This window comes from Dermacentor albipictus, chromosome 4 (assembly GCF_038994185.2).
Source record: "Dermacentor albipictus isolate Rhodes 1998 colony chromosome 4, USDA_Dalb.pri_finalv2, whole genome shotgun sequence".
Taxonomy (NCBI): domain Eukaryota; kingdom Metazoa; phylum Arthropoda; class Arachnida; order Ixodida; family Ixodidae; genus Dermacentor; species Dermacentor albipictus.
The window spans coordinates 124031319-124103407 of record NC_091824.1 but is presented as its reverse complement, the minus strand read 5'-3'; the positions used below and the strand labels follow the sequence as shown (position 1 = coordinate 124103407).

Genomic DNA, 72089 nt, shown 5'->3' with positions numbered 1-72089 from the left:
AGGGCGCGTTTACATGAGCGTTGCGACAAGGCATTGCGACGAATCTTGTTAGTCAACATGGAGTTGCTTCGGAACTTTCGACAAAGGCAGTACGTCCACCTTCCGCGATCCGCGAAGAGTATCTGCTACTCGGTGATGGCGGCACTGCGTGAGGACATTGACTGGCATCAAAATTAATGAGCCGACCACAGCCGGGAAAAGGCCGAATTACTCGCAAGCTGTTAGGCGCTGTCCTTCGACGTCCGACGGTTAATGGTGGCTGGGAGAATGGCTTAGACATTTTTCCCGCGTCACATGTCGTGCTTCGGCTAAAATGATACATGTCGACCATGTAGTAAATACCAAAGTAAAAAAGTGAAGTGAAAGCAGTTATGAAGGCAGCTGTGTGAACGCTTCTCTGCAGCTGCCGCTGTATCCGCTGTCACAGAAGGGTCAAGGGAAAAGTAGTGTTCTGTCCTGGCACATAAGGCTTCCAGCAGAACGTACTGACACGGACAGAAGTTCCGTTCTAGCTTCGTTAAAAAAAGAGCGAGAAAACAGAAAGATTAGAGAGAAACGAGAAAAAAGAACAAAGAGTAACCGTGTACTAAAGTCCAAGAACCCAAAAGAAGAGAAATGAAAAGAAAGGACGTGTAGACGCACGCACGCACACACACGCGCGCGCTGTGGTGGAACAGGAGAGAGAGATGGAGAGAGATGGAAATACAGGGAGGGTTAATCAGACACGCGTCCGGCTTGCTCAGTTCCGTCAGTGCAGGGAAGGAAAAAGTGACGGAGGGAGTGCACGCACACGTTACGGTTCTAGCCACCGAACACTCGTGGAGATGCGCAGCAAGTGATTTACCCTTTTCATGGCGATCCCGTGGACGCGGCATTGTTTGATCACGTGGTGACGCGTCCATTGCTTGCCTCACCGGCCTACGTTGCCTCTGTGTTTACAATGGATGTACATGACGCCGGTGCGGCTCTGCAAACCTCTGTTTCGGTGGATATCGTAGACGGTGATGGTGGACGACACGCGAAGCTTTGGCTACAGCTCCAAAGGATATGTACATACGTGCTTTCGGAGCTCATTACGCTTTGACCAAATGGCGCGAGCAGCGTATACGGTAATAAAAGCGGGACTAAAAATGCATTCCAAGCTATCCTAACTTCTTCTTTATGAATTACATCAGTATCTGTGTGTTTAGCCCATCGTTCTTTATTCCACAAATACAGTACATTTAAGCAGCGTCTTGTCAAGTTTGTGACTCAGTAAAGTACCCCGGGCGGACACAATATGGTAGTTTACTTTCTGCCTGATCGCTAGTGGGTGGGCTCAGTTGTGATAGATTTGTTCTTGCGTGGCACATTGCCTGTAACGTAGATGTTATTAGGTTGTAATAGCTTGTAGTAAATGCGTATTATCGCTTGTCACTCGCTTACTGTATGGACCGTTACGAAACGTTGAACCAGTTCAGCTTCGAACATCAGTGTGCTGTCGGCATATCCGCCGTCACCCATGCTTCGACACACTGTGTGCGCCCGTTCACATATTCTTGATACGTTGGCGATAGGTGTGAGTTGAGTTGGGTGTGTGTAGATAACGTGCGAGAAACTTACTATATGCCAACTAAGGAGCGGCGGTGCTCCCTTTGTCACCATATAACAAGCAGTACTCAGTCGTGCAGACGATCCGGGGTTGAAGTCCTTTCCTAGGAGGTTATAGCGCTACAACGCTGGCGGATGAGGGAAGTTGTCTTATCCACAAGGGAAACCGTGCAACTCGAACAGCCGGCAACACAGGCAGTCAGTCCTTATGTATCAGCGGTCCGTGAACTTGGTCATTCACTCCATTCCTTATTACGCCAGTCACAATATGTGCAGCCAACTACTGCACAAGTCTTCATTCCACCGCTCCATATTTTGCAACATGAATGGAGCATATTGCGTCAGGGGAAACCCAGTTGCATTTCCGATAGCTTATCGTACAGGAGCAGTGCAGAAGCGGTAACGGTTTCGTATTCGTGCGCTTTCGCTGAGGCAACGTGTGGCGCGCCGCCGAAAGCGCCCTCTCGTTTCTCTAGAGCAAACTAATTCGCGAAAAGGGTCAATACTCAAAAGCCTCCAATAAACTTAATGGCTTACCTGACCTTTCTTTCCAGCGCGCTTTGCGTTCCTGTCGAGGTGACGGCTGGTTGGGACACGTCGACTGCGGTCGCGCAGAGGATTTCCCGCAGGTCCTTGAGAAGGGCTTTCTCATCTCGGCCAAGCAGCCGATTGGCCTTGCTGAACGCCTCAACAATCTGCCAGCTGCCGGTGAGAATCGCGTTACTGGGACGCGTCGGCACAGCTTCAGCGCCTCTCGTGAAGCCCACTGTGCTGATAGCAACTGCTATATGTCTACTCGAACAATTCTGCGTAGCCGCATTAAGATGCTTGAAGGAAGAAATAAACAACCCCGGTTTGCTAGATAATCACTCGGTCACCCGAAAGGCACCTTTGCTCCACGAAGTTCCGCACTATGTAATATACGCTCTGAGCACGTTTCATAATGTTCTCCTTCTTAAATCCATAGGGCTAGCCGACATCACTGTTCCTTCTCGCAGCGAAAACAGCCATCCCTATGACTATTTGAAATCCACACACAATGAACCTCACTGCCCTCGCATCGCGTCAGTGATAAGTTCTTGTCGATTCATTCAATCATTAAGTCTACGCCGTCATTCCTCTATACTGCTTGCCGCTGGTACAGTGAGGATAATTTAGCGCCTGAATCAGGGAGAAACTGATGTCACCGCGGGCAAAAACGCGCTCAGCGCGACCCATCTGCAACATCCGGTGTACACCGACAAATTGTACTGGGCAAATTGCCACAACTATACTCTTCGTGCTAATGTCAGGCAGTTGTCGTACAGTCCTCGCTGGAAATGCGGCGGGATGTTTTATCGTTCTTTGTTTTAGTTCGAGTTTGGCGAGTTCTAGAGCGTGCGTTTCTAATTAGTGTAATAAAATGAGCACGCAGTGATACGAAGTGACGGACAATGAAGCCAGAGAAAGCATAGGGGAAGTTATTATTATGCGTGATTGAGACGTACAAATTATAAGGCAAAAAAAAAAATGAAAGTCATCGAAAAGGTAACTAGCCGCAGCTGCAGGGAACCGAGCCCATATCGGTGTTCTTCCTATTAAGCTAACGTGGCACCTCCCTGCGGCCACTTTCTTTGGCGTTTGTCAGGCGTATTTACGTAACGAATTACATGTAATTAATTACTCGTAATCAATTACGTTTTTTGATAGTTTTGTAATTGATCGATTACTTTTTTGCTCATGATTACTCCCATTCAATAATTTCTTCTTTCGGTAACCAATTTACATGCAACCACTTACCCCATCCATGAATTTTGGGCATTGCCCCTTTGACCATCTCCGGAACTTTATGGCATGCAACAACGTAACTGAAGGGGCAGGATTGAGAAGTAAAGAATGGTGTCAGAAGATATCGGTCGTATTTCAGCAAGTTTTCAATCACAACGCCGAGAGGGTACGCTTTTCTAACATCATATGAATTTCAGCACTCTGTAGTCACTTCACTGCTGCGTTACAGCGTGTTTTGTTCAGGGACGAGCGGAAGTCGCACGACAGGAGCAAACCGTTCTGAATTTTCCTGGCAGAGGCCACATTGACCTGATGAAAGGTGTAGTAATGCAGCGAATCATCTACGCCTTAAGCCCGGTGAAGTAGGGAATTGGGATACTTAATGAAGAGACGAGCAATCACGTGTTATCAATTCAAGAGTAATTCATACCCATATGCCAAGGAATAACTTGGCATATACTCAAACAAATGAAAAATCTACTCAAGCAGCCACCAAGGTAACCTAAGAAAGAAGTGGAAATGAAATATACAACAATTACGAAACGTATAGAGCACTTTGGTGTTTAAAAAAAATTATTGGGTTTTACGTGTCAAAACCACTTTCTGATTATGAGGCACGCCGTAGTGAGGGACTCCGGAAATTTGGACCACCTGGGGTTCTTTTTAACGTGCACCTAAATCTAAGTACACGGGTGTTTTCGCATTACGCCCCCATCGGAATGCGGCCGCCATGGCCGGGATTCGATCCCGCAAACTCGTGCTCAGCAGCCCAACACCATAGCTACTAAGCAACCACGGCGGGTTTTGGGGGGTTATCATAAATGTGAGGCCGTGCGAGGAATCTGGAAAGGAGAACGGTACCAGCGCTAGCGTTCCTAAATGCCTTTCTGTGCTTAAAATCAGAGATCTCGTCGGGGTTGGAAGCTAACCAAGGTCGGTAGGCCGGTTAGCCTTAAAACATAGATGTTGGGGTGCTAGAGAGAGGAGAGAGATGCAAATGAGAGAAAGGCAGGGAGGTTAACCAGAGTTAAGACCTCCGGTTTGCTATCCTGCACTAGGGGAAGGGAAAGGGGACGTAAAGACGGAAAGAAGAGCGTGACAAAAATAAAAGCGTGAGAAAAAATACGAAAAAGGACGAAATGAGGTCATTATAGTCTTTCTAATAGGCTTAATTATGCAAGAAAAGGTGAGGCGTGCAGACAGGACACAAGAGAAGAGAAGTGGACAACACGAACGCCGTGTTGTCCACTTTTCTTGCGTCCTGTCTGCACGCTTCACCTTTTTTTGCATAATGAATTCTTACCAAGTGGCTCAGTTTTTTGTCGTTCTATTCTAATAGGCGACTGCCACGTAAGAAAGTCAACAAAGCCTTGACCGACTTTCAGTGCGACGACAGACCAAGATTTGATTATAAGGCATGCCGTAGTGGAGGATTCCGCATTAAATTAAACCACACGGGGTTCTTTAACGCACGCCTAATGTACGGCACAAGGGCGTTCTGGCATTTCGCCTCGATCGCAATGGGGCCGTCATGGCCGGGATTTGATCCCGCGACCTCGTGCTTATAAGCAGCGCTAAACCAAAGCCACTAAGCAACCACGGCGGGTCGCTTGCGATTTTTGCGGAGTCGTTTGATAAACGCGGAGTATCAAACGCCCAATAGACCGTATGAAGGTCACGTTGTGCGCTATAGACAGCGATAGAGTGCCGAGGGTGACGACAATGATAATTAAGACTAAATAATCAAATTTTCATTTTGTGAAACTAAATATTGTTGGCTTCATCATTCCTTTCTTTTTTTATCGCCACAATTGGAGGCACGCTTCAATTGCGTTCGATTTCTGCTTTGTGTAATAATCTAATGTTTTTTTACGTTGGTTTCTACATTGAGCATATAAAAGCAGGGCGTGCGCCTGATTCCGGAGTATGTGAATATCGGAAAAATACTGCCAAACAAAGCAGTGGCGTGTTTAGGCGTTTTTCTTCTGTATATTTTGTAATTCGATCAGCAAGATAATTCTATCAATTTCCTCTGTATCGTGAAGGTCGAATTAACGGTCGCCGACTGTATGTGTCGAAGCATTCTTTGCCTCGATCTTCTAGTGAGTTTGCGGTAGGTAACCGTATTGCCCAGTAGGTGCGCCGTTAAGCACTAAGGGGGCAAGCCGCGCACGCTTCCACCAATGACAATGGTGAGTGCAGATACGTGACGCGAATCCCCACTAATGGCGTTGCTGTGTGCGCGTAAAACCTGGTTTAAATCCTACAGACCGACTGTATACAATGTCACCGAAGGAAGCTTTAGCTCAGGGGCAACTCCCATGCCTCCAACTCAAATGATGTAAAACGCAGAAATGCTTTTGTGAGACAACCCCCTGGACCTCTAAGGTAATAGAAGGGCCACCAGATGACATTTCAGTGGATTCCTAGTCGCTATGGTGTACACGGCAACGAAGCGGCCGACGCCGAAGAGAAGGCACTCGAAGAACCAGAGCCAGTGCTTGCAATCCCTTTTTCAAAAGCGGATGCCAACTGCCTTTTCTCAAGTGCCATCCGAAAAGCGACAGAAAAGCACGGGGACAATTCGGATAATCGGCGCAGACGGCTCCAAAGATTGGGCCCTACCATGAAATTTAGGCTACCATCAAAAATTCAACGCAGCTGTGTCAGTCTTCTGCATATAGACTAAAGGGCCGTTTATAGTCCGACGTAACGCACGCGCGCGCGCGCGCGCGCTCACGCTACGTCACTTCGGCGAAAACGACACCTCTATACACCAGAACACCGTGAATTCAAAGGGCGCCGCCATATTGATGAGCGCCGGTCGCGCCATCTATCCCAAGCGCCGCGAAGTAGCAGGCCTGGGCTGCCACGCCGGGAGATGCGACCCGGCGCGAAAGCGAAACTTGGGCTTTTTAGCTGGGCGGAAGGCGTGTTTCACGTTTTTTCTAACCTGTCATTTTCGCTGTCTGGATTCAATCAAACTTCAAGACCTCGTGCAAGTCCACAATGGACACACTGAGTACTGTGCAGACTGCAGAAGCGAATACATTGGGTAGGTACGCTATTACGTTTGTACAAACCGCGCGCTATATGCTAGAACACCTGTGAGCTTTTTGGCACGTAACCTGTGAAGGAATTTACAGCACTGTGTTGGTGCCATATATTATTAAAGCACGCAGAACACTGTCATCTGTACTTTCAGTTTGGTCTTGTTTTTAATGGTCTCTACTGGGTTGGCCGCGCTTGGCAACCAACTGGCGAGGTCGTTTGACTGCCTGGTTAGCAGACGCCTGCCTTCACCACCTGCACACTGAAAACAAAATAGATGTTATAGTAAGAAGGGCTGTAGTTCTTTCCCATGCCATCACTTTTGCGAAGATATAAAGTCCTCTCAAAATGAAACAGAAAATACACCAGGCCAATTGTATCGTGCAACCACTTAAGAGTACAACATTCAGAACAAAAGCCTACAGCACTCGAACAAGCAGCATATGATGCTAAACCTGCACTCATTGGAAAATGAGGTACTACAGTAGTTATAATGTTCAACTACATGTGCAGTCAAAGCCCGTATAACAGGGCGAGCATGACAGATGCAGGTGTTGTACAGTTGCACAAACAATGACAGGGCACGTAAAATTACCATCCCTACTTAAAGCTGCATCATCAGGACCCCTTTGGTACAAGACAACAACCGCACCTGCATTCCAAGAAATTATCCCCACCAACTGCAGCTACCTGGTACCAGACCTGTTTCGCTTGTGCGAGGCCATCGGATTGTTGGCGCTCCCTTATAAAAGAAAACAGTAAAAAAAAAAACTAGTGAGAACGATCAAAATTTTGTTACAAAATACAACAATAATTAAGCACCTTATTTTCCTCGCCATATGAACGGAAATATTTTGCGCTTTGCCCCTCATAACAGCCCGCACGCAGTTTAGAGCTCAGGTGGCTCAAATGAATTCGTTACGAATGACACCTGCATCACCAGCTCGTAAAGGTAGGTGCGCTGCAAGAACACCTTCGGCGACGAGTAGTCGTCGTTTACGTTTTTGTGGACGCATGCTACGTGACGAGCAGACTTCGGTTTACTTTCATTAGCAATAACGCTCACCAGCAAGGCCTACAACTTGTCGTTCACGCTTAATGGTCATTCCGTGCACCAGCTGCAAGTATCGCTAACCGCAAACTCAACTGTTCCGCTTAACCGTCGGGAGCTCTGCCTGAATGAAAACACGAAAAGGCTTGCCTTTTTGTTATAGCCAAGGCGAAGCACCGGCGCGGGATTCTGCTCTGTAGGCTTGTTGCCCAGAAAGTGCTCGGAGCAAACCTGCATATTACGTTTGTAGGGGGCAAAGTTGAACATGGCACCAAAATATACACAGATCGAATGCTCACTCGTGCATTTTCACTGGGTTGGTAGTTCTTCCTATTCACTGCAGCTATCCACCGGTGGCGCAGCTTAGCATTCTTCGTTGCGGATGGAAATCGGCGCAGGCTGAAAACACCGCACCGGCACGATTCCCTACGTGTGTTGTGCTCTTCGCAAACAGCGCTAAGCAACCTCCTCCTTTTCCGCCGGTTGTTTTGGCATCCAAACACGACGCAATCATGCCCAGATGACTTCTTCTACTTTGGATCCGTGTGAACGGGCACATTTCCGCACTTTGGAGCCCTAGAGCTGACGCTTGCCATGTCTACTGGTCGCCGGCGAACACACTTTGGCAGCCCAGTACAAAATAGCGCCGGTCGACCGGGCAACCGGCGCTATTTTGTACTGGGCTGCCAAAGTGTGTTCGCCGGCGACCAGTAGACATGGCAAGCGTCAGCTCTAGGGCTCCAAAGTGCGGAAATGTGCCCGTTCACACGGATCCAAAGTAGAAGAAGTCATCTGGGCATGATTGCGTCGTGTTTGGATGCCAAAACAACCGGCGGAAAAGGAGGAGGTTGCTTAGCGCTGTTTGCGAAGAGCACAACACACGTAGGGAATCGTGCCGGTGCGGTGTTTTCAGCCTGCGCCAATTTCCATCCGCAACGAAGAATGCCAAGCTGCGCCACCGGTGGATAGCTGCAGTGAATAGGAAGAACTACCAACCCAGTGAAAATGCACGAGTGAGTATTCGATCTGTGTATATTTTAGTGCCATGTTCAACTTTGCCCCCTACAAACGTAATATGCAGGTTTGCTCCGAGCACTTTCTGGGCAACAAGCCTACAGAGCAGAATCCCGCGCCGGTGCTTCGCCTTGGCTATAACAAAAAGGCAAGCCTTTTCGTGTTTTCATTCAGGCAGAGCTCCCGACGGTTAAGCGGAACAGTTGAGTTTGCGGTTAGCGATACTTGCAGCTGGTGCAATGAATGACCATTAAGCGTGAACGACAAGTTGTAGGCCTTGCTGGTGAGCGTTATTGCTAATGAAAGTAAACCGAAGTCTGCTCGTCACGTAGCATGCGTCCACAAAAACGTAAACGACGACTACTCGTCGCCGAAGGTGTTCTTGCAGCGCACCTACCTTTACGAGCTGGTGATGCAGGTGTCATTCGTAACGAATTCATTTGAGCCACCTGAGCTCTAAACTGCGTGCGGGCTGTTATGAGGGGCAAAGCGCAAAATATTTCCGTTCATATGGCGAGGAAAATAAGGTGCTTAATTATTGTTGTATTTTGTAACAAAATTTTGATCGTTCTCACTAGTTTTTTTTTTTACTGTTTTCTTTTATAAGGGAGCGCCAACAATCCGATGGCCTCGCACAAGCGAAACAGGTCTGGTACCAGGTAGCTGCAGTTGGTGGGGATAATTTCTTGGAATGCAGGTGCGGTTGTTGTCTTGTACCAAAGGGGTCCTGATGATGCAGCTTTAAGTAGGGATGGTAATTTTACGTGCCCTGTCATTGTTTGTGCAACTGTACAACACCTGCATCTGTCATGCTCGCCCTGTTATACGGGCTTTGACTGCACATGTAGTTGAACATTATAACTACTGTAGTACCTCATTTTCCAATGAGTGCAGGTTTAGCATCATATGCTGCTTGTTCGAGTGCTGTAGGCTTTTGTTCTGAATGTTGTACTCTTAAGTGGTTGCACGATACAATTGGCCTGGTGTATTTTCTGTTTCATTTTGAGAGGACTTTATATCTTCGCAAAAGTGATGGCATGGGAAAGAAATACAGCCCTTCTTACTATAACATCTATTTTGTTTTCAGTGTGCAGGTGGTGAAGGGCAGGCGTCTGCTAACCAGGCAGTCAAACGACCTCGCCAGTTGGTTGCCAAGCGCGGCCAACCCAGTAGAGACCATTAAAAACAAGACCAAACTGAAAGTACAGATGACAGTGTTCTGCGTGCTTTAATAATATATGGCACCAACACAGTGCCGTAAATTCCTTCACAGGTTACGTGCCAAAAAGCTCACAGGTGTTCTAGCATATAGCGCGCGGTTTGTACAAACGTAATAGCGTACCTACCCAATGTATTCGCTTCTGCAGTCTGCACAGTACTCAGTGTGTCCATTGTGGACTTGCACGAGGTCTTGAAGTTTGATTGAATCCAGACAGCGAAAATGACAGGTTAGAAAAAACGTGAAACACGCCTTCCGCCCAGCTAAAAAGCCCAAGTTTCGCTTTCGCGCCGGGTCGCATCTCCCGGCGTGGCAGCCCAGGCCTGCTACTTCGCGGCGCTTGGGATAGATGGCGCGACCGGCGCTCATCAATATGGCGGCGCCCTTTGAATTCACGGTGTTCTGGTGTATAGTCGGGCGCACCGGCGCAGCTAACGTAACCGGCGGTGTCCAACGCGCCCCGACGGGCCCGGCGCCGATTTGGCTCCGGAGCCATTCGCGCGTCGAAGTCGGCGGAACTCTCGCACCACAATGCATTGCGAGCGAAGAAAAAGGCGCCAACACAACTCCACAGACGGCTTTTGCGGACGGCGCGCGACTTGGGGAACCTTCTGCGCATGCTCTGAAGATAGCAGCCTACGGCGCGCGCGTTGAAGTATAGAGGGGATGGCATCTCGGCTGGTGCAGCGCAACCGACGCAGCGTGTCTGACCGCGAACGACGCTCACCCGCGCGCCGATAACGTCGGACTATAAACGGGCCTTAAGTCTGGGGGTGGCGTTTGCGCGCGGGTACGCACACCTCATGCGACGCACCGAGACTTCGGACTGTGAGCTGTGCAATGTGAATGGGACTGTAGGTCACGCGTTGTGTTGCTGCCCTCAGTACGTGTAAGAGCGACTGAAGTTGAGCAACGACCTTACGCGCCTCGACAGCCCACCGTTGTCTGAGGACGTTATTTTGGGCCCTTGGCCAGACGTAGGCCTTACTTGACCTTTGTAAAAAGTACGGGCCTGGACTGTAGGCTTTGAGTAGACCAAATTGGTTATTATATGTTTTACATTCTCCTCCTCTCGTCATCGTCACCCATGCTGCGCCTCTTTCTTCCCTCTATCTTTCCCTCTTCCCCTTCCCCCAGCGCAAAGTAGGTGTCTAGAGGAATGTAGCTGAGGCCGACCTCTGTGTATTTCGTATAACTAAACCTATATAATATATCTCTCTCTTTCTAGTGACTGTAGGAAGGAAACATTTTAATTTGGGGCCTGAAATATTTCACACACATAAACTGCCCAAAATTCGTTAGCTTTAAGAAAAAGTATATATAAGCACGGAGTTTTCTAATCCGTGAATCTGCACCAAATACCGATATATAGCAGTTCTTTAAACTATATTCGTTTAAAGGTGAAGAAATCTGATGCATGAATTTACAGCTTACGCAGATTTTTTGCAATTTAGAAGTGTTATTAGGTGCATGCAGTTTACAGAATTGTGATATCGTTTTTCATTGCCGAGGTATGATGTTTGTAAACTTGGTATTGTCATTTTCTGAAATTTTGCAATATTGAACAACTTCTATAAAAAAAAATTGACGGCCTAAATGAGAAAAAAATTCAGTAACTTTAGGATACGCCAAAGTGGGTGAAGGCGAAAGCCTATGCGCTCAAGAGACATTCATTAAATTGCTTCACATTCTCATATCGAATGCGTTGTTACTTCTCATTGCTTGTTTTATCCCACCAATCGTGGGTTTGAGCGCTTTGATTGACGCTGTTTTAATTAATTGTGTGTTAACTTCGCCCTAATTAACACCATAAGGGGTTCGAGTGCCTTATACGTCAGGTTAAAGTCTGCAGTAATTATATGGTTTTTTAACTCTATAATAACTGTGCCTTAATTAACTTCGCCTTAACACCAGAGGTCGTGGGTTCGGCTGCCACCGGAGGTCGTGGGTTCGAGTGCCTGAATTAACTCCATCTTAATTAACTTCGCTCCTTTTTTTTTTTGCATGATGAGCGGCATTGGATCCAGCCGAGGAAGAAGAGCACGATCAACGCAAGAGCAGTGGCATGAGCGCGTCTCGGCGAGGTCACATGACCTTCTGTACCGCACGTCGCGTTTTCAAGGCCACCGTCTGAAGACGCCTTTAAGGCTTTTCCCCTTAAAAATTGGAGGACGCTTAAGTTTCGCCTTTAAAGAGTGGAACGCCAATAGCATTCAAAGATCCTTGACTGCTTCTCACGCTTCCCGGCAACTGCAGCATATGTAACCGTAATGTCTACCGGGAAACACTTTATTAACAACTTTATTGAAAATCCGGCAAATTCGTGGCCTGGGCCTAGGCCGCCCCGGAGGAGGTCAAGACATCCTGTCTCCTGGCCGCCTCACGGGCTTGCTGGATTGCCCATAGTTGATTTTGAAGGTTTGAGCTGCCCAGCGCGGCCGTCCACCGCGCCGCAGCTTCATCTGGGGAGACTGCTCACATTCGGAGAGAATGCGTCTAAAAGATGCGTGGGCCCTTGGTCATTTCTTTTTATTCGATTAACGATTAATCACTCATCATTTTAGCCTTTAATCGATTAATCGCTTTGGACGCGCGGTTTGATTCTGTGATTGGCTGGCGGATTAACACAATCCCGCGTGGTCCGTATGCCTTGGTTGCCAACTGCTGTTTTTTTTAGTTGCATCCTACTATAGCGTTATGATAGCGTGTTCTATTCTCGCGCTACCTGCACGTGAGCCCATCATCTTCACCTGCTTTGGAGGCGCTAGTCGCGCCGCTACAGGGCCCACCTGCTAGTGCGAAGCGCGATTGAAATGAAGCCCAGTAGTAAAGTCCAGGTAACGTGTGCAGATGGTGTCGTCATTGGTAGTGTCGGGTTCACGCAGTCCGGCAGAGATATACCAGGCAGCACCGTCAGCGTAGGTTGTGAGCGAGGCGCTGCCACAGTGATGCCGTAGTGCGAAATCGATCATGACCTGCCGCAGGTTCTCGTAGATGCCCGGGCCTGTAGAAGTCGGAGCTCCAAGAGTAGACCGTCTGGTATACCTCGGTATTTGCGTGGAGATAGCGCAAGTGTTGGTCACTCGCGATGTAGAAGTGATGCTCGGGCTGACGAAACCCCTGCTCCTGTAAAACTTAGGTAGGCCATGCATCCGCGGAAGGTGTGAGCAGAGAACATCGGAAGGCTCGCCTGCTGCTGATAGGGGTGAAATCTCGAATGCCGATAGCATCAGGGTAGCGGTGGTCGCTGAATGCATCGCAAATGGTGTGCTTGTGGCGTCGGCATACCTGCGACAGTGAAATTGGCGCCTATAGTGGAGTCAGTGGAAGAGACTCTGTGTATCGGTGCCGAGTGGGGTGCTTCCGGACGGAAAGCGGACAGCTTGCGCGATCGTCCAAGGAAGGAGAGTGGCGGGCCGTAGAATAACCAAAAGCGCTTACGTTTGGCCCAGTGAATTACGTTTGGCCCAGTTTGGCCCAGTGAAATTTTTCTAAAAGTACACTCTTAGAAAAATTTACACCCTTTGGGGCTTATCTTGTCCCACAACGATAATCGTCATCTGTCTTGCCCCCGTTTCCTTTCTTTAACGCTGCGAGCCCGTTACTTCCCAGTCACGAACGGCATGCGCGTTATCAGTGTGACGCAGCATTCTCGACAGGAAAGTAGCGAACACCTAGTTTTCAAGAAAGGAAACGCAAGCAAGGCAGATGACGATAACCGTTCACTCTTAAAACGGTTGCACCCTTTGGGGTGTATATTTGTCCCACAACAATAATCGTCATCTGCCTTGCTTGCGTTTCCTTTCCTGAAAACTCGGTGCTCGCTACTTTCCTGTCGAGAATGCTGCGTCACACTGATAAGGCGCATGCCGTTCGTGACTGGAAAGTACCGGGCTCGCAGCGTTAAAGAAAGGAAACGCGGGCAACACGGATGACGATTATTGTTGTGGGACAAGATGCACCCCAAAGGGTGTAAATTTTTCTAAGAGTATTGTGGGACAAATATACACCCAAAAGGGTGCAACTGTTTTAAGAGTGTATATACTTTTAGAAAAACCCGAACAAGGCGGCGGTGATGTTTCCTGAACTCATCCGTAACAGAAATTTTCAAATCGCGTTTCAATCACAACAAACAGAGGCGCAAAACGAAATACCTTTTAGTTTCCTTTTTTCTTCCGGAGCCTCTAAAACAGAATATAATCGCTAACAAATAAGGAATAGTTCGGTCAGTACTAGCGATGTCCGAGCTTTTCGGGCTGGCAACCCGGACCGTGCGGTCTCGCGTTCGACGGCGGAGACATCGGCGCGCCCGAGCTAAACTAAAGATGTTCGTCGAGTTCGGTTCTATTTTCTGTTTAAAATTTATCTAAGCACTCGGCGGCGCGTCGTCACGTCAAACGACCCTGCGAGTGAGCGAAGCCCACAGCGTTCAGGTACTGTTGACTCAGAGACGTCATAATGCAGCGCGACGTTTATCAGCTGCCGTATTTACTCCCAACGTTCCTGCGATTGACACTTTCTCCTCACCGAGATAGGTTATCTACTATCCGTTGGCCTTCGCTTTTGATAGAGTGACATTATTCGCTGGTTTGCAAATGATTTCACCAGCAAGAGAGGTATCGAAAATGTCAGTGAAGTGTATCACGCGCCGTGTTTCCCTACTTGCAGTGGTTGCGACTCTCGCACCGGTTCTGCTAGCCGGCTGTGGGAATGGATTTTGAAAGCCCTGACGTCGAGAAAGACTTTCCAGGGCTTTACGCGTCCGAGGCGGTTGGGAAAGGACAGGAGCGAGATGTCACCTGTGAGTACATTGTATTTCAATGGATAACGGTGTTTTGTTTTCCATGCTTAAAAAAGTCGGGTTTCATGTATGAGTGCTAGCGCTGTAAGTCAGTCCGCAGATATTCGTCGAAATAAAAGCTATCAGTAAAAATTGAGTGGCTTCAATAGTCTCGGATGCCTGCCTAATTTGAATGATGTGTCAAAATGCATGTGCATCGGGACGAAGACAAACGGCGGAATGTTATGGCTTGCTGGTAGAGTGATGCTTTATGCATAGGTGTGCATAGATTACTTATGAAGCTCAAGGACCATTGGTCTCTTTTAATAGGTGCGTCGCAAGGACACGAGAAGAACGCATGAACACACATGCACGCTGCTATTTGCGTGTTTGTTGCCTATCTGTGTGTTCAAAGTGCCCTGTCTGTGCCTTCATGTGCTCGTGCTTGCACTACACAAATAGTTCAAGATGACATACCGACAAGCCCGCACCACAAGCTTACTTGTCAAATTATGTTGTTGCCACTATTATTTCTGCAGATAGTGATGATGAAAAGGTCTCGAAGAAGGAACTCCTGATTGGCAAGCTCAAGGATAAAAAGGACAAGAAGGACAAGGGATATGTTGCATTTGAAGGAGAAAGCTCAGAAGGAGAAATGGATGAGTCACGGTAAATTGTGCCCCTGTCTGATATGGTTGTGTTTTATGTGGTTGCTTGCTTTTGACCAGTTTTTGAAGTTTGTCACTGTGATGCATGTAACACTTGACTGGAAGCATGCTGTTTAGAGATTGTGCAAGCACTATCTTTTGCATGCTGTTATAATAAAGCTCTGGTGATTGACCATTTCCTTAAAGTGCAGCATTTTGACTACTAGTAAAGTGGCAGCAGACACATTCACTAAAGCACACCTACCAACTCTCCCGAATTTTTTGTAATGTTTACAAATTTGGGCTCATTGTGTGATTTTACGAATGCTGCATGAAGTTATGTAAAAAATAAATTAAGTTTGGGGATGTGCTTTTAAGCTTTTAAAAGATAGGGCTCTGCAAGATAGCAAAAATGCATGTAACAAATAAATTGTGATGGTACTTGCACCACAATCCTAATAGTGTGCTTGGATTTATGTGGACATTAAAGAACCCCAGGTGGTCATAATTATTCCGGAGCCCCCCCGCTACGGCGTGCCTCGTAGTCAAATCGCGGTATTGGTATGTAAAAGCCCATAATTAATTTTTTTTTAACAATCTCTATAGCTGTTCCTAGTTTGCTGCTGCTTGTGTGCTATGCGTAAAGGTAAATAATTGCTAGTGAAGTGTATATGTATGCGACAATCTGGGTGCTGAAAGCAAACACAGAGAAAAAAAGAAGGAAAAAATGCATGCGTGCCTTCTTCCCATAATGCGCGATTTTGTGTTCGATTAGTATTTGCAAATTGTAAAGCTTACAGTTTGGCAGGTTTGACAAAGCAGCATTGCGCTTTTGAGGTTCAAGGTCACTAAGAAACTTAGCAGTGACAATCTTACTCTGATTGGCAGCATAATTTGTTTCTGATTCTGTTGTGTGCTGCAGTATCTGCAGAGCAACACTAGACGGGTCTGCTTTAGGCATCAGTGGGTTACTAAGATACTTACTGAATGCATAACTGTTAGACGGTATGTTTAGCCTCACCTAGATGCTGTGGAGTCTCGAATATGTGTGCCCGCATGGTCTAACAAGGACCATTACTCGCACTTGTACGAGACAGTGATCTGAAAGTCGAATTTTTGTTACATTCTGTTATTACACACTTAAAACTATGAGAATGCATTTCAGTGTAAAGCAGATAACTGCTAGCAAGAAAGTCATGACCCTAGATGTCAGTGGTGAAGAGAGGGTCTTGTAAATAATATGCCATCCCCCTTTGAGAAAACCTTGATGCTGTATTCCTTTCGTCATAAGTTCTTCCTGGTTAGGCTACCTGCTTGCCTCCTAGCTTTGCCTTAACTGATTGATGGCACTTTCTGAAAGTCCAGACTCATTTGAGGGAAATGACCATATGTGCATAAAATTGAGCTTACTACGGTGACCGTCAGGCATATCAGAAAATCAACTTTCATGACTGCTGCAATAGCCACCTAGATCTGCCATCTTCTATTATTATGTTGACATAGATTCCAATTACTAGGATGAGTGCTAAAGGATTAAGCATTAAAATTTAATGATCGAAAGTTTACATTGCAATTTATATGCAGTTTACAGCAAAAGCAAAGCATCTTGAATATTCCTTGTATAACAAGTGAAGCTGTTATATTTTAATTCTTGTGTTAGTTTTGTCAAGCAATCTTTTTCGACAGTACCATATCTTACAAGTAGTTTCCACCCTATCACTTTCAAGTTAGGCTTTAACTGTGAGATGCACACTTTCAACAGCCACACAAACCTGTGGGTGCCATTGACTTCATTGCTCATGTTCATGTAACGAAGCTTTTGGATCGTAATGAAGTCTGTGAATTTCAGTTTCAAATGCCAATGAAAGTACATGTGTGACAGAGATATCGATATCACTAGCATGGATATAGGAATAACTGATAAAAGGAAGCTAGTTCATGCACAGGTTTTATGAGTTCATAGCATTGTTGTGCTGTTCATTGCATGTAGAACTCCTGTTGTTATATGTCCTTCCTTTGCAACTTCAGAGGCAAGAACAAAAAGAGCAAGGCTCCGTTCAAGTTTCCCGGAAAGGAAAAGAAGGAAAAATCTCAAAAGAACAAGGAAAGCATCAAGCTGAAAGACTCCAAAGATGCCAAGAAAGATGCAGAGAAAGACAACAAGGATTCAAAAAAGAAAAAGGAGAGCAAAGTGAAACTTGTCAAGAAAAAAAAGAAGGCAGAAAAGGCTGGTATGTATGCTTTGGAGAAAGTGCAATGCTCATCAAAGTGCAAAGTACTTGATGAGCGTTTGACTGCTGTGATACCATGTCCATGCATATGAGGAAGCTATGAATGTCCTCTGAGAAAGTGTTCTCAACCTCACTTCTGGGGATCCGGTAACGTTAGTGAGGTTTTAGTACTGGACATGTCGGGGTCTGTGGGTCACAATGTTCTTGGCACTGAGTGAAGATAGCATGCTTGTCACTGTGGCACGAATGCTGTCCGTAAGCACCGCCAAATACGCTGCTAGCCTGTGAAATGTCATGTGGTCTCGGTGGCAATAGCAGAATGCTGGTCTTCTTTTTTTAGGTCAGGTGCTTGGTGCCCAAGCCAAGTACACTTAGGTGTATATCCTAGTGGCATGATGTTCTTGTATAGCATATATATATATATATATATATATATATATATATATATATATATATATATATATATATATATATATATATACATACCTGCCAATTTATCTGAATTTTCTGTAAAATGTACAAATTTCGAGCAGTGTTACGATTTTACGAATCTTGCTTGAAATTTTACGGAAAACATTTTATTTGCGGAAAAAAAGTGAAAATGTACTAAAACTACACCCTGGTATTTCTGTGCCGCGACGAGAGGGCAATACATATGCGTGGTATCATCATTAGCAGCTGCAAGGTTGTTGTGACTTCTGTCGTCTACTAGGGGGATCACGAATCCTTATCCAAAGCTTGATAGTGCCGATAGCGCCTCTAGCGCATCCGCAAACCTATTGCCATGCTGTTGCCTTTGTTCACACGGGTGCGCGGGTTTGGGCTTCAGTCAGCTTCAGTCACTGCAGTGTCGGCCTCACCGTTTGTGTGACTAGCTGCCGCGTTGGACGCAGTGCAACTCCGGCCTGTAGCGGCTTCACAGTGCAATGGCGGGCTCGAAACCCCGACACTACTTCCAAGTGTTTTTGAAATTGTACACAGCAGAATTACTGTGCTTCGTGCCCTGAAAGAAAGGGGAGAAGTTCCGATTCTGCACCATGTGTGCCTGTGATGTGAACATCTCGCATGGTGGCAAGTCTGACATAAAATTCCACATCGCTTCGAAAAAGCATCAGGGATTTGTGCGAGCCGCGGACAGCCAGCCAAGCCTAGCAAGTTTTGTACACAGTGACAACAACCTCGGTGTGATTCGGGCAGAATGTCTCTTCACAGCGTTTTTAGTTGAACACAACATCCTGCTGAGTGTCAGCGATCAGGCCGGACTGCTTTTCCGGAAGACGTTCCACAAGTGTGAAGAAGCGAAATGCTACACCTATGGACGAACAAAGACGACATCAATTGTTCAGGAAATGGCCGCCAATGCAGAGACTCCTTTGCTGGATGCCCTAAAATAGCAAGTATTTTTGATTGCTGTGGATGGCAGTGACAATAGTGATGCGCAGCTTTACCCTATTGTTCCGACATATTTTGTTAAAGAAACGAGTAGTCGAAAGCCGCCTTCCAAGGGGAAGCCAAGGGGAAGCGATGGGTCACAATCCAAGGGGAAGCGACGGGTCACAAGATTGCAAATCTGGTTCTGGACGAGATGAATTCTCGGAATTCGCCTGTTGGAAGCCTGTTGGCTGTGTGTTTGGACAATGCCAATGCCATGATTGTCAAGGAGGAGTGTTGTTACTGTATTGAGAGGGGCTCAACCATGTTTGATAGGGGTTGGTTGCCTGTGCCTCCTCATCAACTTGGCCACCCAAAAAGGAGCTTCATGTCTTCCTGTAAAGGTTGGCGAGGCTTTGGTTAACAGTTTTTTTTTTTTTTTTTTTTACCTAGAGAAAAGCTCGAAATGAAAAACCGATTTAAAGAGTTCCAAAACAATTCATGACGTCGAGGTCAGAAAGACATTGAAGCATTCGCCGACATGTTGGCTGTCGTTGGGAAAGTGTTTGAAGAGGCTGCTCGACGAGTGGAAACCACTACTCAGCTTTTTTTAAATCTGAAACAAGTGCAACAAGCAGAGCTTGTTTTTGGAGTCGTACCAAATTTCAAAGACTTGCTCACAAACCCCCAAGAACCCTGCGCTGACCCCAAAGTCTGCCACACATCTTCACAAGACTGCTGCAGACCTTGGGAAAAAAAGCACTGATGGTGATGAACTCTTGCTAAAGAGGAAAGGAGCTCATTCTGGACCTCAAGCAAAAAAACTGAAACTTCATACCAAAGATTCTGGGGAAGCCAGCCACGTGACCCGTGAGGAGTGCCTGTTTTATTTTTGTCATTGGAGCTAAACCGGGTATGCTGTCTTTTTCTCCAAAATGTTATACCGCTTTTTGAGAAGGGGAACTGCCTTCTTCAGGCACGGGCTCCTCAGATTCATGTACTGAGGGGCCTCTTGAACCACCTTTTCGAGGGTCTCCTGACCAGATATGTGCGCCCAGGTGTTGTCAAGGCATGTCATTTCTGGAAGTTGACTATGGAGCTGCAGAGAACCAGAAAGGTGATGAAGAAATAGTCATTGGCAGCACAACCTACTCTGTGGTTGAGACACTGAGCTGCATTGAGAGAGAGAGCAGTTCTTCTCTGCTGTACGTCTGTACTTAACCGCAGCATGAGATTACATTTGCCACAAATTCCTGCTAGACGACGTCAATCTCAATATGGCTGAAGTTGCTCAAGTACAAGCTTTGGAAACTGCTTCATTCAACAGCGTACGTCATTTTATTATGGCATTCCCTGCCATCCTACCCCTGTAGAGCGGCGAATGAAAAGAAGAAGCAATCAACACACTTGAAGTCGAGTTTGTCAACTTGCAAGCTTATCACGTTCCAGCTGACATATTGAATGAGGCAAGATGCGACGCGCAGTGGTCGCAATTAGGAAGCGTTTGAAGTGTCGACGGATTGCTCAGATTCCACAGAATTTCAGTGGTTATGCTGGGTATTCTCTCCATTCCCTACAACAATGCTGAATGTGAGAGAATATTCAGCACTGTGAACAAAACTCGGAGTTTCGCTCATCTGTGTGTGAGAAAACACTCTAAAGTCTGCTGATCATCAAGAGGCACCAAAGTGGTACTTGCTTTGAGCAAACCTACATGGAGAAGTTTCTGAAGCTGGCAAAGTCGGCAACAGCAAACTCATTGCAAAAATAAATTGTGCCCCAGTGAAGTTTTCGCTCTTTGTTCACCAAGACAGGGATTTTACTAGCAGTTGTGAAAACGTAAGTAAGCTTGTCGCAAAAAGTAAATCTCTTAAAAAAAAAGGAAAGTACTGCCACGCGCGCCACGATAGTTTTACAAATTTCCAAATCTTCAGGTTGGCAGGTATGTGTATGTATCACGTCATGTATTTAGGTTGGAGATTGGAGGTAGAGCAGCCATCTAATGTTTGACTTGCATCAGCTTAGCGGCCTTTTAGAGGGGCACTAAATGGAAATAGTAATTTTAGCTGTAGTATTAGTAAATCACGGTTGGGAAATAGGCTCTTATAAGGAGTGGAAGCTTGACATCACCAGCTCGCCGTGATATCATTGATTTTGGCATTCTTTAGATGAGTCTTGTTAGCTTAGAATGACAGAAAGCTGAGCTAGTTGGTAAGGATTCATTATGCAAAATAGAAGTGAGGCGTGCAGACAGGACACAAGAGTAGAAAAGTGCACAACACGAACACCGACTATCAACTGAAGGGAGCACTGAGACGAAAAAAGAAAGAAGACACAAAACTCATCTGCGCATGCTCAGAAATGGTAACACCACGTGTCAATCGGGTACACGTGCCGGTCTATGTGAGAGATAACTGTTAAGGCACTTAATCTCTTCCTTATGTAACGTAATCGGAGGCTGACTCACGCACGCACTTCCAGCATTATAGATATGCCATGCCTCTATCATAAGACGCGTATCTTCATTCTTATGCCTGTACAATATCGCGCATTCATCTAACTCTGGCGTGCAGTTACAATCTCGGCAATGTCGCAAAAGATTAGAAGGCGATCCACCGGTTAACGACCTTGATCGGTAGAGAACTTGATCGACCTTGAACTTAACGACCTTACCCGCCGTGGTTGCTCAGTGGCTATGGTGTTGGGCTGCTGAGCACGAGGTCGCGGGATCGAATCCCGGCCACGGCGGCCGCATTTCGATGGGGGTGAAATGCGAAAACACCCGTGTACTTGGATTTAGGTGCACGTTAAAGAACCCCAGGTGGTCAAAATTTCCGGAGTCCCCCACTACGGCGTGCCTCATAATCAGAAAGTGGTTTTGGCACGTAAAACCCCATATATTATTATTATTATTATTAACTTAACGACCTTGATCGGTAGAAAAGGACTACGTTGCATTATAAAAGAGTGAAAGACTTAGCCTAGCAACGTTCGAGAGATTGTTCCTGTGCTAATGCAGCCCAAATACAAGGAAATATACTTCGAAATGAGTGACGTCAAACTGACATATTGGTGCTGAGGCTTCAGTGCAAAATTCAAGCTAGGGAAGTGGTATCATTCTCTCCTATAATAATCAGCACTTTTCTGCCAAATTAATGATAATAGAGTTTGAAAGAGCACCTTGCCGCTCTAAACTGATTTAATATTGATATTCAGTGCTTCTTTAACTGTAGCTCATCAGTGTGCCTGCTTGTTACTTGCAAGGTACCATTATGTTAATTTCTTTGCATTTATCAGTGTTAAGTGTTGGCGGAAAAAATGGTTTTCAAAGTTTAAAACTTGCAAATTTGAGTCTGTGGTTTACTTCTATTTAATTTGCCTGCTGTGTACTATTCAAGTTACGCTATCAGTGGCCGCGCTGCATACGTTTATTTGATGACTTTATGGTAAAATGTAATATCTTTTACCTTTTTTACCATTGCCATTGATAGCAATAGTTTATCTTCTATGTGTGTCGAGTTTAGCAAAACTAATTTCAGAAGAATACAAATATAGTTGCTGAGCAATTTTTCAAAGTGTGATTCCTCATACTTGTCAGTTATTTGGACCTACCCATAGCCACTGACATTAAACAACTGACATATCACAGCAACAGAAATTTCGGCTGCCTTATGCAATTTCATGGATAAACTTCATACCCATGTCTATTTTCTGTGGTGCAGATAATTGTAGTTGCAAACATTTAATACACAATCACCATGTTTCGTAACCTATTAATTTTGCCAAAATTTTGCCAATATTAATTACCAAATTTTGGTATTCATTGGCTTCTACTAGTATATTCATATTTTTCTATTGTCACATTCTTAAAATCATTTTCTGTGTATCTTTTTCAGAGGATCCTATTTTTGGTGTTCCCTTACTGACTGCGCTTGAAAAGAACCCATCTGATGATGGCATTGAGTTGCCTGCTATTGTGCGGGAGTGCCTCGACTACATTGAAGAACATGGTGAGTGATTAAGAAACACACTTTCTAAGTATAAATAGCCATTAAAAGCCATGTAAACTGGTGGTTTCTTTCTTTACACTTTAATGTCTGAGAAATGTTGGCATACATTGATGCTGATTAGCAGTTATGTCACATGCCATTGATGACCGATCAGAAGGCTGAAGTCAGATGCTGCGGTAGGGTCTTGTCCCTCTTTCATTTATATGGCACCGTAATGGCTCAGGAGGACATACATTCGCAGTATGTTTGGCAAAAATAGACTATACTGATGTGCATCTGTGTGGACCCGCAGCACAAATGCTGGTGCCCCTGCATTTGTGCCCATCTTGCCCCTTCATGCAGCACATCATGCTCTTGTTAGAAGCTTTCCAAAGTGCAGTTGGTGGTCAATTAGTGCAGTGCTTGCCTGAGCGGATGCTGATGGGCCTTCACAGGTACACATCGCAGTAATGGATACTCCTTTGTACTTTCCAAACAGCATAACGCATTTCTGCACTTATGCCTGTAGGTCTGACCTGTGAGGGCATCTACAGAATGTCTGGTGTGAAGTCGACCGTGCAGCAGCTTCGGGCAGCCTACAACCGGCACGAGCAGGTCTGTCTGAGTGAGCATGGGCCTCAAGTGGTGGCCAGCCTGCTGAAGCAGTTCCTCCGTGAGCTGCCAGACCCTGTGCTCACCAGCGAGCTGGGCCCAAAATTTGAAGAAGCTGCTGGTAAGCCGCAGTAACTTTATTTTTTATTCTTGCAGGCATCAATGGTGTCCTTGGGTAACTGCAAACTTGTAATGCGGGCAAGCTGGTAAATGTTTGTTATTGAGTCTAATATGCTCCTAAAGCAACCAATGGTAGTAATAAATGGTGCCGTGTCAGCTTGAAAGGCAGGTTCATAATTATGACCAGCATGTCAAACTGGAAAGGCAATGACAGAGAAAGTGATGGGCAGTGGAACTCTTAACTAGAAGGGTTTATTATGAAAAGTACTCACATACGTAACAGTTTAGTATGTATAGAGGAAAGCAACAGCATCATTGTTGTAGTCAGTGACAGACATTGTGCCTGCTCTGCATCCTTCCTACTCCCTTCTTGATAAGTCTGTTTCCTCGTTGTGTTAATGTGCATCCCTTAATGACACATGCATGAAAGAATGACCACACTCATATTCTGTTTAGAGCACCTCTTGCTTAAAAAAAACTTCGTCAGTGGTGTTCATACGTTCCCCGCTTCATCTTCTGGCACATAAATCATAATTATGACACTCAGTCATTAACAGATTGCTTTATCAGCAATTGTGCGTGCGATATGATGGAAACAAACAGCACAAGAACGCCTGTGTGCAAAAGTAACAGACCCTTTCCCCCTTCCTTTCCAACTTTTGGGCACTTGTAGTTTATTTAGCTACCTCTGCACATCAAATGCCCATACTTTCGTCTCCATGTACTGCTCGTTCATGTTGCAGTAAACATGAGACTGATGCTGCACATCTTTGCAACGTGAATATTTCACACATGTTAAGTTTCCTGTATTGCATTATGTTTGGGGTTGTTTTATCTGTGCAGATGATAGTTTTCTTTATGGCTCCTGTGTTTCATGAATATTTGTGGCATGCTTGGTACGCCATTCTTAGTATGTAAGCTGGAAACTGCTTCAAACATTGCAGCCATCAAAGATGAGACAAGACGAGTGGAAACCATCCAGAAGTTGATTGAGCAGCTGCCCACACCTAACCGGCTCCTGCTGTCGTGGGTGTTTGTTCACATGACCAATGTTATCCGCATGGTGAGTATTTTTATTTTGCTTCTGCTGCGATGTTTACTCGTGCAGTAGTCATGGTGTTGTAGCTAGAATTGTCACATGTTGTACGAATGCATATCTTTATTTCGTTATCATCTCAACTAGCAGCCGGTAAAGCTAACCCTCCGCCCGTATCATGGCTGTTTGAGAAATTGTTACATTCACCAACTTAACAGGAAGGCTATTAAAATATTTTATGATGCCTTTTCACTGTAATGCTTATATGCCTTGGTAGTAGAAAGAAGTTGGCAAATAAAGCTAAAGGCACTGTGTATAAATTTGCAACTGAAGGGACTTCCGGTAGCAAGGCCAAGTCTCTTGCACATGGTACTCCTGATTAATGTGCTCCTGCTCATCAAACACTGCTTTATGTGCACTTGGTGAACTTTCTGTATCAAGGCGCAGATAATACACACCTTGGTAAAGGCTATATGTTTTCTGCAGTGCAATATCGTTGCACCGTTTAGCATGCACTTGGCAAATGGTGTCTGTTGCCCCAAAGGTTTCGTGCGCACCTTTACATTTTTTCCTGCTTAGTTGTTGTTCCATGTTTAGGTGTATGACAGACAAAAGGCTTCATACAAGATTACACGAGCAAGTGCAAACACTACAGCAAGATGTGCAGCGGAAAGCACTTGTTGTAATACCGGTATTCCTGTATTGTTGCTTTTCAGGAGAAGCACAACAAGATGAACCTGCAGAATGTCTCTGTTGTGCTGAGCCCGAGCATGCAGATCAGCCACAGGGTTCTCCACGCTTTGTTCTCACATGCACCAATTTTCTTCAAGGATGTGAAAATCGTCAAGTAAGCTGCAGCACTATGCATCATGCAAAGAAACTGCGCCTGTTTTTACCATTGAATTGCCATTGAAGTAGCATTCTTAATGTTGCTTATTGTCTGCAGGGATAGTACTTTAGCCATTTATTTTGAAGCCATCTTCGCCCTTGGCTAACTATGTGCTAAAATTACAGCATGAAAGTAATTGTGGTACCATAAATTGCATACAAGTTTTGGAGAGCTTGTGGCCTGCTCCATGGATAGTTGCAAAACATATATGCTGTGGTGCCTCGGTAGCTTTGATACTCTGCTACTTAGCATTAAGTTGTAGCTTAGATTTGTAATCATGGTCGTCACATTGAATAGCTGTGTACTTAGGCATATGTTAAGGAACTCGAAATGTTAAAATTAATCTGCAGCACTATACTCCTGCAGCCCTCATAGCCCAGGTGTTGCTCTTTGTACATCAAACTCCATCAGTCAGTCAGTGGACATACTTGTAGACCTGTGCACATTTGAATGCACATGTATGTCATCAGGCACACTGAAACTTTGTCACTGGCACTCCTTTGAATTTGCAGTAATAATACGCTGAGCCATTCCAAGGCTCCAGGAACCTTGCGGCTGACACTATACTTAGTTTCGGAACATGACTTCCTACTTCATGGAAGCTCAGCCATGCACCTGTGCCATTTTTGAAGCACACTGGAGCTGTCATTACAGCCCAACTTTTGTTTCCTGGATGTTACATCGTAAATAGGCTCAAGGATGCCGCTATTGTATTGCATTGTCAGTGCAACAGTATTTTGTTTGGTTGTATAATACCACATGAGAAACAGTGTAAAAGAAGCTTATTGTATATTGGTACCTCTATGCATTAGTCAGTTCAATGTTACTTTCTGGGTTTGTTGGTAATCTGTTCAAGCAGAATACACATTTTGGACAGGGAAAAAAAAGAAATCCCTGTTTGCAGTTCCTTCTTTGCTTGTCGTCCACAATGTATTAAATTTTTTACTCAATTATTCAGCCATTTCAACTTTTGTTGCAATTTGCAACCATGCACATAATGTTTAGCATTGTTTAATCTTGGACTGCCCCTCGACAGTCATCGTTGCAATGTGGAATGCACATTCTATATCTCTTCTGCTCTTTTTGCAAGCAAGGTGTCAAGAGCCTGACGAGATAAAACATTGCTATTGTCTCACTGCTGCATGAGCGCAGCGATGGCATTGTTCCATGCCTCTTATCTGGAGGCATGGAAGATAAGGCTTGGATAGAGGGGTTTGTTTTCTTTCTTCGACCGGCACAGATATGTGAAGAAGATCCAACCCGACTCGTCGCGACAATCCTTGGACCTGCCTGAGACACCAGCAGCCATAGAGGAGGAGCTGAGCCAGCAGGAGCAAGTGTTGAGTGAAATACATGCCGAGCTCAACGCGGGCCTCCGGGATCCACAGAAAGAAGAGCAGCTCTGGGAGGTGCAGCGCGTTGTGACGCAGCTCAAGCGTAAGGTGAGTTGTAGCAGTGACTTGATTCGGACTGAGCTGGACTCACACAATGGGACAGAACGCTGGTGTAGTTGGCAGACGAGCAAGACGTAACTCAGTCCTGCTGAATTGTGTCATACGAGAGGAAACTGCTGATGAGGTGCTTGCGGCACGAATCGTTGCAACTCAGACATGACACACTCGTCTTCGAACTGATTAGGCGATCCATCCCATCATGTGGATCCAGCTTTAAGTGGCGTATCTTGATGAGACATTTTAGGGGAGATCCCGAAGGAAACGAAAACAAATTTGTGCGATTAACAATGGGTTGGAGCTTGTGTTGCAGCACTCCCAAATCGTTAGTGTCCATGGCATTTTACTGCTGAGCACAATGCCACAGGCTTTATGTCCAGCCTTGGCAGCCGATTTCAGATGGGAGCAGAATGCAAAAGCTTTTGTGCACTTTGATTTAGGTGCGTGTTAAACGCCAAGTGGCCAAAATTAATCTGAAACACTCCGCTGTCTTACTAAGTTGTTCCGGGACATTTTGTAATGTTTTTATTTAATAGTGGCTTATCAATGGCCTTGGAAAGAAAAGTGTACTAATCTCTGCACCCTACCGGAGCTAACGCATGGGACTGAAACTTGGAGATTACAAAGAATCGTGAAGGGAAGTTAAAGATAGAAAGACAGCAGTAGAGATTAGTGATAAAACATAGGTAATGATAATCTAGTTGACATTAAGTGGTAGGAATGGAGTTAGGCAAGTCATGTAATGTGCAGTACAGATAAATTACCCAGTCGGGTACATTGCATTTAATCCTTTTCAAGATTAGCTCAGCTGCAATCACGTAAAATATTCAACCCCGATTTAGTCTTTAACATGCAGAACTGCGTGAAAGTGGTTTAGGTTCATTACCGCTGTAAGCATTTATGAAATTTCCAACCAATTTGGTCTAGGCTGTTGTGTCGTCACAAACAACAAAAGGCAACCATCAAGTACCTCTTGATTACTGTGAATAGAGACAGGTTTAAAGGATGCATACGTCAACAAGCCAATGTACCACATGGTGATGGATCTCCATCTATGTCATTTAGCCAATAAAAACTGTTTTTATGGCAAGAATCACAATGAGACAGTTACTTTCTGCACTTATGTGGAGATGCTGCCTCCGGCACATAGCTGGGATATTCAAACAAAAAATTGTTTTCACGTTCATAATACACCAACCGGTAACAAGAACTGGCTTGAAAAGTTATTATGTATGCACCTGAGCTGGCTTCGACCCTAGGGAGGTTAGAGGCACAAGCTAGGTGCCAAGGGAAAAGAAATGAAATCAGAAGATTGGATGCAGTGTCGAGATGAACAAGTTTCACGAGTTTCATATGCGTTTGGTTAGGGAGGAAAGAGGTAACTGGAGATCCTTTGTCCCTGTAGTAAAATTAATTCAGGCTGGTGCTGGTGATAATGATGAAAGGAAAATACTGCCAGCATGTATTTTCTTTCTTTTTTTCCACAGTGGCTCATGCATCTTAGAGTTTGAGAGAATAAATAAAGCTTTAGTAAAGTGTAATCATATATGTGATGATGCTTAGTACTGAAGATTGTGTTGAAGCTAAGAAGAGTACCGAGATATGAGAGCACTGAACTGCAAGGAAGATTTTATACAGATAAACTGGGCACCTGGCACAGCTTTACAAGTTATGTCCCTCCATTTTTTTTTTTTCGAGCATTGCAAAATCAATTTGTTAAAATATTAAGAAGGACTGCATTGAGGAATTCAGTTCTGCAAGTGATGAAGTTATTTCCTGAATTTCTTTTATTCGCACCCTACTTCATCTAACTTGTTTCACGTGTGCAGTAAAATAAGATATACAGGTTTTTCTCAAATAAACTTACTCATGCTTCATTTAAATTAGTGCCTTAGTTTCACTGAAGTATTCTGACCACCCAAGAACTTCACTTAAGGCATGCAGCACGAATGTGTGCAATATTTATTTTATTTGTATGAGACCCGAGTTGTTGCGAGGGGGAGGGGGCGCCCCTTTCCCCCATTCTGTCTCGGATAAAGTGTGTGCTCGCCCCCCCCCCCCCTACTCTACTCATAAAACTTCCTGGCTATGCCACTGCATGTTACAATTTTGTTCTCCTTCTTTAGGTAGGTAATTAAAATGTAGCTTATTGATTAACCAAATTGAACATCAATGTCTAAATCTACCTTTAAAAGACCTGTTTGTTCAAAAATAACGTACAGCGCAAAGGACAAGGACAGTGATAGACGACATACACAGCGCTGACTTCCAACAAGATTTTATTGCGTCGCCACATCGTGTGTATATATACAAGAAGAGGCATGCGCAGAAAATATACGACAGTCACAGGGGGTGTCCTAACAGCAAGTCATTGAACTAAGAACATGGTCACCAAAAAAATTAAGCATTACGATTACTATCTGTTTAGAAACGCGATTTCACCAGGGGTCAGCGCAATTGAGGGCGCACTAACGCACGTGCTGCCAAGTTTTCTGATGAAATCAGCTTCCACAATTTCCCTGGTGAGCTGTGAGCAGTGTCTCGCTAAAACTTGCGTATCTTCAAAGAATGGCACGCAGCCGCAGTCCCGGCAATGAATGCCCAAGTGGCCTTGTACAGTGTTGCGGACGTTGTTACAATGCTCTCTTAGTCGGTCGTTTAAGCACCTGCCTGTCTGTCCTACATAATTGTGGAAGCTGATTTCATCAGAAAACTTGGCAGCATGTGCGTTAGTGCGCCCTCAATTGCGCTGACCCCTGGTGAAATCGCGTTTCTAAACAGATAGTAATCGTAATGCTTAATTTTTTTGGTGACCATGTTCTTAGTTCAATGACTTGCTGTTAGGACACCCCCTGTGACTGTCGTATATTTTCTGCGCATGCCTCTTCTTGTATATATACACACGATGTGGCGACGCAATAAAATCTTGTTGGAAGTCAGCGCTGTGTATGTCGTCTATCACTGTCCTTGTCCTTTGCGCTGTACGTTATTTTTGATCATGAATTACCAACTAGCCCAAGCAACCACCCTAGTTCACCTGTTTGTTGTCTTTATTGTATTATTAACAAGGCAGTAAGACTTACAAAATTGCTAAATGGCATGCACAAATATTTAAGCTTCCTCTTGGATGGCCTTCCTTCCCAAAGCCTGGTGTCCAAGTCTCACCTTGCCCCTTAAATTCTGACAGGCTGTGAAAGAACACTGTGCATTGACCGTTACCCACCCACTTAACACACTGCACAGTTGCGTGTCTTGCGACAAGTGAAGAAGGTTCCCGTGGAGCCCACGCGAACAGACTCTATTGAAAAGATTGACACACGGCTTCGACTGCCAGCAGCCACGGAACCATCAGCTCTGCTGCAGCCGCCACCTGAAGCTGTGGCGACACCAGTTGTCGCTCCTCCTCCTCCTACCGAGCCAGCCCCTGCCAAGGATTCCTCAAGTGAACAGCCAAAAGCCACAACGGCCAAGTCTGCCCCCATTAGCCAAGTCCAAACTGAAGTGCCAGCAGCTTCTGAAATGGAGAGGGTTGTGTCATCGATTCCACATCAGCCCATCCCAAAGGTGGCACCAGTCATATCGGCAGCTCCTTTGCAAGAGGCAGTCATAGTTCATCAGGTGGGCTCTTTCTGCAACTTGATGCAGCCACTGTGGTCTGGCCTGCCTGTGCTCTCCAGCACCTCCACTTGAAGACTGCGCTCCGCAAAGCTGGGCTTGCATGCAGTTTGCTTTGTTGCACACCTCTGCAAATGAAGACCGCTTGCCTGTGGATGTTTTCTCAGTTGACCACTTTTTTCATTGCCTTTGTCACAGCCAGTGTCAGCAGTGTTGGTTTCCTTGCTACAGCCATCGTTAGGGTGCATATTGTCGGCGGCTCTTCTGTTGCTTTGGGATTGTGCCTCTGCCGTGGCTTGGCCCTCCTGTTTTCTCTGGCACTTGAACTGAAGATGGTATACCATACAGTTCTTGCATGCGCTGAATTTGTTGCACCTCTGTGAATGAAGATTGCCTGCCTAAAAGGCTTGCTTGAGGGCTTTTTCTTGTTCTTGGCTAGGCACTCTTTATTTGCTTGCGCGCTGTCCATGTTTAATAATATTGTGATGCTTACTGTGTTGCACTTGCTGCAGTCTTATAGCTGTGCCCTTTTTTTTTAATGCTCTGTCTGTGATGTTGCATTCTTGATGTTTGAAAGGACTGAACTTTTCATTGTGTAGGCGGTATTGTTGCTTTGCTCTCGTGATGTTTCATTGCTTCTTTTTGCGTGTTTCAAGGTTGTTAATCAGGAATGCTAGTCTATCTAAAGTGCCATCTTTAGTTACAATACTCAGGCACCTTGGCACGGCAACCATTAGGTTAACTATTTGTTTTTGTTTATTGAAATGGAGCACTTTAATGGTGCATTGCAACACTTTGTTTTTGGATGCCTTAACCTAGACTAAGGCTTCAACAAAAACTGCACTGAGGCTTCACTCTTTTGTTCTTTAAGTGGTATTCACATTAGGGAGCCCATGACACGGAGGGAAGTGTGAAGCCATGAGCCATCATATATACTGCTTCGCGCTGCTTCCCTTCTTATATAGACTGTGTGGGTATGATGTGGTGATTGAGGGATGTGAATGTTGGCAGATGGTTTTAGTAGCGTGTACTTCCCAACATTGAGCGTATGCATGGGTGCAGGTATGCTGTGGTGAGTGAGATGAAAAGCAGTCATTTCATTGCTGAGCTTTGACATGCCAGCAAGTGTTCATGCCACTAAAAAACAGTCGCTGCAAAGTGATCAACTACCGAGCACCCATGAAGGCAGAAGCAATTTTGATATTACCTCTATACTGCTGGTGAGCACAGTGGCTAGATTGCTAGACTAGTCCACAATATCCCTGCTGTCTCCGCCACCAAAGGGAGATGTTTTGTTCCATTGCAGCAAAACGTATCCCATCCCCTGGCGATGTGCATTTCCCAATGTGAAGTGAGGGATTTTTTCCCTTCGTGAATGCCGCTTTAGTTCCTGTGACGCATGTTAATGTGATGTCCGACTGCCCCCTATGTCATGCTGATCTTCCGTATTCCTGGCCAAAGCTGGAGCTGATCACTGCAAATAATGGCCAAAATAATTATTTGTAACATTATACATAGCACCACACAAATCTAGCAGCATGGCTACACAATTAAAAGGCACCTGCTTGGGTGAAAACAAGAACCATTGATGTGAGGTCCCTTCAAATGCCTTTTTTAGAAAATCTGTTGTACAATATTTATTAACTCTTTGCATACACATACACCCTATCACATTAAAGGCAGCTTGCCGACAATAGCTGACAGGCCTTTGCTTTGTTGTGATAGGTTGTGCTTGCTACTATGCCTTGGTGTTTCACTAATGGCAATGCGTGTTTAAATGTCTAGGATGATGTCGTCGGCAGTGGAGAGATGCATGCCACTGGTGATCTCAAGGAAGAGGGATTTAAGAAACCTGCGACTGAAGGTAATAATTGCTGCTTGCATGCTGTTTTGGGATGTGAGACCCATTGTGCAGCCTCCAGTCTAATTACAATGCCTGCACAGTTGGCATAAAACCAGGTGTCACTTAGAGGGCACTACTTCCCCAGGTATCAGTCACAAATTGCGGGATGCAGTCATGGTAACGGGAACCTTCTTTTAGTGCTGTTATCACTGCTAGTACAACTTAGGCCTGTACAAACATCAATCTTTTTGTTCGAAGTGAATTCAAAGTGAATTGTATTAGGGTCGAAGAATTTCGAAATAGTCAGAATGGTTGTGCAATTTGCTTAATTAAGCTCTTCATACAACAGCTAGAAGTTGACAAATATATATCTATATATGTAAAGAAAGACCTTTACTTGCGAAGGGGGGTACACTTTTATCTAAACAAGAAGTTGCATCTTTCCAAAGTGCTGATATTCAAATATTTATTTGCAAGAATGCAAGGCACCGGTTGTTTAGGATGTGTTGCACAAATTCAGCTTGCTGCATTCTGCCTGCATGTTAGCTTAACCTGTTTTGTCCAGAAAGTGCATCGACAGATTTGGTAGGTACCCTTACTGTAGTTTTCGGCTCTTCACCCGCAGACCTGAATGTTACTTTGCAGCCCTTTGTCTAGCCCTTGCATGTGATTGCGGGCCCAATCACTGATGAGCCACTTGTATGAACGTATCAGTGTAGTGGCAAACATTTTTTTTATGAAGGTTTGCTACAGCAGGCGGTAGCAAAGCTTCAAGCTACACTGTCTTGGCTGTTCAGCCTAACTAGTGCTGTTTCATCGGTTGTCGACCAACACACTTTTGTGCCATGCCAACACTGATCAGTTCACAGTGGCTGTATGGTTCTTGGAAAGTCGAGAAACCACCTTGCCAACGAGAGTAGGGTGAACAACCTGAATGACGCTAACTTTCTTCACAGCCATCATTCTTCCAGCATTGTTCGCATATAGAGTGAAACAACATATGGCAATTAAAACTTCGATCACCATTTTAGCTTAGTTCAATAAAGTTAGTGGCAGTGTCATGGCGATGTTTGAGTGATTGAGTGGGTCCTAAATATCAGTTGGTGACTGCTAATGAATACTTTTTCTGTGACTTGCCTTGTCTATGAGCCAACCAAGACCACGTAAGCCAAAATTGTTGTTTGTACGCATTTTCAAATTATAGATAATTTGTTTTGAATACTTTAAAAATTGCAAATATTGAAATTTGAATCCAAATGAATACTGTACCAAATAGCATCATACTCACTGATTGAATGTTAGAAAATACTAAATATTCGCACATGACTAGTAGAGTTGCATGTGGAAGTTCAGGAGTTGGAGCAAAACATCTTGAATGCTATCAGTGCTTGAGCAACGACTGATCTGTGAAGACCCACTGTGGTTACTTAGTGGCTTTAATGTTGCACTGCTAAGCACGAGGTCGCGGGATAAAATCCTGGGTCACGTTTTGATGGGAGCGAAATGCAAAAACACCCTTGTGCCATGCATTGGGTGCATGTTAATAATCCCCAGGTGGTCGAAATTTATCCAAAGTCCCCCACTATGGCGTGCCTCATAATCAGATCGTGGTTTCAATGTGTAGAACGCCAGAATCTAATCTTTGATCTTTGAAGGTGGCATCGCACTACGATTGGGCAGGCATTGTAAAAATACTAAGCAAGGCTATGGCCATTGTCAAGTGCATACCATAGGCTAACTCACATTGAAAATGAAATGTGTGATTTAGTGAAGCAACTTCAATTCACAACACATGAAGCAATGCTACGAGGATCCTTGTGTAATTGTAACAGTTATGTATGCTTCTCTCTGTAGCAGTGCATCACAGCAAGCTCCTTCAAATTTAATTGCTGCCCTTTATTTTATTTGCTATAACCGGTAGCATGTTAGACTTCGTGTCTTGAATTTCACTATGGTAGTGCAAACAATGTTTATTGTGTCTCAAGGTCTGCTACAGCAGCCTGCAGTGTAATGAAGCTAAATTGTGTAAGTTAACTGTCACCACTGAAGGAAGCTGTACTGAGAGTAATAGTGAGTACGTACTCTTGAAACTTGAAAATGGAGGCTAAAAAATTTGTTGTCTCTGCCCCGTTAAGAGGCCGCATTAGAAGCTTCGGCAGAGTTGCTGGCGGCTCTGCGCCCCAAGCTTCCCGAGGAAGAGACGGACCCTGAGATGCAGCAGCTGCGGCGCGAGGAGCTGGAGCTGCTGGTGCAGCAGGAGGAACTGCTCTCACTGGGTGACGAGCTGCGCCGCAAGATTGCTGCAGAGCGCACTGAGGCTGAGCGTCTGCGCAGTGAGATCGACGAGTATGAGAAGCTGGCCAAGTGAGTATTTCATTCGAGACGTGATGCGATGGTGGCGACCCTAATTGTGATTTAAGAGAAAGGAGCGCGGTTGGGCCGGTCATGAACACAGACCGATTTCATGATGGAGGTCGCTAGACCACCAGTGCCACAGAGCATGCTGGTCGTAGTAGCCTTTAGTGGGCTGAAGGGCAACTGTGGTTAGAAGTGTGTTGTGTTTGTACCAAGATGAACCCACTTACACCTCGAGATCAAAATGCAGGCAGATGAGAATAAAGAGATTTTGCAATGGGAGTGAGGTTGAGTAGACGCAGGCCCGAACTTTACCCTACATTTCGCTGGAATAATCCACAGTTCCATTGTCCTTGGCATTCATCTTATGTCGCCTTGAATCCTAGCACAACGAAAAAGTGCCAAGGATCACTACCATCCTGGCACTGACAGGGCCACTGCGCTTCCTCTCTAAAATTGGTGAAATTGGTCTATTGGCGACCTATTATAGCGAACGGTTTGTTGCCTCAGCAATGTGCTATCAATGGCACTAGAGGATTTGAAGGCATAGGGTAATACACATGAACTCTCTTAAGATAATGGAGCGCGAGGCGTCCTAAAGGGATTTGACCTCGAAAGATTTGTGGTCATGCTACACGGCCATCAACGAGCTTTTAGCAAGAACCACCAGGGGCATGCTAGGCTCTGTTAGGTTTATGTACACAGAAAAAAAACTTAAGATTATTCCTAAGACCATTTTACGTAATGTTTTCAGAAAAAAAAAATATATTTTAGAAGTTTAATGCAAATCACTACCCATAATAGCAACCACAGTGAGCGATAGCACAGAAGGAAAAAGACGAGACGAGCACTGTCTGACAACTGAAACTCGTCCGGTTCACCATCTTTCTATAATTAATGGATTCTATAAAAAGCAGAGTGCACGCGATAAACATAACGATCCTAAGAGCAATGTTGGCAACCTTCTGCTCACTGAACATTTTTGTGTACAATGTGGTGCTGCTACATGTATTCACTTGTGTTGTTCTTGCTGTAGTCATGTGCTCTGACCATAGCATCTTGTGTCCAGCAATCTTGCAAGCCTTCCTTATCTTGTGTTGTTCTTGCTGTAATCATGTGCCCTGACCATAGCATCTTGTGCCCAGCAATCTTTCAAGCCTTTCTTGCAGTAGACCTTGCAGACTGGCCATTCTGTGCTCTGTTGCAAAGCATGACAGGCCACAACGATGACAAAACACATGCAGGAAACCTTGCAGTGAACAAAATGGCACCTGTGTGTACAGTCGAAGGGCATTCAGAGTCGAGAGTATAGGCTACAGGTAGCAACAAGCTTAAATACAATCAAGCAATACTTGGAACTGTTGTACTATTATGCAACCAAAATTGTTGTATAATTAGAAGCAGAAGTATGTTTAATGTAGACAAAAATGAATTTTTCAGTTCTGTCTAAAGCACTGTGGGAACGAGAGTACTTCCTTCAGCCGTCACGGGAAGTCACCACACTCCCTTCACAAAAAGCACCATCAGCCCTTTACAGAAAGCAAGTGAAAAAGTGAAATAACAAAATTTTTGTTTTTTCGTGCCAACGATTGCTGGTCATATAAAGCGAGACCAAGCGAAAACTTTGTCAAAGGGGCATTGTTTATCAGAAAAAGCAACACTAACGAAAGTGGGCTTCACTGTACATTTTCACTTTTATTCTTTAAATGTTTCAACACAGCGCATTGTGAAATTGATCACGTGAAGCTGAGCTCTCTGAATCAATGCTTTTATTTTTCATCCAACAAGACTTGAAAGCGTTCGCTCTGCCCACTTGGCATGCTATATTGAAATAGACAGCTGGCAACACAACAACAAAACAAAGTCTATATTGACAATTTCAAAAATTTTTCGAAAAATGAAGCGCCAACGGCAACGGCACACAAAGAAGGAACAAAAGACAGAACAAGGCGCTACTTGCAACTGTTTATTGAAGTCAAAGGTGGCTCCTTGCGCTATCTGATATTTGCGACAAACACAGAGCAACGGACGAGCTTAAATCGTCTTGAGGGCTGCATGAAAAATAAACCAGTGCTGCGTCAGTCGGGCTTGCCATTTGTCCTTTTTTGCGAATATGTGCTGCACAAGCTTAGCTCATCTTCTGTACAGAAGGAATTACACTCCTTTATTGAAAGGGCAACCGTGTGACACTTAGTGTACTCCCTCGGTAAAAAGACAAAGGAACTGAAAGGAGTTTGCAGGTACCCATGTGACAGTTATAAATTGGTTGATGTATCTGCACAGAAGCAACTGAAGGTTTTTGGAAAAGTCCTTGCCTTGTAGTGGAAACGATTCAGATGATAATGATGGTTGTCTTGCTTGATAAGCTTGCTTACAGTTGTCTGGAGTAGGGTTTCAAGCTTGGCGACACCTGCCACTACCTTGTTTCGTATGGAATACTAATAATATCCATTCATACCTGTCCATCTCTATGCCTTTCCCTACTTTCTGTGGTTTGAAATGTTGCATACTTGTTTTCTTAGATTTTTGTGATTGCTATTAGTTTTTTCTCTCATTTGTGGGAAAAAAGAAAAGAGACCTAAAATAACAAGTTTGCCTCCATCATTCACCAGAATACAGTTGAACCTCGATATAACCAAATAGTTCAAAACTGCAATTTGCTTCGTTATACATATCGAAATTTCGTTGTATTGAAATTTGACCTTTTATGCAAATGAGTACAGTCGCCGATTGATTTTTCTTACAGGGAAAGGGGTCACAAAATTTTCCGTATTGTCTGGCAATCAAAACAAGCTAATTTGAATGAGAAAACAATTCATGTTGATGAATTTGGGAGTCGGCGATAAACAATATGGTTTCATGCCACGTCGGCAATATCTTCACATTGGCAGTGCAGATTACGCAAAGCCAGCCACACTTTCACGTGCACTCCGCCTCCGCGGCTGGTAGCGTTGCCTGCACTGGGACGACGCTATCATGAAAAGTGCTGGCAGCGAGGAGCGGATGCTTCGTCTGTCTCGCACTCCAACGGGTCACCAAAACTCGAGATTACGCAACCTCCAATACTAAACGTGCGGGAAGACAGCTTACATGATGTCATGAGCTCTCAGCACGCCCACTTTTGCACACACGGCAGATTAGTACCTCTAAAGCACCCATGTGCAGCCACGGCCGAGACGCGTGCCAGAAAGCGAGATGCGCGGCGACTTACCTACCCTGCCCCTTGTACTCGCTTGATTGCGTTACCGCGAGCTCACTCCCCTCTCCCTCTTTCCATTTGCTTGAGTGGGAAGGCAGCACTCGTGTGTGAAGCCACCATCTTTCTTCTCACCCTTGCACACTTTCACTTGCACTTAAAGCACAAAGGGCGCGGGACACAGTAGGATCTTATCACACTTTGACTTTATACGGAATATGATGCAGCTTCACTTCGGCGGTCGCTGTTGTCGCGCCGCACGCAATGTGAGAGGTGCATTTGCAGGCAGCCGCTTGTAATTCAATAATTTGACCATCTGCGTCGGCAGAAGTTTCCATTTGCCGTCTCGGCATTCCTTTGCTGCGGAAGCGAAATTTCGTTATATTGAAATCGCATACAAACACGCTTCTTTATATTGAGGTTCCAATTACATGGTTTTCTGTGCACAAGAGGTTATGAAAACTTAAATACTTCATTATATCAAGAATTTCGTTATATTGAAGTTCATTATATCAAGGTTTAACTGTATATATCTGTCAAATGTCCTCAAATTTGATTCAGAGTTGTTCAAAGTTGCCTATGGACATCTTTTGTTTTTCCTGTGCTTTTGTGTGAGAAAATCTGAGTTCTTCTGTTAAAAGTAGACTTTCCTCAGTATATCTATAAAGACACTAATCAAGGTTGCATTAATGAGAAATGGGTGCCTTCCATTGGACAGTTATATATTGTTCTGAGTACTTTTTATGAAAGCTAATGAAAAGTTGGTGAATTCGCTTTCGCTCTGTGATCGGCTATCTGCCTAGTTAGTTCAGATTGTAAAGTGACAGCTTCGGAAAGGCGTTGGTCCCGGGTTCGAGGACGAATTTTGCTTCAACTGCTAGGCTTTCTTTCTGAGAAACCTGTATAGGTTCCCTTTGTAGTTTCGTGCTTTATTTGAGTGGATGCCAATGTTTTTCCCTTTCATGTACTTTCCTCCACCTTGTAGGCTTCCTCAGAGCTGATCTGGCACTTTCTATGAAAGTCAATCTCTTGTTTTTGGCAGGATACATGCATGTACCGGCCCTCAGCATTGATGCTCTTTATTTTGCTGTGCAGGTACAAGCAGTACTCTGTTGAGTCGGCAGACGGCAGCAGCTCTGGAACAGAAGGAAGTGAGAGTGTATCCTTGTGGTTTTGTGGGAAGAATTATGTCAGTATTTCTAGGTTTGGAGGGCAGTGCCTTTTTTTGTGAGCTTTGTGTCAGCCATCGACATGCCTTCATTGTGCCTCCCTGTAAAGTCTCTCATGATTGCCGAATGTAAAGCGATGGTAGCCAAGCATGTGCATAAAAGTTAGCAGTTCATAAGGTGTGCATTTTCAGCTATCATTGTATGGATTTGTGTGCACTGCACGGAACTTTGAAATGCTTTCTTTTTTTCTTGCCTGAGTGCATAATCCAGACACACTGGCTTCAGGCAAGCATCTTGTGGCGACCTTTGTTGCCACGCTGCTCACTGTGTTTCCTGATGCTCAGTGAAATTTGGCATACCTGCCAGCTCTACCGAATTTTCCTAAAACGAAATTGGGCTCATTCTAAGATTTTACAAATGTTTCGTCAATTTTTACGAAAAATTTGTTGTATGTGAAAAAGCTTTAGAAGTGTTGAAAGATAGGACTGTGCGGTGTTTCAAAAAAGGTCATGTAAAAAAGAAGTATTGAAGGTTGAAGGTGCCTATGCAGTGCCCTCTTTTGGCTGCACAAGAACGCAACATTTCAATGACAGCTGAATGCAAAATTATTTAGTACTGCAAACAATGGCCAAACTGTTTCACTCATCAGTCTTCGACCATTCACTTGAAAGTTGGGTGATGGTGAAAGGACACCAGAGGGGTACTTGCTTCAAGCATTTCCTAAAGCATGCTGCAGGCAAAATCAGCAACAACGAAGCCACTGGAAAAGTCATGTTATGGTTTTAGTGGCCATGTCACAGCTTTTAGTGGCCATGTCAGTGTGATCAATGAGATCAACTATGTATGCCATGTCGCATGTCAAAAGGTAAACAATTGTTAAAATATCTGTATGTATCTGGCAAAAGGCATGTGCTCAAGACAAATTAAAAAAAAAAAGAATGTTTGCCATTAATCTGGCAGGTTTAAGTGCAGTCTAAACTCTAGGTGGTCAATATTGATCTAGACTGCCCTATATGACATCCCTAATAGCTTCTTTATGGAGAACAGGCTGGAGAATCTGCTACCACTGCATGCCCACCTAATATTTCTTATAGAAGATAGCACAAATGAAGCAAACAAACAGAAAACAAGATTGGGCAAGTGCTTTGTATTTGTTTGTCTGCTCCTTTTGTGCTGTTCTTTAATAATGTCTACCAACTGGTCACATTTGCCACATGGCTGCAATATAGTATTCCTCCTGTTTGCTAGTTCAGCTTGTGCACGTAAAACCGAAACAGTTAGTAACATTAACAATTTGGCAGGTTAACTTCCCTCACGTGCTGAATGTCTTACAGACACTCTAAAACAAGACTTAAAATTGCTACAAATGTTTTTGGGCCTGGAGCTACTGAGCAAAAATCTTAGTGTTATTCCTTGACTGAGTGGCTTCCAGGATGGTGAAGAAGAACTTAAACGAGAACTTGCTCAGCTTATGGAAGAAAACAAGCATCTCTCGGTAAGTGATCAGTTTCATTGTCTCGGCTTGATGTGAGGCTATTTGGCAAACCCTAACCTTGCAGCGATTTTGCTGAAGAAAGCACGAGAGATCATTAGCCTTGATATTTATTTGGGATTTCTCACCCTGTATATGCACGGTTACATTATATATAAGGTTTAATGTTCTTTGTTTTTTACCGTAAAAAAGAAAGGAAACAAGGTAAGCCAAATTTTTTCTCAGGAGTTCGGTTTTAACCAAAGAAATGTCAGTGAAAGCAAATTTGCCAGAGAGCTAAGCTGGTGATTGGTGAGCAGCCGTGAGCCTACATGCACTCCAGTATGCAAGGAGCCTTGCATGCTCAACATCATGTGTCGTGATGATGTGTGTTGGGGTGCAAGGGCCAGGTATGGTCAGAAAGTGCCAATCAACTTGTCGATGAGAAATGAATTTCCAATGGTAGATGTAACATGGCTGCAGAGATGCTTAATAATCAGTTGCTGAAAAGTGCACAAAACATATATATCAAAAACAGTCACTCAAGGCTGACGGAACGCTGGTAGATTCACTAGCGGGGGGGCGGCCATTTGGCCATGCACTGTAAGCGATGCGGGTGCGTGCCTGCGTTCGACGCCACGTGTGTGCTTGGTAGGGGAGGCACAAGGTGGGGGCGCGAGATTTGTGAGGCTTATCACATAGACAGGGAGGGTGACAAATGTGTCAGCACGGCATCACTTGCCTTGTCCAGAAAAGAAAAAATGTACTTACAGAACAGTCTGCCACATTTTGATTAGAATGAGTTTGTATTATTTTAACACTGTGTGCGCATGCACCAATGAAATGTATATATGTACCTTCTCTCGCTGTAAAAAACCAGTTGATGTTTAGCGCTCGTCCTGTCGTCTTCTCTGTCTTTGTCCCTGCTTATTGCGCTAGTCTTTCGAATAATGATGATACACCAACTAGCCCAGCTTTCTGCTCTGACGGAAGAGAAATGTTTACGTATTTCAACACCTGTCGGTGTTTTCATGCTGGAAAATGAAATGGAAAGAACAGACCAGTGATTTCAGTAACCCTACAATCAGCCACTCTTTTTCACCCTTTAATGTAGGAACACGCAATGGACCTGAGCCAGAAGATCTTGAAAGAACGGGAGGCTTGCGTCGAGATCAAGGTCAAGATGCGCTTGCTCCAAAACGAAGCCAAGATGCTGAAAGTCTGACCAGGCTGATCAATCTCTCTTCATAGGGTGACACACTGAACATGGAACGGCCATGCTGATTCCTGCTGTCAGAAGCATTCGTACTACTGCCAAACGTCTCGCAAAAATTCATTCCACTAATTTCTCACACCTTGACTTCTCTCTCTCATTTTCTTGCTTAATTTGCTGCCTGTTTTGCTGTCCCCCCTGTGTCCTGTGTCATTTATTCTTGGCTTGTATGCATAGTCAGCGCTCATGGAAAAATGAAGGAGAAAAGCGTTTTTGTTGATGCCTGTAAATTTTAGTGCTGCTGTAATAACACAATACCATGAAGCTTCAGACAGCAGTACTGGCAGTAACGTCTTGCTATGCTGTGCTCAACCATGCTGCAGCTATTCTGTGTCTTGTGTGCTCTTATCTGCTGTCATGAATGCTTTGGCAGTGACGAAAACCTCCCAATGCTTTACCTATCCCGACCAGGATAAGAATGAAAGATAAGAACTATGTTCTGGCTTGAACACAAGGTCACCTGACGTTGCCACTAGCACTGCTGTTCGCGCTCCTGGTATTTAGCTAAAATGGGAACGCTAAAATGTATATTGTACAGGCCAAAGTTGTTCTGTGACTTTTGTAAACAACTAGAAACAGCATTGCTGCAAAGAGAAAAAAGCCAATTGGCGTCTGTGATGCTGCAAGCTCAGTGTGTATCAAGATGTATTGGTAGATTACTGTAGTTCTTGTGTGCCTTGCATTCTCATTTGCATACAAAGTAGTTGACATTCTGGCTCTGCATGGCAAGCATGCTTGTGATCTCAAGCTAGTAAATTTGGCCTAATGTTTTTATACATTTTGAACATATGCTTTGTGCAGTATCGCCCCAACTAAGGAACACTGTCTTGAAAGGAACAGAAACGCGACAAATACTATTCATTGCAAGGCCTCCCTGTTAGGTGGCTCATTGCTTTAAGCATGTATCAAACATCAAACCAAGTGGTAAGCTGGGCTTCGCTAGTGAAAATGACTGCACTTTTTGTGCTGCATGTTAGGGCAACATAACTTGTTGTGAGAAATTTCTTTGTGATGTAACACTTGCTTCTCAAGCGAATAGGAGATGCCAATAATAGCACGAGTCTTGCAGTGCTTTTCTTTTTCATTTTCACATTCTGCAAGGAGTTTCTTGCCAATAAATTGGACCCGAACCATGCACGAGGACTAGTCTAGCACAGATGCCAGCAATGCCATGTTGGTCACTTGGTCATTAGTAGCACCTGCTAGCAGCAAACATAACTAGCACTCACTTAGCTAACTGCAATTGAAGCATTGTAGACATATAATTCGGACTTACTGTCAGCAGATGCAGCATGCTGGCTTGCTGTGCTGTTGGTATGAGGCAATACAATTGAATGCCTTTACAGCGAAGTGCTTGGGGCATCCAAAGTCATTTGTTATACAGGTCACCTGTCGTAAAGATAGCGCACCACACAGCTCACAATAGAACTGGGGCAGAATTATTCCTTTGTTATACAGGTCACTTTGTTGTAGAGGCATTCGTTGTAGAGGTGCTCGACTGTGTATATCACATGTTTCAGCAATGACCGTTTCCACTTATCGAAAATAGGGAATTGGAGGCCAAATTATAATTTAGGCATCATAGTTTGTGATAATCCAAATGATGTATTAACTAATCGATGTTTTAAATATTTTAGAGCAGTGGTTTGAATTGCAATATTGGAGCCAGCAAGGCATGTCCGCTTGGTAGGAATTTAGAGAACTGCAAACTATTTAGGTTTGTGTTAATTTTGAAAACCTGTCGCAAGATGCACGTCCTGCACAGTTTCGTGTGTCTGCAGTGCTTAAGGAATACTTTCTGGGAAAATGATGAGTGGCATTCCACTGCAAATGTGGTGACGGAGGTCTGGGAACTATCGCTAAAGTTTGAGTTTCTGCTTGGAAGACGTAACACCAGCAGTGGCAAGCTCAGCCTTGAATTCCACAGTTACAATATGTGCACTAAAATTGTTCAGAATGTCAACTAGCCAAGATTACTTACAGAACCCATAGGCAATTTTTGTGCATATTCTGATCTCCACTACTGCTGTGAATCTCGTCCAGCGAAAGTTGTCATTTCGTCACAAATACTTTTTTTAATTATGGGAAACTGTTGTCACTGAAATGCACCGTATGCTTCATAGTGCTGGCATCTGCTCAAGCGAGTTCTTGAGTTCAAACCTCATGGCTAAAGTATACCAGATCTCGGCACCTTCCAAAACTGAGGAGCATTAGGAAAAACCAATGCCTCATTGCAGCTTAGTTGGCATGCAGAAATTTCAAGGGGTGCATGCCGCATTGTTCAGACTGCTGTTGTGGCTAGTAAATGTTTATTAAGGCTTCCATGCCTTGTATGATGTAGTCATTGGTTACCCTCAGTTGTCATTACATGCAGCTTGAAATAAGAGCAAATTCTGGTCTCAAATGTAAACTATGCTTCATAAATGCCAATTTATGCTGCATGCACCAGCTTGTTCTATTTCACTCATCTCTGGCCATGTACAAGGAAGGCTCCAGTAATCCTGGAAGCCTGTTGTGACTGCATTTATTTATTTATTACTTTTGAAGGAGTTACGGTAGTGTGGTGAGACGATAGTAATTAGGTCTTACTCAATTTTCTGCTTGTGGCTTCAACAAAGGCTTTCAACTTAGCTTGTTTCATGTTTTTAGGCCACTGTGTGCAAGTTGGTAGCAAGACTTCTTCCAAGCATGGTTTGTTGAATGTGGATATAGTTTATGATGGACAGGATGTTAATAAATCTGTTTGTAAATACACTGTGTCAGTACCTTTACTGTGTGAGAAATAGTTTGGTTTTGATAATATAAACTCACATTTAACTCAAGAAAACCTTTTGATTTTGTTGGCCAGTTGCATTTTCAATCCATATTAAAGCTTATTAATTCAAATAGGGCTGCCTGTTAAACATGTTAGATGAGTATCAATTTAAAATATCACAAGAATTCAAATGTGCTTTAGTAGCGACACAAGTTGTGTTGGACTTAAATTTTTAACAGGCATTTGGTAGGAGATTCAGCCGGAGGAGAGACATGGGCTAGTTTATGCTTATTTCAGGATTTGAGACATTCCATTAGAGAGGTCTTCCAGACGAGTAAAGAATACAGGGTAGGATTTCTAATCCATAAGGACATAGCGAGCAACATCAGTGAATTGTACAGCATTAATGGGAAGGTAGCAGTCGTCGTAATAAAGCTGAATAGGAGGTATAGAATAAAGGTAGTACAAGCCTACGCTCCAACCTCCAGTCACTATGAATAGAACTGTTTTATGAAGATGTTGCATTAGCGATGAGAAAAGTGAAAATTTGGTAAACTGCAGTCATGGGTGACTTCAAATGCAAAAGTGGGGATAGAGCAGGCTGGGGAGCAAGCAATTGGCAACTATGGCATCGATTCTAGGAACACTAGAGGAGATGTTTGGATTTGCAAAAAGGAATGGGCTACAAATTATAAATACCTTCAGGAAGCGTAGTTACAGGAAAGGGACCTGGAAAAGCCCTAATGGAGAAACGAGAAATGGAATTGATTTCATGCTCTCTGTCGTTCCCAGCATAGTGCAGGATGTAGTAGTGCTAGGGTAAAGTGCAGTGACTGTACATTAGTGAGGTCTAGGATTTCTCTCAATTTGAAGAGAGAGAGAGTAAAATCAGCCAAAAAGAAACAGGCCAACCTAGACGCAGTAAGGGTAAAGGCGGACGAATTCAGGCTGGTGTTAGCAAATAAATATGCAGCTTTAGAACAGGAATATGGAAGATAACACTGACGTAATTAATTACACCATAACTAGGTTAATTTCAGAAACTGCAACTGAAGTGGGAGGTAAGGCACCAAGGTAACTAACTAGTAGGTAAACCTTCCCAAGTAACAAAGGACCTAATAAACGAAAGTCAAAACATGAAAGTGTCCCAACTCAAGAGACAGATAGAATTCACTGAACTGTCAAAACTGATCAACTAGAAGAAAACAAGGAATGTTAGAAATTATAATATGGGAAAGATTGAGGAAGTAACAAAAACTGGCCATAGCATGAAATCGTGGAGAAGAAAACTTGGTGTAGCACAAGGCAAGATGTATGCACTGAAAGATAAGCAGAGTAATGTCATCAGCAATTTCGGTGATATAGTAAAACCAGCAGATTCTATACTGGTCTTTACAGTACCCAGAGCAGCCATGCTACATTTCATTTGTAGTAGTGATGAACGGGATACAGATGCTCATTCTATAACTAGCGATGAAGCTAGAAGGGCCTTGCAAGACATGACCCAAGGAAAAGTGGCAGGAGAAGAAGAAATAACTGTTGGTTAAATCAGAGATGGAGGAGATATGCTTGAAAAGCTTGTGGCCCTTTATACACAATACCCCACGACTTCAAGTATACCAGAGAGCTGGAAGAATGCCAACATGGTACTAGTCTATAAGAAGGGAGATGTTAAAGAACTGTAGAACCATTAGACAGCCTTTAGTATTGTAAAACATATTCACCAAGATAATTTCCAATAGAATCGGGGAATCAACCAAGAAGAACAGGCTGGCTCCAGGAAGGGATATTCTACAATGTATCGCAACCATGTCATCAGTCATGTAATTAAGAAATCTGTGGAGTACAATCAACCTCTCTATATGACTTCCATAGATTATGAAAAGGCATTTGATTCAATAGCGATACCTGCAGTGAATGTCTTCGACAGTATCTTCAAAGATTCCACAATTGCCATCATTCTCCAGAAGAACCATAGAAGTTGCCTATCAAGAAAGGGGTCGGGTAAGAAGGCGCAATCTCTCCAATGCTATTCAGGCATGCTTAAAAGTATTCAAGCTATTAGAGTGGGAAGGCTTAAGAGTTAGGATCAACGGCAAATATCTTGATAATCTTCGGTTCGCAGATCACATTGTCCTATTCAGCGCACTGGCGACGAATTACAAGAAATGATTTGTGAACCTTAACTGAGAAAGTGCAAGGTGGGGCTGAAAATTGCTGAAGACAAAGGTAGTGTTCAATGGCCTGGCAAGGGAACTACAATTTAGAATCGCCAGTTAGCTTGTAAAGTCTGTAAAGGAGTACGTTTATCTAGGTCAATTGGTTCATAAGGCACCCTGATCATCACATCATCAGCCTATTTTATGTCCACTGCAGGACGAAGGCCTCTCCCTGCAATCTCCAATTATCCCTGTCATGCGCCAACCGATTCCAGCTGGGGCCCACAAATTTTCTAAGTTCATCACCCCACCTAGTCTTCTGCCATCCTCGACTGGGCTTCCCTACTCTCGACACCCATTCTATAACCCTAATGGTCCACCGGTTATCTAACCCACTCATTACATGACCTGCCCAGCTCCATTTTTTTCTCTTAATGTCAATTAGAATATAGGCTATAACTGGTTGCTCTCTGATCTAAAGCACTCTCTCTCTGTCTCTTAGCATTATGGCTAGCATTCTTCGTTACATCGCTTTTTGCGCGGTCCTTAGCTTCTTTGCCAGTCTCCAAGTTTCTGGCCCATATGTCAGCACCGGTAAAATGCATTGTTTGTGCACCTTCCTTTTCAATGATAATGGTAAGCTTCCAGTCAGGAGCTGACAATGTCTGCTGTATGCGCTCCAACCCATTTTTATTCTGTGAATTTTCTTCTCATGATCAGGGTTCCCTGTGATTAATTTACCTAGGTAAGCATATTCCTTCACAGACTCTAGAGGCTGACTGGCAATCCTGAACTCTTGTTCCCTTGCCAGGCTATTGATCATTATCTTTGTCTTCAGCATATTAATCTTCAACCCTACTCTTACACCCTTTCTACCAAGGTCCTCAATAATTTGTTGCAACTCGTCTCCAGTGCTGCTGAACAGGACAATGTCATCTGCAAACTGAAGGTTGCCGAGATATTCACCGTTGATCCTTGCTCCTAGTCTTCCCAGTTTAATAGGTTGAATACTTCTTCCAAGCACAGAGTGAATAGCATTGGAGAGATTGTGACTCCTTGTCTGACCCCTTTCTTTATAGGTATATTCCTACTTTTCTTGTGTAGAATTAAGGTAGCTGTGGAACCTCTGTAGATATTTTCCAAGATATTTACGTAAGTGGCCTGTACTCCTTGATTATGTAATGCCTCTATGACTGTTTGTATCTCAACTGAATCAAATCACTTTTCATAATCTATGAAGGCCATATAGAGAGGCGGGTTGTATTCTGCGGATTTCTCGATAACCTGATTGTTGACATGGATGTGATCCATGGCAGAGTATCCCTTCCTGAAGCCAGCGTGTTCCCTTGGTTGACTAAAGTCCAGTGTTGCCCTTATTCTATTAAAAAATATTTTGGTGAACATTTTATATAACACTGGGAGTAAGCTAATGGGCCTTTAATTTGTCAATTCTTTAACATCTCCCTTTTTGTGGATTAGTATAATGTTTGCATTCTTCCAGTTTTCTGCAACCCTTGAAGTTGATAGACACTTTTATAGAGCCCCCAGTTTTTTAAGCATTACGTTTCCTCCATCTTTGATTAGATCGACTGTTATTCCATCTTCTCCTGCCGCTTTTCCCTGTTTCATGTTTTGCAAGGTCCTTCTAACCTCATCACTAGCTGTAGAAGGAGTCTCTGCAACCTGTTCCTTACTGCTTCGAATGGAGGTATTGCGGCTCCTCTGGGTACTGAACAGGTCAGTATAGCATTCTTCTGCTGCTGTTACTATGCCTCCGTGATTGCTGATGATAGTACCATGCTTATCTTTCATTGCAGACATCTCGGTTTGTCCTATGCCAAGTTTCCTTCTCACTGATTTCATGCTGCATCTATTTTTTACGGCTTCCTCAGTCTTTCTCGTGCTATAATTTCGAATATCCCTTACTTTCTCCTTGTTGATCAGTTTTGATAGTTCGGTGAATTCTATCTTATCTCTTGAGTTGGACACTTTCATTCTTAGTTGTTTCTTTATTAGGTCCTTTGTTACTTGGAAGAGCTTGCCTACTGGTTGTCTTGGTGCCTTACCTCCCATTTCAATTGCTGTCTCTGAGGCTAACCTAATTACGGTTTCATTTGTTACCTCCATGTCATCTTCATCTCTCTGTTCCAAGGCTGCATATTTGTTTGCAAGTACCAGTCTGAATTTGTCTGCTTTTACCCTTACTGCATCTAGGTTGGCCTGTTTTTTATTTACCAATTTTACTGTTTCTCTCTTCAAATTGAGGTGAATCCTAGCCCTCACTAACCTATGATCACTGCATTTTACCCTACCTAACACTTGTACATCCTCCACTATGCTGGGATCGGCAGAAAGTATGAAATCAATTTCATTTCTTGTTTCACCATTAGAGCTTTTCCAGGTTCACTTTCTGTTACTACGCTTCCTGAAGTAGGTGTTCATGATTCGCAGCTTATTCCTTTCTGTGAAATCTGCCAGCATCTGTCCTCTAGCATTCCTAGAATCGATGCCGCATTTGCCAATTGCTTGTTTACCCGCCTGCTTTTTCTCTACTTTTGCATTGAAGTCGCCCATTACTACAGTATATTGAGTTCGTACTTTTCTCATCGCTAATTCAACCTCTTCACAAATAGATTTACTTCATCATCATCGTGACTGGATGTTGGAGCATAGGCTTGTACTACCTTTAATCTATGCCTCCTATTAAGTTTGATTACGACTACTGCTACCCTCTCATTAATGCTATAGAATTTGTCAATGTTGCCCGCTATGTCCTTATGGATTAGGAATCCTACCCTGTATTGCTTCTTATCTGGGAGACCTCTAAAACAGATGTCATGGCCGTTAGTCAGCACTGTATAAGCCTCACCAGTTCTAATCTCGCTAAGGCCAATGATATCCCAAACAATGCCAGATAGTTCCTCAAAGAGTGCTACTAAGCTAGCCTCACTCGACAGAGTTCAAGTGTTAAAGGTTGCCAAGGTCAGTTTCCTGATCATGAGAAGGAAATCTACAGAAGAACAAAGTTGGGTTGGAGTGAATATGGCAGGCATTACCAAATCCTGACTAGGAACTTGCCACGGTTGTTGAAAAGAAAAATGCGCAATCATTGAGTTCGACCAGTGCCAACATACAGGGCAGAAACTTGCAGGTTAACAAAGAAGGTTAAGAAGAAGTTAAGGAATGCGCAAAGAGTGATGGAACGAAAAAATGTTAGGCAAAAGAGACAGGAAGGGGGCGGTATGGATCACAGAGGAAACAGGGGTAGCCGATATTCTAGTTGACATTAACAGGAAAAAATAGATCTGGGCAGGCCTTGCAATGCGTAGGGTTATAGAATGGGTGCCAAGGGAAGGGAAGCGCATTTGAGGACAGCAGAAAACTAGGTAAGGTGATGAAATTTGAAAATTTGCAGGTGCAAGTTGGAATCGGCTAGCGCAATAATTGGAGGAGCTTGCATGAAGAGGCCTTCGTCCTACAGTGGACTTAAAAGATAGGCTGCTAATGATAGTTTGGAGTTAAAGAATGTGGGGCAAGAAATTTAATGATAAATGGGGGTGCATGTTATATCAGACTTTCATCTTTATAAGTGAGGCTTTATAGCAGCCAGACTTCCTTTATTGAGAAGTTGCACCTTAAAGCAAAATCCCCGTATAGCCTTCATAACGAAGCGCTTGGACCTTGCATATCCTTCGTTATACAGGTCATCACGTTAGGACTGCCAGCTACAACAGGAAGTCAAAGACAATATTCACAATGGTTTTTAGGACGACAATACAGCCAAGCCCTTGAGTGCTGAGCAAATTCACATTACACCCTTGTGCTGTGCAGTGAAGAGGTGGTATGCCGAGCATGGTTCAGGGGCCAAACTCAAAAACTGATGCATCACTTAAAACAAGAATCTAAACGAGATAATGACATATTGAGGGCCAACAAACAGACCTATCTAATGCACTTGGCATCATGTTTACATGGAGCACCTCATTGCTAATATCGGAGCTAAATGTGGACCAATGCTGACATTTTGGTATGTTTGTGACGTTTTTCCAGAAAAACCGTGCTATGTCCTGGTGCAAGAAAATATTTACTGTAAAACACAGCTCTAGGACATTCACATAAAATTAAAATTGCCAATAAATAATGCAGCATTGTAAGACAAACCTTTCTAGGTTCATTAGGCAAAGTTATGCTGATATATGCAGACCAAAATACCTTTCATATTACTGTATGTTTCTCCCAAATCATGTTTCACATACTTGAGTAAACTTTAACAACATGCCATGCGATGAGTTTTATTCAGCAAAAATTTGCTGGAAAATGACTCTGGGCTGGGCTAGTAAATAGTCACTATTCTTTGCAAGAAAATCCGAGATGGTCAAATGACACGTATGAGACATTTTTTATTTCTGTATTTTGTTTGTCATGCTACGATGTGAAAGGAGGCAAGTGGACAAGTCATATGCTGAAGTCTTGAAGGCTCCCTCGTCCCAATTCGAACACTGGCAGAAGCCGGGGAACATGGGGATGAAAATTGGTATATCAAGAAGCAAGAAAATAAAGTAATATTTCATACAAAGTCTCAACAATGGCTGTAAAGAATTAAATGGTACATTTTACTGAATGGCGTTAACGTAATCAAACCTTCAACCTGCAGTGAAATAATACTAGTCAACTCACTATGTTACATTTTTGATGGATCGATGTCTCTTTCGCAGAACTTATTCAATTCATGCGGAAGGGTATTCTAAATTGTTTCGTTACTGTGATAAATTTGCTATTTGACGGTGCTTTTATGCTTTAGCATTTTACTTCAAGACATTGTAGTCGCAATGTAGACTACGAGACAAAATTATAGCCTCATCGCTGGTGTACTGAATGGATGTATAGCAGTAATAATTGCTCGAACTATTTTTGAGAATTCTTACGTGAAACTTCAAAGCAGCACCTCAAGGAACGTGAAAGTTATAATTTGCTATGTTTAGTTTAACACCGAGAGTAAAAAAAGCAAATCTGACATATACAAAACATGCACCTGGTTCCTTGTTCCCAACTTTGCAAGTCAAATCATACAAAAAGTTATGAATATTTGTTGGTGTGAATAATAGCCACAGTGATGCCCATGTCATGCGGGAAAGCAGTAGCTTCACAAATGTGAAAACGGGTAAGTTCCTATTGTACAAGGAGCATTTGTTCTTACTCTCTGCAGCAGGCACCCGATTTGTTTCTTACTACATTCTTTAGGCTAGTCAAGCAATGGTTGTCTTGTTAGATCAAGGAGCATGCAGAAGCCAGCCTATACTGATTATTTTGTTGGATCAGTTTTTCTGGGCAAACAAGGTGGCCTAGTGTGTGTCCAACTGGTGCTGGAGCCTCCACGTACTTTGTTCTGTTCCTGTACAGCACTTCACAGTAACGTGGAGTTTAGAAGAACTTGTTGTTGGTCGAGTTGGTACATATTAGCGAACATTGTTTAACTGTGCGAACAAACAGACCACAGAGACAGGGTGGGACAAGGACGGGTGCAGACTTGCAACTAATGTATATTCCACAAAGACCACATATAAGTACACCCCCGACATACACCACTGCGCATGCGCGAGAAAAGATAAAAGAAAAGAAGAACCTTGTATATGCAAAACGCGACCTACCTACGCTCGTCAATAAACCTCATCTCACTGTTGAGTAAATAAAGTGAGGTGTCACTGACACAGCCTTGTCCCTTCTTTCTAATATGTTACGCCTCAAGTAGCTCTCTGGCTCGGCTGTCTCGGCAGCGACACAAAATCTTTACTTCCTTCATGATCGGCTTGCATGTGCACGCCAAGCAGTGGACAGGCAGGTGCCCATTCGTTTTATTTCTAATTGAGAATTCATGCTCACGCACGCGCCCATTCACACACTTTTCTGTTTGGCCTATGTAAACTTTGCCGCATGATAGAGGTATCTGATAAACTACTCCAACACTGCAATCTACGTGGAAAATGGAGTGCTTTGTTCCGCACCCTTGGAAGCTATCTTTACTGTTTCCTATGCGCGAGCATAGCCCAGCGAGCTTGCCGGGAGCCGAGACCGCTATCTCAACTCCATACCATTTCCCAACCTTTTTTTTAAGTTGTGGGAAGTCTTGTGAACATAAGGCACAGCTTTACGTTTCTTATTTTTGCGCTCCCTTGCGTCTTCAGTAATATTGCCTTCCGTCTTTATCTTCTTAAGCACTGCCTCCACTACTGCTGAAATGACTGATTGCGGGCAACCTGCTTCTTCCAACCTTACAATCTGCCTCTCAGAGCTTTCCTGTATTTTGTGTGTGCAGGACTTAAGGCTGATATGATGCACTGGGTGGCTATTGCCCGCTTTACCGTTTTCGAATGAGCCGAATCATAGGGCAACAATTTCGTTTGGGATCTTGGGTTATATTTCCAGCACACATGGTTGTCACAGAAGCTTATAGCGCTGTCTAAAAACTGAATATTATTATCCTTTGTTAGTTCATGGGTGAAAGTCAAACCTTTGCCAAGGCCCTCAAATATGTGTAGTACACCTGCGATAGCGTCATCATACGTGGAACTGGCTTGCTTTTTTAAATGTACAAGAAATTCGTCAACATAACGAAACACGGTAACAACCTGGTCACGATCGATCCCTACGTTTACTGCTGTGTCGAATTCCGATAAGTAAACATTGCACAAGATAGGAGCAACGCAAGATCCTCTACATATACCTTGTTTCTGCACGTAAAAGTCTTCTTTAAACTGCACGAAGGTAGAGTTGAGGTAAAACTCAAGCAACGCTAAAAACCTATCAACAGTCAACTCGGCAGAATTCTGAAAAGACACTTCGCCGTTAACTTCAATACATTTCTGAACAGCCTGAAACAATGCAGCGTGAGGGATAGAATAAAACAAATCTTCTATGTCAATGAAAAAAGCATGGCCAATATCGTCATTCGATTCTATAAACCTAGTAACAGCTTCCGAGTTCTTTGTTTCGAACAGGTCGTCCACTTTCAGGTGCGATGAACATTTCTGCAAAAACTTGCTTACTTCATTCTGCCAAGTTCCTCTTTCACTCATTGTGTAAGGAAGGGTGAAAGGTGTTCCCAATATAGCCATCGCAAGACAAGATCACAAGCGATCACGCTGCATCACAGTGATCGACATGCAAAAAGCACCAATGTCAGCTAGAACATTCTTATGTACTACTCGGTGAGTGATATGCTGCAATCCAGTAATTCATTTGTGGCTACTGCCACGGGCTCATTGTAATGACGGTGCTTGTTGCACGTCATTAACAGTGCACATGATAATTTCTACCTTTCGTAGTTATGTGCTTCAAATGTTGCATGAAACAAAAAAACTTATTCCTGTGTTTTGTATATTCAGTCTTATAAATGTCTTAATCAAGTGGATGCATCTTGCAAGCTTACCAGCTACAATTAGTAAATTGCAATATGAGCCATAATGTAATTAGAGTTCATTAGAAAATATTTAATTAGTTAATAATGTGTTTTCATTTCTCATGCAAGTAATGCCCGCCTCTTCAAATAATCCAGCTTAACGACAAGAATTATGCTATCTGCCACAGGTAATTTTGAAAAATTCCGTAAACCTTAAAAAATGATCACCTCATATACTTGAGTAACACCTACAAAAATTTCAGAAAAATATTGCTTGTCTTCTAGCTTTTGTAAAATGCATTCCTTTCGGTCTTGCAGAGCAAGCTTTGTAAAACTATTTTGTCGGAAACCATACTCTTGACTTAGTGATATTTTTCACAGAAGCTAGAGAGAAGGCTAAAAATCTCTTCAAGGCCTTTAGAAAATACGGGAAATATCGGCACTGGCCAAGAGTTTGAAGTGTTTTGCATATCACCCTTCTTAAGTTTTATTACACGTACCACTTGCATTATTGAAAGGAAAGTGCCAGTTGAAATAGAAAGGTTAAATGGAAAGTGGAATGACCCACTACATATTTTTAGTCAGCTTCTACCTGGAAAATTTGCGGGCAGTGTTCTTAAATTTCAGTGTATGTTTTGCCTACTGATCTGCATCCAGACTGTGCTTATGCCCATGGGAAAATAGTAATGAAAGAGGCAAGATGGTGCTGTTCTGGTCTTAAACTATGCCGCTAACATGAAGCAAGCTTGGCCCAAGGCACTAACTGGCACAATTTAAGTGGGCAATAATGGATGAGCCAGCCAACACTGCATCCTCATACATTTGGCTGGCTGGATAAGAAAGCCAGCTCACTTAATGTTTTTAATAGTTGAAATGTTGAGCAAACATTTAGCTAAAGTTTGTCTCTTAAGTTCCACTCTGGCATGATTGATATAAAGCCCCAGTTACATCAAGGAACAGACATAATGCGAGTTCAGTTAATTCAAGCTGAAATTTGCGGTCCTTAGGAACTTGAATATTCGCACAGCGTAATTTATGTGGCAGGAACAATGCATTGGCTTTCAATGCATGTGGTCTGAATTTTGTGCTTGTTTCCAGTACACAGAGATCTTGCCCACAGCAACTAGAGATATTTCTAACCACACAACTACTTGAAATAAACATGGGACAGTCTTCTTCAGTTCATGTTTATTTTATCGTTAACACACAAAAATTACATAAAAACATAATCACTACCAATACACAACACTCTGTCCACACCAACTACTTAAAATACAAAAAAAAGTTACACAAACATAATCACTGCCAATACACAAAACTTTGTCCAAACGAACTACTTAACTAAAAAAACCTTGGAAGTTAATGCCCACCTGCCCGCATGCTGGCCTTAACGTTAATGCTTTAAACCAATTCAATTTAGGTCCTCACAATTTATCTTTTAAAAATGCCAAAATTACACAACACCACAGAGCTCTAACGAAGATGAACATTGTGACAACATTCACTAACACATCTGACAGTAGAAGTTGCAGTACATACAAAACTGCTCAAATGGGAAGAAACCCAAATGTCGAGCACCATTTCTGGCTTTCAATGAAATTCTGGTGGCTCATTGGTACATTTCACCACAAGGGGGCACATGCCACACTTCGAAGACTAGGGTAAGAAATGTACAACCTCGGTATGGACAAACATAGGCCTCCCATGGCTTCCCATTGGTCTAGAATGCTTCAATTTGGTACATAAAGCTTGTGCGATGACCTTGATGAATTTTTTTTAACAGTTAAGCATATTTACAAAAGTACAGGACTCGGTCATGTGCAGACTGCACTCGCACGTGTTTGAAGAGTTGGGATTCAATGACTGTCCCAACATGGTACTCCACTACCACAACGTACCATTTGCATTCTATCTGCACTAAATGGGCATCTTACACATAACGACTTTTTGAACTGTGTTTTGTAACCACCCTTTCTTCCATTCTACAACGGCTCGCATGCTGTATCATTTTCGCTTTTCTTGGCCACTTAGCGTGATAAATGGAGGGAAAAGAAATTAAAGGGAGAAAAAGTAATAGCAAAATATATTCAGAGTAGTTTCTCATAAGCTAAAGCATCTTGGCTTGTTCGTCCAAGGAATACATTACACAAAACAGCATCACAAATTTTACCTGTAGGACTTGGAAATGCGCAAAAGAGAGCATGTGACAGTGATGTCCAATGTCCCCTTCCTTATACAATCCAAAATGCACAAACAAAACAACAGAATAATAGTTGCAGCAGCAGAATGTGAAAGCCAAACAGTCGCGCTCAAGAGTTGGCCTAATTCAGCTAGAGAAAACATGTATGATCACAGTTTACATGAGCAGGCTACTGCTAACTACAATATGTAACCACTTTGCTAACGGCCAGACCCACTTGTTACTCCACTTTAGCAATGGGTAACTCAGTGGACAAATGACAGGACAGAGGCAGACATGATGCATAACATTCGTTCTGCTGCACTGTATGGAAACTTCCTGTGGCAGCTCACCCGAGAGCATATTTGTGGCCATTTATATTGAGGTGCCTATGGCTTAGAGAAACTTTTACTTCGTAGTAGCTCTGTGGCTGGAGTCGACAACGGTGTTTTCCTTCCGACGTCAGCTGGCTTAGATATCAGCACCAGGTGCCGATATCAAAGCTTGCAAAAAGCAACAGCCTTCATTATTACAAAATTCGACTTTGAAACCAGATTGCCTCAAATCGTTGATTTATGAATGATTTAGCCACACGTGCCAGCACTTCGGTGTCCGAGAGAGAAGAAAATTGCTTTTTGCAATGCATGTCTGCGAAAGGTTGACTCCTGCCGAATAATAGCTCACGCAAATAACGGCAAGGTCGGTTGGGTACTAGAGGGAAGTATAGCTCTGCAAGAACACGGAAGTCATCACCAAATGTGCATGGCTACATCCTGCAGCTTAGCGCCTTCCCAGAATTCTCAGTAGGAACAGAAAGATTTGCACGATGTCCATGTACAGCTGCAGTGCAGCAAAGATGTGCTCCTCGGGGCTCAGTTCCAACTTGCGACCACCCATGAGCATCTGGGTATCAAAGGCCAGGAACTGCAACCAGTCGTCAGGGTGAATTGTCAAATTCAACATAATTCTAAGCTTTGCTATAGAAGTATGGGTTACAGATAAAAGGAAGCAACAAGGACAGACTTAAACTTGTAACAAGAATAGAGCAAGGTGGCCTAATTAAAGGTTTCTATTACTGTTTTAGCCTGCTCTAAAACAGTAACATTATAAGTATGGATTACCAACTAGCCTAAACCAGTGTTTTGCTAAGTAAAGGTGGTGCGAGTAAGCTAAGAAAAATTTAGTAATTAGAAAAAAAGAAAAAAAGGAAAAAGAGAGAAGTATGGGTAAAGTTGTAGAGAACTCATCAAAGCAGCATCCTCACATAGGTACAGAATGCGGCTGTTAGAAAAAGGTATTGACATCGGTATGCTGCGTGCAACTTCCTATTTAAAATTTAAGCACAGCCAAGAATGGCTAGCTTTACTGTATTCCCTCTCACCAATTCCGTGCAGTGCAGCAAACATGGAACAAGAACTGGATGAAGAGCTTTTCCAGTGCCCATTGCTGATCACCTTTTGTGCATTGCCGACAGAATGCAAGCTCACAGAAGGGCCAGTGGTGCACAAATAGCCCGATTTCATGACAAGTTTCACTATGCCTGCATTGCTGCAAAGCATTTCAGTAGCAGCAGTTCGTAGTGGTTTGAAAGGTGACTAGAGTAAGAAATGTGTTGTTTTTGTATCCTGCCAAGTCCATTTACCCCTCGAGATCAGAAGGCTGGGAAGTGAAAATTTTAAAAAGTTGAGATTGCAGGGAGAGGCCTTCGTCCTGCAGTGGACATAAAATAGGCTGATGGTGACGATGATGACAATAGGAGCACTGTTGAGCAGATGTTCCCCCAACTTCCCAGCTAAGAGTCGCTGGACAATCCGCAATGGCACCGTATAATCAGCATTTCTCCCCAATGTTACCTTGAACCCAAGCACAGCGAGAAAGTGAGGACTACTGTCTTTGTGGCGCCAACAAAATCACTGCGCTCTACAAGTCATGAAATCGGTCTATTGGGGAACTGTCCGTGCCTCTCCGAAACATGCAGCCTGCTCTCATTATTGACTGACAAGAGCCCTCGCTTTTGCTGCAATGCATACAGTTGGCGAGATGAAATATGAATATTGCAGTTCTGATTGCGATGTTTCGTAAAGCCTTTTTCTCTCCTGACAAATGAATGGTGCACAAGGTCGTTATTATTCCTACGCTCAATCTGACCACAAAGTGTGAGCATAGTCTAGTCAGTATAATTTAAGTAATAAAAAACATGTGTTAAGGCCACAGCAGCCATTCTAGGAATTCCAGAAGCCATTCCAGAAGCTTAATAGGAATTCACTGTCACAACAAATCAACACAGGCAGGACAATTACACATGCAGCTTTCTTATTGCCTCAGAACAGCATTACACAATAAATCGCATGTTATTTACTACAGTCCAACCTCACTATGATAAGGTTACACCTTGCAAGAAAATACCTTTATGTACTTTATTCGTTATTGTTATATATTCGCTACATGTTGATATCAGCAGTAAACATTTTAGATTTACTCTATTACGTCCCATAATTTCGTGCATGCATGTTCATTATACCAAAGTTAATCTTTATTTAATTTCACCAGTTTCAATCTGAAATGGACAAAAACAACCCAATTAAATATTTTCAGTTAAGACTGCCTTTTAGTTGTGCATCTCTACTTAGGTTTAGGTGCACGTTAAAGAACCCCGTGTGGTCAAAATTAATCTGTAATCTATGCTGCGACTCATAATCATATTGTAGTTTTGGAACATAAAACCGCAGAATTGAATTAAAAAATTTTTGGTTCAACAGTAGATACTGGATAGTATTAAACTCGAAAGGGATTGTGAAATAGTTCGACTTATAATTCAGAATTTAAAATATGGCTACCTGAAGCTTATTCAAAAACTTTGCATGTCTTGGACAGTTATCTGACATTGGGAAAAGCAGGAATTGACCAATTCATTTTTTTTCAGGACCATACTGATTGCACAAAAGTTAACGTTGAAGCGTGGGGCAGCACAAAGAGGAATTTGCATGCTGCCGCCGCCACTCTTCGCCACGCCAGAGTTTTGACAGCGAGTGTCTGCGGTCACCAAGTGAAATGTGTTCGTGTTTGCCTGTGCACGCATGACACACCGTGCTTGTTAATTTAGTTAGTAAGCGAATGTTCACAGCACTTTATACAGCTGACAAAACTGTTAACCTTACTGATTACAGCTGTCTAATAATTTGCTATCGCCATAAATGCTTTGCCTTTCATGCAAAACTGACCTTTTTTGTATACAAATGTCACAAACCACTTGCGCTGCTGAACGGGCCTTGATACAGTCAAACCTAGATATAGCAAACCTCAGTTTAATGAAATTCGCGATGTAACGAACTATTTTAATTTCCTGGTCTTGGCTTAGGAATGCACGCCCATCTCCTTTCTCTTCCTCGCGATGTACAGCTTTACTTAAGGATATAAAAAAAAAATCTCTCATCTGTCAGCGTTGTATCGCTAACTTTCCAAGAAAGGACGTCAACCCTGGCATGCCGGCAAGAGTGTGTACCACTCGTTAAACAGTGACAAAGGGAGTAACGCCACTTCCTGGCACGGTAAGTTTATTGCATAATTAGCTGCACACATCCACCCCAAGTCGCGTGCAAAATTATGCTGCTTCTATCGCCAATGTATTGAGAATAAGTGTATGGGGGCATACTCTTGAATCAAAGCGCCAAAGCATGGATGATGGCGACTACACTAACAGAACATGCGAATGCTCAACCTGAACGCTTCGTGACGATCCACAGAACAAGCGAGTGACTAATAATACAGTAAAACCTCGTTAAACCGTACTTGCTTAAACAGTAGCTTCGGTTTAAAAGTAGTAAAGTCAATTCCCCGACTCAGCGGCCATTGAACATAATGTATTTTATATCCGCATAAACCGTACCAGCTTATTACGTACGCATCGGTTAAAACGTAGCGTTTCCACTTTTCGTCGCGCAAATACGGCGGTGCGTCGTCTCCACCGGGCGGTCCGGCAAAACAACAAGCCTCAGAGATCGGTACAACGGCCTCCAAGCACCCTGTGCATTTGCACGTGAAGCCGCATCAACATCAACATCATTTCGACGCCGTGCCAGAGAGCGTTGTCAATGGCGTTGTAGGGTCGTGCAAGCGAGGACTCCCGTCATGCCGAAGCTCGGATAAAAAAGGTGCCGGGTGCTAGACATCGTCCGTGCTATCGAACGTGACACGAAGTCGGCGCTGGCCCGCGACATGGATCTGCTGTTGACTACAGAGTGTGGCAATGCGAAGTTGCTCGGCAGTGCTGCTGCGACCGCGAAGAGATGTCGGCTACGAGGTTCGACTTTTCGCCATCGTTGCCTCTGTTGTTGCTGAAGTGTCGACTAGCGACACTGATGAAAACGACACGGAAAGCGACAGCACGGGCGATTCAGGCCCGACAGTGGCAGAAGCTGCGCGTTACGTCAGCCTCGTGAATGCAATCGTCGGAACGAGAACAGGGGCGCGATAACGTAACTATTCCAAACGAAAAGTTTTCCGAACTCCGGCACCCGGCAATAAAAAAAGGCGCCCCGGGACTTATGCAGCACTAGTGCGCACGTGCACGGAGAATAGGTAACGCCAACGAGGAATCTGCCGTGCGAGTGTTTGCCGAGAGGAGGGGGGCTGGCTGAGAAGCTGGCACGCAGCTTGAGTAAGTTTGAGGCTGCTGTCGCCGTGCTAGGCCGCCGCGGCATCAAATGAAAATAACACTTATGTCGCGCAAAGTGAATAAATACTGCATGTTTTTTCCCCTTTCATCGCACTCTCTCCGAGTTCCGTTTTGGACAGGTAAGTGAGCGATCACATGCCATTTCGGTTAAACAGTACTACCCTTTAGTACGTACTTTTTACGAGCTCCGGCCGACTACGGTTTAACGAGGTTTCACTGTAATACGACTTTGCGACAAGCTACTGCAAAGTACAGAAGATCTACGTTCTAAGCCTTGTGCGCAGCAAGAAAACATCTATCACAACTCAGCACACCTGCCAAGCAATTGAGCAGAAAATAAGCAACGATAGCAACCGCACCAAGAAATGGTACAGTGAAACCTCGTTAAACTGTAGTTGGGCGGAGCTAGGAAAAAGTACGTGCTAAACGGTAGTACTGCTTAATCAAAATAGTATGTCATCACCCACTTACCTGTCAAAAACAGAACTCGGAGAGAGTGCAATGAAAGGGCACAAAAAAGCATGCAGTATTTATTCACTTCGTGTGACAAAAGTGTTATTTTCATTTGATGCCACAGCGGCCTAGCAGCGGCGGCCTAGCAGCAATGACCGCAGCCTCAAACTTACTGAAGCTGCGAGCCAGCTTTTCAATCAGCCCCCTCTTCTCTGCAAACACTTGCATGGCAGATTCCTCGTTGACGTTGCATATTCTTCGTGCACGGGTGCGCATGGTAGCGCTGCAGATGTCGCGGGGTGCCTTTTTCATTGCAGGATGCTGTTCTCGTCACGACAATTGCATTCGTTAGGCTGACGTAATAAACAGCTTCTGCCACTGTTGGGCCTGAATTGCCCGTGATGTCGCTTTCCGTCTCACTGTCGTTAGGTGACACTTCGGCAACAACAGAGGCAATGATGGCGAAAAGTCGAACCTCATAGCTGACCTCTCTTCGCGGTCGCAGCAGCGCTGCCGAGCAACTTCTTCGCATTCCAAATGCAACACACCGTAGCAAACAGTAGATCCCTGTTGCATGCCAGCGCCGACTTCTTCATGTCAGGTTTGACAGCACAAACAATGTCTAATTTTTCTTCATTACTAAGCACCCGGCATCCTTTTTTATCCAAGCTTCGACATGACGCGAGTCCTCTTTTGCATGACACCACAAAGCTCTCTGGCACGGCGCCGAAATGATGTTGATGTGGCTTCATACGCAAATGCACAGCGAACTTGGAGGCCGTTGTTCTGATCCATGGTTCCGATCTCTGAGGCATGTTGTTCTGCTGGGCGACCCGGTGGAGACGACGCACCGCTGTATTTGCGCAACGGAAAGTGGACACACTATGTGTAAACCGATACGTACACAATAAGCTGGTACGGTTTATGCGGATACAAAACACATTACGTTCAATGGCTGCTGAGTCGGGAACCTTTAAAATGAAACTACTGTTTAAGCGGGTACGGTTTAACGAGGTTTTACTGTACCGAGTCAAGCATGACAAGCCGCTGCCTCAAAGTCTTTGCCAAATAAAGAACAATGAGAAACACACTGAACCCGATTTAATTTATAAGTAGAAAGTATGGGCAGCTTGGAAGACATTTGTAGCCCCACTAGCACCATATACCCTGCGTGTACCATATGGACAAAGTGTAACGAGTTCCGAAAGCGCTTATATGTCCTTTGAAGCTGTGGCCAAAGAGTGTCATCCATTCAGTCACCGTCTACGATATCCACGGAAAGAGAGGTTTGTTGAGCCGCACTGTGGTCAGGCACATTCATTGCAAACATGAAGGCAACGGAGGCAGCTGAGGCAAACAATGGACGCTTCACCACGTGATTAGACGTGCCGGCGCCCACGGGACTGTAAAAACGGTCTATAGAGAATAATTCTACTTGTCTTGGTATCACAGGTGGCAAATGCAAATCCAGGTGCTGCTAAATTTTCTCAAATAGAAACCTAAAGCAAAACCACTTGGTTAGCAATAACATCTCAGTTAATCTGAGCTTGTAAGATTGAATGCAGAAATTGCCAAATGCTCCTTAGCTATTTGACATGGAAGTGCTCCCGAGTGAAATAATTTACGAGAAGAAGAATGATAAATGAGAAACATTTTGTTAACCCCTTAACTGCAAATGACGAGGTAACTCATCATCACAGCAAGCGCCAATGATAAGTTAACTTGTCATGAACTTTCCGCAATTTTTGTGCATGCGCATATATGAAGTTTCTTGTAATTTTGACAAATAAATAATACACAATGACATTTGCTATAATTTTTAATAAGACCATTCATAATGTCTGAAAGAAACGTAACAGCGCAAAGAATGGGACGTGGAGACAGACGAACCAGTCTGCACATCCTGCTGTTTCCTCTGTTGCTCGTTTTTTTCAGACACATGCCAATCGGCTCAAGTTAGCACTTTATTACAGTCCAAATACAATAACCATTCATCTTTTAGAAGAAAAAAAAAACCGCGCAAAATATGCAGCTCAAAACAAAAATTCCGCACTTTTAAAAGTTTTCCTATATCTGTTATGACAGTTAAGGGGTTAAAAAATTTGAAATATGAGGTGTTGCCGCACAGAAGAGAAATGTTCGCTTCTGGAGATGACAGCATTTGTTCGAGGCGAGCTCTTCTGAACAGGCCTGGCACATTGCTAGGGCTTTTACAACATGCCTCCTTCATTGCTGAAATGTGATGCACATGTTCAGAATAGTACTCACAGCCATAAAGAGGACAGCCCCAAGAACAGAATATACTGTGTTCATAATCTGGAAGAGAACAAGAACATCTTATGTACCTTTACTGTTCCATTCTAATTTTTTTTAAGTGCACTTAATGTCTTCCCTTAGAAAACTTTCATTCAAAGAGATAAATGGGTGGTGTGTTCAGGGTCATCCGATATGAAAGGGAGCACTGGATTAGTGTTCAAAAACCAATAATTTTCAGTGCCTTGCAAAGAGGAAAAGTTTCATAAGCAGGATTCTTCAACAGGTGAACAACATAACAAACAGCAGTGAGTGGGGTTTCGACGTGCACATTTGCAGAAATTGTGGTTTGAACACAGATGAGGTGTTCCCTTTCATGTTGGACGAGGAAGTATGTGCATACTTAAATCAAGGTGTTCAGTTTCTAGACGTGAATGTCGTGAGCCTGCTCCTGCCCACTTTATATTGCTGATGCCTATGTACACATATACAACACATATTTAACTGGATTACACTTCCAACAGTGAATTGGTCATATTTAGTTGTACGAAAGGGTTGGCCCACTACAAAATCAGAAAAAAAAATTTATGCCACGAACTTTAGCAAAAACTCTTGTTCAAGCTAGTAGCTAGCTGACTACTTAAATTTGGTTTACACTGCACATGAAAGTAAAAGAATAATCAATCTGAAATGTTTTTTACAGGCCCTTATAAAAGAAAGGAAGCCACTCAACATCTGTCATATGTGCATTGTTGCAGCAATGACATCATTGTGGTTGTTTGACCAGGAGGGCAATTGGGAGGCGCAAACTTAGCTTTCATTTGCAGCTGTCTCTGCTCACAAGCTATCTTTTACCATTGTAGGGGGGGGGTTATGGTGTTGGGCTGCTGAGCACGAAGTCGCGGGATCGAATCCCGGCCACGGCTGCCATGTTTTGATGGGGGCAAAATGCGAAAACACCTGTGCACATTAAAGAACCCCAGATGGCCGAAATTTCTAGAGTCCCCCACTACGGCGTGCCTCATAATCAGAAAGTGGTTTTGGCACGTAAAACCCGCTTAAAAAAAAAAAAAAACTACTGGACGGGGCAAGCTTATCAAATGGATGACACACCAGCTTTGCCTTTTTCAATGTTTCCCGTGGCTGCAATATAGCAAAATTTATTTCACAAGCACAACAGACAGAACGTGTAATGCATGCACACTGTGACCTACCCTGTTGTAGGTGAAGATTGTGAGGATGCCAAAGAGAAACAGAGCCCAAACAGCAATGAAGAGGAAGCCAGCACAGCTGGTGAAGTCAAACTAATAGGGGAGAGAGCAAAACAAAATAATAAATGACAGTATCAGCTGTGGCAGCACAAGAGAAATGCTGCCATTTTTACAAGAACTAAAAGTGCGAAAACAGAGAGTGATAAACGCCTATTAATTGAAAAAGAAATCTATATATATATTAAAACGCAAACCCAGTGTTTCTTCCGGCAAGGTGCCTAGATAGGTGAATAGTTTCACTCCTTAATAGATAGAGCAGCAAGCTGTTGAACATAGCTTTGCGGTGTTCAGGGGTCCCTCTTAGAAGGATCCAGTAGTTTAGCGTGACAACTGAGCTCTGTAGCCCATCAGGGCAGATTTTTCGCAGTGAGGATAGGCCAGGACATGTACCATATTTACTCACATAACGATCGCAGACCTGAATTTTGTTGTCAAGATAAATTTTTTTCTTTCCTGTGTAATGGTCACACCCTGAACTTGTTGCAGCGACGCATCGTGTGCCAAGTCTAGCTATCAATGATCGCGCTTACCATCTGTCAAATGCTATGCAAACGACTCTTGAAGACATACCAAGCGGTCTGCACGCACCCAACATACTTAAGTAGATGCCACATTTCATTCCTTTCGTCACTTTCCGCACTTCCATGAAAAAAAATAAAAGGAAAACTACAACCAAACTTGCCTCGGCTTTATTATTTGTAGGCTTTATAATGGTTTTGGTCAACAACAACAACATAAAGGGCGCCTTTCGGTTCTTCTCGTCTGCACTTGTGGGCACGCAACAAATCGTGAGCAGCAACGATAGTGGCCACATTTACACTGATACGTTAGAAGTGTACCCTATTTAGACGCCGATGCTTGTAACGCAGCTATGACATTCGCCCACCCTTAGCAGAAATGTGCCGTATTAGGATAGCAGTGAAGACAAATGCCACAGTTTCCGCAGCATGCCCGCCATGTGCTTCTATGTCATTGGCAGCTAAGCGCGCCCATCTCTGTTTCTGTCCCCTCAGAGTGGACATGGCTACATTATAATTATTGTCGCAAACTTGCCAATATTAACAATATTATTCATTACTGATATGGAAAGAACTGTTTCAATGCGCATAATGTACTCAGGAGAAGAAAAATGATCACGTTCGGCGCGTACAGCTTGCTCCGTTGGCTGCCATTTTTGTTTTCGTGTCCTGCACTGACAGTGGCAGCCGCCTGCTTGTTGACCCGTTGTCATCCCACAGTAAATGGGGAATAAACAAAGAAAATGCTTCATTTCGTGGGATATTTAACCCGCGTAATGATCACACCCCTGAATGTGCGTCAATTTTTTTTACAAAGAAGAGCGATCATTATGCGAGTCAATACGGTACATAGCAGATGATGTGCTGTGGCTGGATCCCCCATGTGTCAAGTTCCACAACAAAACTGAAAATGAAAATGGCACAAACTAATGGGACTATGTCCATATCTCTCCCTTGTCTCACGAGTTTGCAGAGTTCTTGTTCTAAATACCATGTGCAAACTAGCCTAACAGCTAACTACTGAAAGCTAACTTCAGCTTGTAACCTTAAACCCTTACTACAGATAACCTATGAAACTTCTAAATGCAGCCTAAGTGAAAATTTTTAACTGGTTCTCAAGATGGCGACAGTCTAAATGGTTTATGAAATGCATTTGAAGTTGGAATTAGCCCCAGTCACAAATGATCCCAACTGAGCCTGATTTAATGGTTCCAGTTGGCACTTGCCTACTTGTCTGCAACTGCAATATGTCAACTGGTTCCAGTTACAAAGTGGAACTAGCCACAAGTCGTGAAGTATCTTGCGTTGATTTAATGTTGCTTCTATCGTACACCTATGAATGCCACTTGGAAAGTTTTTTTTTTTTCTCCTGTTATTTCAGTGCCATATGGCACTGAAATAACAGGATAACAGCTTGCCTCATTCCATGTTTTCTATCTCAGTGCCATATGGCACTGAAATAACAGGCCAACAGCTTGCCTATATCCATGTTTTCTGCACTGTCTCATACCTTCTAAGATGAACCAACTACCCCTATGTCGCACCCTTCTACAGAACACCATCCCTATTTGCATACACAATTTATTACGTTAAATGGCTCATAGTCTGGTTGTGATAGTTCTGTTTTGCTTTAACATGCAGTCTTTCCAGGTTAAATTTAGGGTTTATGGCTCAGGGAACGTCACTTTGACTGACTTGTCTTAACCGCAATGGTTTAACTTGCAGTACCGCACAACACATTCTGGTCAGCTGTCAGAGGCTAGCACGACAAAGAAAATGCAACCTGCCTTTGTATGGCAGGAGAAGATAGACACAGCCAGGCAGCAAGCTGCACAGATTCCGGCAGCCATGAGGACAGTGTCAGTATCATGGAAACTGGAAAGAAACAAGCTTTAACATGAACACAAAGCTTCCTAGCATAGGGCACTTTCCCAGTTTCAGTACGATGATTGTGATGCAATAATCATAAAAAAGATAAAAAAAGGTAGGGGGGGGGGAGAAAAGAAAGATATGCAGATCTGCTAACGAGGTGCCACTGATTCTAGTGCTTTCTTATTTTATTTTTATTAAAAGTCATGTTACTCTCATGCCAATGTGCATTTTACCTGCCACAGACCAGAAAAACCAGCCTAATACCAGATTATTTCTACCTGCCTTAGTAACCGTATGCGCTCTCGCTCCCTCAGATGCAAGCACACAGTTTGCACTAAGCCCACTTCAAATCTGCAGCCACCTGTTTCTAAAAGAGGGAGATGCAAATGAGAGAAAGGCAGGGAGGTTAACCAGAGTCAAAACCTCCGGTTTGCTACCTTGCGCTAGCGGAAGGGAAAGGGGAAGTAAAGACGGAAAGAAGAGTGTGAAAAAAATAAAAGCATGAGAAAAAAAACATGAAAAGGGACGGAATGGGGTCATTATAGTCTTTCTAATAGGCCACTGTCACATAAAAATGTTAACAAAGCCTTGACTGACTTTCGCTGCGATGACAGTTCATGTTGGCATTCCAAGACTGACTGTTCTGAAAGTGGCCTGTCGTCAAGGCATGTCAACGCGGTCACTAGGGGCAGCTGGTGTGCGCTGTATTGAGGATAATGGCAAAGTACGTGTTCGATAGTCTCCTTGCCACCGCAGTGACTGCAAGCCGCGCTATTGTCCATACCAACACAGATGGTGAAGGACCTGTTTCCAAAATCAGCCCACTAGCCAAATGAACTGCAGCATCACCACACACCTTCGTGCACAAACAAGTCAGAAATATGTCTGCTATACAAAATAGTGATGAAGGCAGAGTGCTAATGCAGCAGATCAAAAATAAAGATCGCTATGGCATATACATGCTGCACATGCTTTTGCTAAAAAGGACTTGATGCTTTAGACCTACTCTTAAAGACTTTGCTGGTCAGAACAGTGCGCCGCTATGAGATGAGCATAACACTTCAGAGCCATGTTACAGGCAGTCACTCGGGTGTTGGCATAAAAACAGAATGATTGTATGGTGCAGTGCACAATGCAGCCAGTTACACTTTGTAGAATTAGCTAACTACACAGACTTTGCCCCTGTAATAACGACCAAAGTGAAGCTCCCAAATATGAATGTCACTGACAGTCAAAGAATAATGAAAGCCCCAACAAAGGATGTGCTGTAATATCCTGCAATTCTGATGCTAATTATCTTAGCTCATAAATTCTACACTGCACCTACTTATTTGCAGTCATTCTTACTAAGTACAATCACACAGATTAACAGCTTTCCAAGTCTTTACCTCGATATCACGCCAACCAGGTAGGACATCACCAGTGTCTGCAAGAAAAGTATTGTCATCAGTGATGATTAACATGATTGGATTACATGGCTACAACTACACAAATAGTGGCGAAATATAGGAAGGGAAAGTCTTTACAGCAATTAAACAAATGTATAGTAAAACCAAGCAAAGTGTTTGAGTACTTTTTCGCAAGCACAAATAGCACTTGCACAAGTATCTTTGTTTAGGTGCACGTTGGCTTCGCACTGAGACTGAATTCAACTAATACTTGCGCAATTTGGATACGTTCATCTATGCATGTAACCAATAAATGTTCCAGATTACTACATATGGACTATTAGTCATTAAAGCACAAGAAATAGAACACACATGTTGAAGTACACAACATAAGCACTCTAACGGCAGTAATTAATATGCTTAACTAGCCTGACAAAGTTGTTCCAGATTGAGTACAGCCTGTAGGATGTGAATTATTAATCTGATGCATTGTAACAGGTTATAGTACATTATTGTTAGAATAGAATTCAGAAAAAAATTCTCGCTAGCATCAGTTGCTAAATGAAGCAGCTATGCCCCTAAATTAAGAACGAAGCCCAAGAATGAAACTGTAGCATTGAATCTATACACTGGATGCGGGGCACTATTTCTTGCAGGAGAGCACTGGAGTAAATGTTTGGCCAGTTTCGAAAAGTGACCGAAAAGTGACCATTCAACTATTTTCGATGGCATGGTAAGGAAAGAGTTGAGCAGTGCTGTGGTCTCATTTTCAATTTATTGACATGCAAATTAAATTTTATAAAGTTGATTGAAGATATCTAACCGAAGATCTGCAGCAGATATTTGCTATCCAGACAATCATACCTATAGCCATGTTTGCCAGAAATGCTATCGCTTACAATTTTGAATGTTAGATAAACCATGATGCCCAAGGAAACGCTGGCAAATGAGATCTCCAAAAACTTGGGTGTTTCTCTGGCTGGCAGCTAAATTTTGATGCTTATAAAGTGTTCTTCTGGAGTATTTGAGCATGTTAAAAAATTTCCTGGAGGTATCACTGTTTAAAGAATAACTGCACCGACTCACAGATACAAGCATGCATGCATAAACAAATTATACGAGCACATTAAATTGCTGAAGGCACTCACAAAGACAAACAGCAGGATCATGTTTGTAGGGTAAGTTCGCCTGAAAAAATATACAGCTGTTACTACAACGCCTCTAAACGTTTTGAACTGCAGTACCAAACAAGAAGGCTTACCTCAGGCTTTCACAGCAGACCAGTGCTATGTAGAGGACAATAAACAAAACACTGAAAGGAAATGATACAAAGAAAAACATGAACCTAAACCAAAACTAGCAGCATTATCAGCTGGTCACTGATACACTTGCTATCAATGCTTGCAAAGCTTGTGGAAAGTAAATGAGGTTGCATGTACATGAACTTTCACATAGAAAAACATGAGACCCAGAACTTACTAGGCAGCAATGTATGCTTCCATATTCTTCTGTACAAATAATTTAACATGTGGCCTGCAAGGATAAAGGAGAAAAGTAAAGGAATGAGATTTTCCACAAATTCTGTTGAATGCTGAGATATGCAGATATACACAAAGAGAGCAGATGCTGATACTTACTCGTACACAAACAAAGCCACAACACCAAACGTGATGGTGAGCTGGACCATGAGGATAGCATACACCTGAAAACAAGCACAGAGATTTTTTTCTTAACTAGGCATAAAAAAATTGTGAAGATCCCATCCACTGTGGGAACTGCCTTCAGCAGAACTTTTACGAGCAGTGCATCACGATAAGCGATGCACCATGAATTTCAGCAACTAACTCTTCTCACAACCCTCCCCAGCCGTGGCAGTAAACCTTTCAGAAACATGGCACCGTGCCACCACTGATCGCAGTACCTAAACCTTTGGATACACAAGGAAATCTTTATTTAAATAAACATGGCCTCCAAACCGCGGTCAGTTCTGTCCCACTGAAATTGTAGACCTGGACGTTCAGCAAATGTGGTTGTGAATTATTGACGGTGTGGCTGCATGGGTTGCTTTTTCAGGCACAAACCTTATTTCCATAGTTAGCTAGCAGAATACGTGCTCTCCCTTTTATAAGTAAATTGTTGCTATGTCATGGAACTCATACACCAAGCATCTCAAAATGGTACCTTGCATGTAGAAAGCTGGTAAGAATGTTATTCTTTCTATACATGCATCTGTGGCCTGATGGGTAAAGCATTTGGCTGCAGCACTGGGGTATTATAAATTTATGTAAATCAGAGAAGCCTTTAATATTGTGCACTATTCTATTCAGAGGCCTGTGTGCTTTACAGATAGTACCTATAAGCCAGCATCATACATGCAGCCGTCATATTATTGTATATCAATATACTGTTTTTAATGTGAGGGCATCACTTGGCTCCGGGCTTTACTTGGCTCATTGTGCGACCCTGTTGTCATCAGAAAGCAGTGGCAGAAAAATGGCACATAAATTATGTCATCTTCATCTAACTAAAAAAAAAGTGACCATGGTGAGGATTCAATCCTCTACCCTACCTCCACACTGCTACCACTCAGTAGCCGAGCATGTTAACCACTGCGCCACCAACGCAACAGGCAGCAGTGATGAATATGTTCGAGCCTGTGAACATGGTTTGACTCTGCCTAGAGGGCAATTCATTAAATGGCACAGCAAGTGGCTGTGGAGCGAAGACGGCGAGCTACGGCCACTCGCTCAGCCTTTCACATTGTCGGGGACCCGCAGATGCTGGAGCCCATGCTACAACAAATAAGATGCAACACGCTTCAAGTACCCATAGGATGATGACTACAACATCCCGCCAGAGTGAGAGGTGGAGTTCGCCTATGAGCCCAATGTGTAGTGTCAACACCATGGTGCCACTCAGAGAAGCTTTGCTTGGCAAAGTGGTGTCATCGTGCTGAAAAGTAGTGCTATCAGAACAAAATACTCAATGCAATGTGCATGAAAGCTTACTTTAAAGAGAACTCCGCAAATAAAACTCGGCTGACAGTTTGCAATATGGCCGGTTTGTTGTCTTTTGCATTGTTGCAACCTCATAAGCAGCAACGCTATGTTCAGAAACATAATGCAGCAGCACTAAACTCGGCAACATTTCGCCGCAACACTAAACTTAACAACATAACTTAGCTGTGTGCTTTTCTTTCTTTCTTTTTTTTGTCGGCCTATAATAATGTGTTGTTGACTTTCACAAATTTATGCAAACCTGCAATTTTGATGCTTGTTTTTCATCTGTACCCCCCCCCCCTACTGTAATGCCTGAATGGGCACTGTGGGTACTAAATAAATAAATAAATAAATAAATAACTCAACACACTCAGCGACAAGTAATGACCTCGCATTTACACATCATAAGAATTGCTTAGGTGCGCTTATAG

At 43.5% G+C, this 72089-nt stretch overlaps 2 protein-coding genes across 4 annotated transcripts in view; one reads left to right on the top strand and one right to left on the bottom strand.

The window, feature by feature from the left end:
• Window positions 1-12442: 12442 nt before the first annotated feature.
• Window positions 12443-44495, top strand: Rlip (Ral interacting protein). 3 transcript variants are annotated; one of them, XM_065428854.2, is made up of 15 exons: window positions 12443-12529; window positions 14361-14493; window positions 15012-15141; window positions 17148-17350; window positions 22618-22731; window positions 23240-23443; window positions 24387-24505; window positions 25195-25325; window positions 26608-26809; window positions 30062-30436; window positions 32219-32297; window positions 34412-34640; window positions 38923-38986; window positions 40429-40491; window positions 41582-44495. In XM_065428854.2, the coding sequence occupies exons 2-15, from the start codon at window positions 14403-14405 to the stop codon at window positions 41690-41692; spliced, it is 2115 nt and encodes a 704-aa protein (XP_065284926.1). In that variant the 5' UTR covers window positions 12443-12529; window positions 14361-14402; the 3' UTR covers window positions 41693-44495. The 3 variants fall into 3 exon arrangements, with proteins under 3 accessions (XP_065284926.1, XP_065284925.1, XP_065284927.1); XM_065428853.2 differs by lacking the exon at window positions 12443-12529 and adding an exon at window positions 13943-14125; XM_065428855.2 differs by lacking the exons at window positions 12443-12529; window positions 30062-30436 and adding an exon at window positions 13946-14125.
• Window positions 44496-55225: 10730 nt separating this feature from the next.
• Window positions 55226-72089, bottom strand: part of LOC135899557 (protein lifeguard 1-like) — a 22756-nt gene continuing 5892 nt past the window's right edge. The window contains exons 4-12 of the mRNA XM_065428856.2: window positions 70297-70361; window positions 70139-70192; window positions 69921-69971; window positions 69808-69847; window positions 68660-68697; window positions 67187-67274; window positions 64825-64914; window positions 63626-63673; window positions 55226-57153 (exon numbers count right to left, since the gene is read on the bottom strand). Of these exons, the coding sequence (XP_065284928.1) occupies window positions 57010-57153; window positions 63626-63673; window positions 64825-64914; window positions 67187-67274; window positions 68660-68697; window positions 69808-69847; window positions 69921-69971; window positions 70139-70192; window positions 70297-70361 (618 nt within the window). The 3' untranslated portion in view covers window positions 55226-57009. The remainder of the gene's footprint in view (window positions 57154-63625; window positions 63674-64824; window positions 64915-67186; window positions 67275-68659; window positions 68698-69807; window positions 69848-69920; window positions 69972-70138; window positions 70193-70296; window positions 70362-72089) is intronic.

What these genes read in the sequence shown, in the direction of transcription:
- Rlip (XM_065428854.2), top strand. Translation starts at nt 14,403, where the DNA reads ATGGATTTTGAAAGCCCTGACGTCGAGAAAGACTTTCCAGGGCTTTAC. An exon ending in AAAGAAGGCAGAAAAGGCTG is followed by an intron (nt 17,351 to 22,617) that starts GTATGTATGCTT and finishes TATCTTTTTCAG; the next exon opens with AGGATCCTATTTTTGGTGTT. An exon ending in AAGAAAACAAGCATCTCTCG is followed by an intron (nt 40,492 to 41,581) that starts GTAAGTGATCAG and finishes CCTTTAATGTAG; the next exon opens with GAACACGCAATGGACCTGAG.